We start from the raw sequence: 72,089 nt of genomic DNA, 5'->3' as shown, positions 1-72,089 counted from the left end.
TGTCTCTTTGTTTCCTTGTTTATGGATTGCCATATAGGGAATTGGAAGGAGGATTGGTGCCATCCCTTGAAGAATTTGAGTTAAGAAGAAAGGGGCCAACCACCTTAAGAGCTATTGGATTAAGAAGCACTCCAAATTGAGTGAATCACCAAAGAGAGAACAACCACCAAAATTGAGGACCGTTTTGTAATTTTGTAATTTGCAATTTACTTACCTTCATTGCTTTCAAGTATTGTAACAAAAAGGTCTTTCACTGGAAGTGTGTTGGGAGCCTCGAATAGGTTACCAAACTTCCATTTGTGTGTAATAATTTTAGGCAATTTTCCCTTAGGATAGTGAGTATTTTGTTGGGAACCTTGAATGTGGTCATCCAAACACTCTTAGGATTCGCCTAGTTTACATTTCTTGCATACTTTCATAGCTTATTTCCTTTACCTTCCATTGTCAAACCACCTAGATAGCTTTCCTTTTACCAATTAGTTTTTTACCTTATCTTTCACACCTCTTTTAGTGTTTATTTTGGCTAGTTTCAACCATAGTTTCTTTTACCTTTTGTTTTCAAACCTCCAACAAGAAAGAACCACAACTTAGGAACCAACATGAGTCATCATTCATCTAGTGTTAATGGCGAGGGCACTAGTCATAAAGACCCTTTATCTAGAATCTAAGATGAGTTGAGTTCCCTCAAGTTATGGAAAGAAAAACAAGAGAGAAAAGATAAAGGAAAAAAAAGAGTGGAAGAAATAAGTCAAGATGAAAGAAAGAAAATAAGAGAGGAAGAAAGAAGAAAAATAATGAAAGAAATGAAAAGAGAAAAACATGTCTCCTATTATAGTCATAACTCTTGCAAGAGCCTAAGTGAAGAACTTCGTGACTATTACGAAGGAATGCATAGGTCACATCTTAGACCTCACTCCCATAGAAGAGAAAAGGAAAGAAAGCCTCAAGAGGCTAACATTAACCTCCCATACTTCCTTGGGAAGGACAATGTAGAGGCTAACTTAGTTTTGGAAATAAGGGTAGAGCAACAACTTAAAAAGAAGTCTACGTCAAAATCTTATGGCTCTCACTCTTATCCAAAGAAATACCAAGGTCAAGGCATCTTAGGGGTGACACCTTCTAAGCCCAAAGATGGTAAGGAGAATACAATAGAAAAGCAAGCCCTTAAGGCTAGTATGCAAGAGAAGACTAGCTCTATAAAGTGCTCTAAATGTCTTGGAAGATGACACATTACTTCTCAATGCCCCACCACAAAGACCATGATTATGAGGGGCCAAGACATTTATAGTTGTCAAGATGAGGCTACTACTTCACCTTCCTATAGTGAAAGTGAAGAGGCAAAAAGGGAAGAATCTAGTGAAGAAATCTACCCCCAAGAAGAAGGACAACCATTAGTGGTTAAAGAGAAGTGTAAGGAGGTAAGTGTCTCCTCCAAGAGGTTAGCTAAGAAGGAAACTCATTTTACAATAAAGACAAACATTAAAGAAATTTTCCCTCTTAGACAACCTCCACATTTTCTCTTTTGTAAAAAGACACTTGCTAGCATTTCCACACCTCTTGGGCATTAGGTTATTCCTCAAGTAAAGAAGTTGTTGGATGAGGGTTTGGTTCGTAAGAGCTTATATCCTTGTGCTTTGTTGGTGCCCAAAATGGGTATTATTAGGCACCAAATCCCTAAAATAAGTGATATGATGAATGTGTTGAGTGTTGCAACCCTCTTTTGTAAAATCACTCATGCACCCAACATTGTCATAATTCGTGTACATAGGGACTCATTAGGTAGGTTTGTTCTTATTTTTGGTTTTAATACAAACCTAGGTGCTCATATGGGATACCTTAGGTTTGTCGTACTTTTTTGTAGGAATAATCAACACCCAAATACAGAAAAAGGTACATTTTCTTGCATTACTTTTCTTATTTTTTTAAATAGTGATCAAGGGGTTCCTACGGACCCTAAGAGAATAAAGGTAATTCCTGAGTGGCCCACTCCACCAAGTATAAGAAAAATTTGGGGCTTCCATGACTTAACAAACTTTTACAAAAGATTTGTCCTATATTTTTCTATATTTGTAGCACCACTCATTGACTTGGTGAGGAACCATGTTCCTTCATGGGAAGATGCCCAGGAAATGGGTTTTCAGGCCTTACCTTACTTCAACATACCAAACACCACTAATACATATGTTTTTGTTTTTTTTACAGGTGTTGAGGGAAGGAGCCCAGAGTATGAAGAACCTCGGGATTGAGGTCAAATCCTTTCCAAGGTGGAGGGAATGATGCAATCCTACCTCGTAAGGGTATTGGATAGAAGACTCCAAGTAAATTGGGCCAGAGATCCAAGGGAAGGCCCTAGGGTTCTCATGAGCCTTAGGGTAGATTTCGGGCCCATGGGCTAAGTATGAGCCTGCTTATCTATGTAAATATTAGAATAGGTTTTTCCTTCTTTTGGGCTTTGTATTTTGGCCATTCTTGTAGTATAGGGTTTTAGCCTTGTATTTGAGGGCATTTTGGGTAGTCTTTGTAGTAGGGACTTTTTTTTTGTATTTTCATGTATTTTCTCAAGGAGGTGAGCTTAGTTTTTAGATGGGTGTGTGTAGCTAAGCTCTAGCTTCTCAAGGAAGTTTTCTCAAAGAAGCTTCTCAAGGAAGTTTTCTTAAGAAAGCTTCTCAAGGAAGCTACCTAGTCTATAAATAGAAGCATGTGTAACACTTGTTGTAACTTTGATGAATGAAAGTCTTATGAGATACACTTCAAAGTTCCACTTCTCTCCCTCTTTTATTCCTTCAATTTCGTGCTCCCCCCTTCTCTCTTTCTTTTCCTCCATTAAAGCATCCTCTTCAAGCTTCTTATCCAAGGCAATTCTTGGTGGTGAAGCTCCTTCTTCCTTGGCTTATTCCCTAGTGGATGGTGCCTCCCCTCTCCTCTTCTCCTTTGCTTGCCACTGCATCTCCATGGTGAAAAATCACCATTGAAGGACCTCATTGAAGCTCAAAGATCCATCCTCCATAGAAGCTCCACAAGCAAGCTTCCATCATTGAGTATATAAAGGGAAAATAAACAAAGAATATGCAATTCAGGTGTTGAAAGAAATATGTATGTATTAGTTCTATTTTGTTTATTTATTTTCCCTTTATATACTCAATGTAGACTATAAGGTCCAACCAATATAAAGGATCCAGAATTTCCTATAACACAACATTAAAATTCTCTATTAAGAGTGACATAAGCGTTTATGTTATAAAATGATGAAATTCTAATTTAATTTTAAGTTTTGTACCACCCAAAGTTGTTTGCAATAGGAACACTCAAATATCCATAAAATAACTCATAACTTGCAACATTTGAATCACAAGAGAGACTAACCTTATTATTTCTAATTGAACAAGAATAATTGAATTGTTGGATCAAGTGGCCTCGGAATAATTAGGAAGGGGGGTTGAATTAATTATTATTGTATCTTCCAAATTAAAATTCTATCCTTCTTATTGTTACTAGATTTAGTTAGGCTTTTACTATCAAGTTAAGAAAGTAAAGAACAATAATTAAAACTTAACCAAAAGTAAAAGCGATAATTAAAAGTGCACTGCGGAAATTAAAAGTGTAGGGAAGAAGAAGACAAACACAAGAGTTTTATACTGGTTCGGCAACAACCCGTGCCTACATCCAGTCCCCAAGCGATCTGCGGTCCTTGAGATTTCTTTTCAACCTTGTAAAAACCTTTACAAGCAAAGATCCACAAGGGATGTACCCTCCCTTGTTCTCTTTGAACAACCAAGTGGATGTACCCTCCACTTGAACTGATCAACAAGAGATGTACCCTCTCTTGTTCTCAGTTACAACAACCCAAGTAGATGTACCCTCTACTTGTACCACAAAGGATGTACCCTCCAATGTGTTAAGACAAAGTTCTCAGGCGGTTAGTCCTTTGAAACTTTGTGAAGGGGAAACAAAAGATATCTCAGGCGGTTAGTCCTTTGAAATCTTTTGTTTAAGGGAAAGGGAAGAATCAAAAGACTTTTCAGACTGTGTCTTTTTGAATTCTTTGAAAAGGGAGAAGGAAGACACAAAAGAATTCAGGCGGTTAGTCCTTTGTTCTTTTGGAAAAGGGAAAAGAGAGACACAAAAAGAATTCAGGCGATTAGTCCTTGTCGAATTCTTTTTGGCAAAGAGAGAAGAAAATGAAAAGATATAGCACACTTTTGTTTTCTATGAAAGAACAAGGTTTGGAAACCAGAAAACTTAGAAAGCTTTTGGCAAAGGAAGAAGAAGAAGAAGTTCAAAAAGATGTTCAAAAGTTGTGTGAAAAAGTTATTCAAAATGCAAGTCAAGGTCTTGCTTTTATAGACTCTTCATGTCTGGTCAAGAAAACCATTGGAAGAGTTATAACCTTGAGAAAAACCTGAAAACCATTGGAAGAGTTACATCTTTTGATTTTTATTCAAAACGTGTCACTGGTAATCGATTACCAAAACCATGTAATCGATTACACAAAGCATTTTATGAAAAGATGTGACTCTTCACAATTGAATTTGAATTTCAACATTCAGATACACTGGTAATCGATTACCAATATATTATAATCGATTACACCATTTAAAAAACAATTGGAATGTTGCAAATTCAGTTAAAAGCTTTTGAAATTAAACTTTGCCATTGGTAATCGATTACCAGAGAGTAAAAACTCTGGTAACTTAGAAAATTTTGAGAAAAACTCTTTTGAATAACAAAATTGTGCTATGTTTGTTTTTTGAAAAATCTTTTCAATACTTCCCTTGTGAAGTCTTCTTGATTTCTTCTATTGAATCTTGAATTCATCTTCTCTTGAATCTTGAAATCAAACTTCTCTTGATTCTTGAATCTTCTTGATTTCTTCTCATAAACTTGAAATTAATCTTGATCTTGAACTTGTTGACTCAATTGTCATCATCTTTGTCATCATCAAAATTACTTGAATCAACTTGATTCATCATCATGAAGCTTGCTTCTACAATCTCCCTTTTTTTTATGATGACAACCCTGAAATCAAGAAACACATACACATTCTTTTTCCTAGTCGATCAGTCACTTAATTCTCCATATTCTTCCCCTTTGTTTTTGAGTTTAAGCTTCACTTGAAATTAAGTTATTTGATTATGTGAGTTCTTGATTTAATCCCTATTTTCTCTCCCCCTTTGGCATCAACAAAAAGCCAAAGTGCATAAAACATACATGATTTTAGAAAAATCGTACACATATCATCCATTGTAAATCAATCATAAAAGATTCTAAACTAATCATGAAGCAAGACATGAATAGACCAAATAAAAATATAAACCACATAGTCATATAACATAATTCATAAATGTTCAGTCATACTAAGCAAATATTAGAAGAAATACTAAATGTTCAAATGTCATAATAATATAGCCAAATACACGGCTAGAAATCAAGGTGCAAATAATACTAAAGATTTATAAAGTCTAAGATGATGGTGGTGGCGGTGGTGGTAGATCAAAGCATGTGCGAATGTAAGTGACATCTCCTTCAACCTTGGTGATCCTGGAGTCCATCTCATCGAATCGCATGTCCACTTGTAATTCCAAAGCATCAAATCTTTACATCCAGCTATGCAAAACAATCATCAAAATGATCTACAATGTCATTATAGTCCTAAGAGAATCTTTCTAAGAAATACAAAAGAAAGTCTCTTTGTGATCAATGTCTTCATTCATTTAAAACTTTTGGCTCAAGACAATCTTTATATATGAGTAAATAGGCATTTTGGTCCCTGACTTTTGACCCCTTTTGCAAATTAGTCCCTATCTTTTTGAAATGTTAAAAATAGTCCCTATTTTGCATAAGTTTTGCAAAATAGTCCTTGCCGTTAAATTTGAAAGTAACGTCGTTAGTGAGGTGCATTATTGACAATTTTAGTGCCACGTAGACTATCCAACATGGCAAATTGTCCCAGATTGTGACATGTAGACTCGACTTTGATGCAAAATTTAAAAAGTTGTCAAATATTTTCTTCTTCACTTGCTTCTTCTTCCTTAAATTAGGGTTTCTAAAGCTTCTCTCCTCTCAATTCCAACATGGTGGAGTCTTAAGTGTGTGTGTTTCTCCCTGGTCTTATTCGTCCCCCTCGCTTCATTTTTGTGTCCCTTCACTCCATCTTCTTCCTAGTGGGCTTTGATTTCTCCATGTCTGCAAGTGCCAGAGCCAGCATGGAAGACGTGCAACTATTTGAACTTCAAGAATAAGGAGGAACCCAGGAAGGTTATTCTATACTTTTGCATTACCTAAAACAGACCCAGATAACTGTCAATTTTTTCAATGGGTTGAAGAAGAAAACTAAGTTTCTAATCCTTCTTTTGTCACAAGAGAATCAATGATAATGGCTGATTTGAACCTACAAATTGAAGCATTGCAGAAGAAAATGAGAAATTTAACAAACATTGTGTTGTTAGGTTTTTCAATTTTAATTATAATGTTAGTTTTAAGGGGAATATATTTTAGGAAAAATTTGTAGTAGCATCTTATGATATTATAGGTGTTGTTTTGCTGAAGAAATATTGTGAATGAAGTTCCTCAAGTTTTTGTTGCTACTGTCAGTTACTTTACAGTTCCTTAAGTTTTTCATTTGAATTTGATTTGGGCCTATCTATTGTCAATTACTATTGCTTCTGGCTTTCTGTCACCTCTTTACCTTGCCTCCTTGCCTTTGCTCTTATGTGTTATATGCATGTTGATCAGTTATGTGCATCTCATTGGCCTGCTATGCATTGAATGAAAAATATAAAGATTAAGTTAGGATTAAGACCAGTGATATTCTATTAAACTGTTAACTATTGGTGTCTACTGCTGTCAGATGTGGTACAACAGAGTAATTGCCATATTTTATGCTTATAATGCTTCTTGGCATTTTTTATTAACAACCAGTAGAAATATGAGTTAATTTGGCTTCATAAGCATTTTTCTTGTTGTTGTTCCCTAGTCCTTTGGCCTCATGAAAAATATGATATGTCTCACTCATCTGCCTACCTTCTCCCACTACTATGATTATGAGTACTTTACAGGCTTTTGACTTAGTATCTAGTGTACAAGTACCTCTGGCTCTGTGCATCTCAATCAGAGAATTTTAGTGATACATCTAACAGTGAGAGCAGACCTAGCTAAACCCTATGTTTAAGTATGTTAAGTCTAGTAACTACCATATTGGGAGTGAACAATAAGAGAATTTTTAAATAATTTCCCATGTTAGATTAGTTGTGAATTGTGATGCAATTAAAATGAATTTAACATTATTTTCTATTCTGTTTTCAATCATGCAGATTTTGCATGAAGTCACTAGTCATATCATAGTTGTTTTTCTGTAAATACTAAATATTGTTATTGAAGGCGTGGTATATGGTTGTGCATGTGATATGGGTCCTTCACCTGCGTATCAGAAATCGCATCAATAACAATAACAGATAGAAGGGAAAATATAATTTCATTTCACAGACCAAAGCATATGATGCGCACATGCACCAGTGCATGCTAGTTACAAGCAATCCTTCAGCAGGGCAAGCTTTCACACCATATAAAGCTTTCACACCATAAACCAAAATAGATAACTCAAGCTTTCATAGATAAGTATCATAATGTGTACATCGTTCAAGCCTTCAAATTTAAAGTACCAAAGTACACAACATAAACTAGTACCTACTAAATATAAATTAGTCATATCCAACTACATATCCTAATAACAAAATATAATAAGAAATGGCTCTTCACTTTTCTTCATTTTTATACTGGATCTTTATCAACATCCTTCCTTCTAGTGAACCTTGGTGTTGGCATGAAAAGTAAGGGTGTTGTTGATGGGCCATCCATAACAGGTGCGTCTACTATTGAAGTGTCTAAAATGTTCTTTTGTTTGGGTCTTCTTATATTTAGCTTATACCTTGCTACTGGTGGAACATCAAAATAGGTGCAGGGGCCTACATGCAAATGCCAAACATGAATAACACTTGTAATATATATAAACAAATTGGTTAGTCTTAGGAGAAAAAAATATTTACCATGAACTCCATGTCACTATCTTGTGACAAATTAGGCTGAGATAAATTAATCTCCACTGGACCTTCTTGAACCCAAATTTAATTGTACTTTGATATAGATTTGCATGTCATATTTATGTATTTTGATATATTTTATTTGGCAAAACTCATGTTTTAGTGTAATTTTCTAAAAGATCAATGCTTAAGAGGTTTCATGTGAAAAAAGCTAAATATTATGGATCTAATCAAAATACCACGATCATGGTAATTTTGTACGACCACAATAATTTTGTACAGTCGGGTAATTTTGTACATGTACGATAATTGGTACAAGTGAGTCATAACCCTTGGTCATTATATAGAGGATAAACTTTGCGAACATCCTCATCTTCATCATCACTACTAATGGGGTTTTTGAGCTCCTCTAAATGATAACCATCTATTTCATATTCAACTTCAACTTCCTTCCTCATATAAGAGAAGTTTGTAAACCACTCATCCTCATCATTGTCATCTTCATCATCAGGATTATCAACCTTTTCCTCCTCATCACCACCAACATCTTTCTCTTCACCACCACCAACATCTCTCTCTTCACCACCACCAACGTCCACATTAATACCATTCTCTCCACCACCAACATCTGCATCAATGGTGACCAAGTACAAATAAATTATATTAATCAATTATAAACATTAAATTCCAAAATTATTCAAAATTAGGCTAGCCATGTTGGACCAAGTAGAGATCAATTAAAATTTACCTTCCTCATGGCCAGCAATAGGTATATCATCTAAATCATCCTCATTACTAGCTTCTAGAATTGGATGACATTTCAAGTCCAACATTAGTGAGACTTCTTCTGGAATTGGATCTACTTCATGATGAAAATAAACATTTATCTCATTCTCATTTTCCAAAGCATCCTTCACTAAGTATAATATATCTCCATCTGTTGTACAACTCCTCAACCCATGATTAAAATCTAAGTCCTTATCAATCAACCAAAAACAATCTCCTATCCTGCTATACTTCTTACATGCTTGCACCAGATCACATAGGATAAATGTGTTCATGTAATCTGTAGATATATCCTCCCAAACGTCAAATTCTCCGCCTATATATTCAACCTTTCCATCACTGGCACATGGAGTGAATCTTCCTCCATGGTGCAATATTAAAGTTATCATGGCATCCATTCTACACAATCAGAAACCACAAACAATGCCATATGTTAGGAAATAAAAAACCTAACTCAAACATAGGCACATCACACAACAAAATGCAATTTCATGTATAAAAATAGAGCATCATAAATCAAAATAATAAAGGACCCTAAAATAGAATAACAATGAATCCATGCTATATCAAAACCCTTCAACATATATGTCATACCCTAATTTCGTCCGGGGACCTTTGCTTGATGACATGCGACCTTTCTTTGGTCCTTGTGAGGTGCTTGGCATCCATCATTGGGCAATTTGTGAAATTCCAGGACATGCCGAAAAACCAAAAAAAATATATTGATGCACAATCCGTAAGTTTCCGTGACACACCGGAAATCAAATGGAAGCATCGTTGCATAATTAAGTGAGGTTCCGTAACATTCCGTAAGTCAAAAGGGGGATGATTATGTAATCCGCAAGGTTCCGTAACATTACGGAAAGAAAACAAGTATCGTTACGAGATTCGTAAGTTTCCGTAACTTTACGAAAAAAGAATCACCAAAAAAGGTAAGGGGGTGAACTTATCAAGATAGGGGTGTAAATAGCAATTCAAATCTAGGCCCTTCTAGAACATTTTGGAAGTTGGGTTGCTTAAGGAGGAAGCAACTGGGCGGCAAGCTCCTCCACGTTTTTGAAAAATGGTTTTCGGGGCTTCCGCGGCTTCCGTAATACTTCCGTAAAATTTCCGAAAGCTTTGGGTAAGCATATTCCACTTAACATTGGTGAAAGGGAAGAGAAAAAAGATGAAAATCAAATTCGAAAACAGTTCCGTAAGGCTTCCGTAACTTTTCCGTAAAATACGAAAAGGGGGGTGAACTTAGTAATTCGGGTGCGCTTAGAAATCTTCTTCATTAAGTCTTTGGGCGGCAAGCACCTCCTTTTTTTTCTATAAATAGGGGAGGGGGGAGCTGTTTCAAAATGTTCAAGACCCCTTTGGCTATGCATTTCGGCTATTTTGGGCAAAAAACACGTTTTTGTGAAGAAAAATCAAGTCGAAGTACTTCCGTAACGCTTCCGTAAGCGATTCTGTGGAAATTCTTCATCGTTCTTCGTCGTTCTTCACCGTTCTTCATCCGTTCTTCGTTCGTTCTTCGTTCTTCAACGGGTAAGTTTTCGAATCCGAGACTTTCAATTCATTTCTTGTTTTGTGTACTTTCACTTTAATTTCGTTTACTTTCAGTTTTCTTTTCTTCAGTTTTTAACGTGCTTTAACCATTTATTTAAGCCGTTTTCTCGTCTAATAAAAGATAAAATGAATTTCAACCGATCATTTGTGTTGTAATCTCGTTTAATCACTGTTAAAACGAAATCTAACCGATCGTTCACGCTATAACCTCGGTTAAACCAAAAAAAGTAAAATAATAATAAAATAATCAAAATATCTTGAAAAATAATAATAAAATAATCAAAATATCTTTGAATAAAATAATAAAAAAAATCAATCGGACGTTTTTCTTTGGAAGTTTCCTTGAATGAATTGATTAATAACCAAAGTGAAACTAAGACTACAATCAACTCACAAATCAAGTTTTTTCCGAAAAATCACTAAAAACCGTTTTAAGGTCCAACGCCTTAAACGGTCCTCTTTGCTTTTATCGGTTAACATGGACCGTTCAAAAGCATAAAATCAACATGTGACTTTACCGCTTTTGCAAGAACTACGTAGGTCTGATTTCCTCATCGCAATTGAGGATACGTAGGAGCAAAAGCCCCGCTTTTGTCGACCACCCCAAGAGATCGTTAATGGTCCAACGCCTTAACGTTTCTCTCCTTTCAAAATCAAAAGACCGTTTAATGGTCCAACACCTTAAATGACCTCTTGTTCAATAAAAACATATTTTGCAAAAAAAGACAAAAACAACTTAACCAAACACTTTGTTCCGAAAGAACTACGTAGGTCTGATTTTCTCATCCCAATTGAGGAATACGTAGGAGCAAAGGGAAACACCCTTGTCGACCACAAAAAGAGAAAAAATATAAAAAGGGTATAAAGGATATAAGGACATAAAAGGGAATGTAAAAATCAAAGTCATGTTTGCACATTCGATTAAAGGCTGCCGTCCCTTGTGACGGACGTGTGGGGTGCTAATACCTTCCCCGCGCGTAAATACAACTCCCGAACCTTTCACTTAAAAGTTCGTAGATCGCGTCTTTTCCGGTTTTTCCGACGTTTTCCTCAAATAAACGTTGGTGGCGACTCCGCGCGTATTCCTTTCGTGGAACACGCATCCCGCGAGTCACGCGTCGCCCTCCCGCCGAAGGGTAGGTTGCGACAGTTGGCGACTCCACTGGGGACTGTTTTTAGAGAGTTAGGCCATTTAATCTTGTGCAAAGTTTGCCATGACTTACTCCTTTGTTGGCTTCCCCTTATTATGTTCTTGTATATATAACTCTTTGATGCTTTTAGTGCATTTTTTTGTATGCATGAGGTAAATATTTATTCATTTGATGCACACAAACACTAACACTATTTGCACACACGGTGAGTTGAAAAAGGGCCCTATACCCGGGTTCGTGGGAACATAAGGAGTGGAGGTGAATCTGTGATCATGCTAGGTCTCCGACTTGCTTGATTGCAGTGAACCCTCATCTAGAGTTTTTCTCTTTGAAGACATATTGTTGCTAGTAGTCCCTACTGCTGCATTATGTTCTTCGAAGAGGATGATACCTCTAGAAACCATCAAGAGAGATATGACTACCTTGGGGATTATCACTAAAATCCTAGTTAGCTCTCTCCCTTATAGGTCCCTTAAACAGGGGCACGGAGCAAACACGCTGCGTGCCATTTTTCACACTGCCATGCATAAGTATCATATACCCTTTTGCTTATATTTGTTTGTGAATATTATCGTACTATGTACATCCCCGTGTTGTGCCTTTCGCATATGCATCATGCGTGGGTTTCGTCTTTGATCCCCTCACTTTAGCAAACCGACGGAGGGTCCGTGTCGCCTTCTTAAAAAACATGCGTTGGGTGCCATGCTGCCCAAACGTTGTATCCAAGAAGGAAACAATTTCTCGAGCTCCCGTATCCGTAAAATGCATTCATATCATGCATCGCATAAGCATCTCTTCATAACATCATAATGAACATATCGTTCCTGCATTTGTCCGTTATCATATTCCAGCCTCACATTTTGCATGAGTCATTGCATCATCATGCATATGCGTTCAACATACTTTTTGTTCTACAAACTGCATACCTTTTGTTTTCATGTTTGCTCATGCATGAGCCTTGCATTTTCCTCTACAAAACGAAAACAAAAAAAGGAAGCATGAAAATTCATGATGCATTCTTGGTTGCATATATTCGGTACCATGAGCCAACCATGTTGGGATCATAAACCCGTTTCACAACAACAAAACAAAATAATTGAACATGGTACCTAATGCATGGTTAACTAGGAAATGGTGTTTCTTCGGGCATCTCAATTTCATAATTACATCTTCCATGCATAGCTTAAAGTATGCCCGAGTCATTCATCCCTGTGAGATGTTGTTGAAGTATTGGCGATCAGAATTGCCATTCCTTGGATTATAGGGTTGAACCAAGCTCATGCTTTTATAAAAAGGTTCATCAAGTCAAAATATGGAAGTAACCGTCTTGCAAAATTGGGGCAAAAGATGAATCGAGTCACATCACTGCTTCGTCTACTGCCAAACATATTTAGGATTGTTGATGTCCTTGTTACTTCCAGTTTCACCTTGACAAAGATGTCATGGACCATGTTGAAAATCTAAATTGATTCAACCCCATATCCTGCGTAAAAATTCGCAATCTTCAACTGTACATCATTCGCATACATCCATGCTTTTCATTGGTTGCATTGCTCATTGCATTCTTTCCTTGAAAAATAAAATAAAATAAAATAAAATGAACTTAATCATTGTTATAAAAAAAAAAAACATGCTTTACGGCGTCCTCACCGAATTGTGCTAGAGCTAGAGTAATGGGTGAAGTAGAGGAGATACAAGAGAAGATGAAGGCCGACATGGAGGCCATTAAAGAGAAAATGGCCACAATGATGGAGGCCATGATGAGCGTGAAGAAGATAATGGAAGCCAATGCGGTTGCAATTGCCGCTACCCGCGTTGTTGCTAAGGTGAACCTGATGTCCCCATCCGGCATCAACCAAATGAATCATCCAACCTCAGATATGGTAGGCAAAGATTTGGGAAGTACGGGCAGCCCCCATAATGTACAAATTCAAAACGAGCACGCCTTCCCGCCATATGGCTTGCCTCTCAACTATACGCCACCCAAAGTGGCGTACACTCCCAATAAGAATGTCAATAACTCCACTCCTATACCCATTGAGAGCCAACAACCTCAATCTGATCATGCACATGTCTCTCGACCCATGGAGGAGACACATGAAATTCCCCACCATGATCTAGCCAACTTCGAGCCTTGCCTCGGATATGCTGCTGAAGGGCAAGCAGTTGGTGGTATACCCCTGCAAAACACTTTGGAGGGCCCTCAATATCATCCACAAACACAACCCTCACGTTCCACAGCGAGTAAAAACCCTCATGCTATGGCAGAAATGGGAAAGTTGGATCATCTAGAGGAAAGGCTCAGGGCCATTGAAGGAGGTGAAGATTATGCCTTTGCTAACCTAAAAGAGTTGTTCCTAGAACCCAATATCATCACCCCTCCCAAGTTCAAGGTGCTGGACCTTGACAAGTACAAGGGGACTACTTGTCCCAAGAACCATCTAAAGATGTATTGTCAGAAGATGGGGGAATACGCAAAAGATGAGGAATTGCTAATACATTCCTTCCAAGAAAGTCTTACTGGGGTAGCTGTTACCTGGTACACTAACTTGGAATCTTCCCGAGTCCATTCTTGGAAGGACCTAATGGTTGCCTTTGTTAGGCAGTATCAGTACAATTTTGATATGGTTCCGGATAGGATGCAACTACAGAACATTTGCAAAAAGGGGGACGGATCTTTCAAAGAACACGCCCAAAAGGTGGAGGGATCTGGCGGCCCAGGTGGTACCCCCAATGATGGAAAGGGAGACGATGATCGTGATGGTAGACACATTATCGATACTCTACTATGAAAAGATGGTGGGCTACGCACCCTCAAAGCTTTGCGGATTTGGTCTTCGCCAGTGAAAGGATCGATGTGGGTCCGAAAAGAGGCAAATTTGATCATCCTACTAGGACGACTGAGAAAACTGGGGCAAATGAAGAGGGTGAGAAAGAGGGAGAAACCCATGCTGTGACTGCCATTCCTATACGGCCAAGTTTCCCACCAAACCCAACAATGTCATTACTCAGCCAATAACAAACCTCCTCCTTACCCACCACCCAGTTATCCACAAAGGCCATCCCTAAATCAACCACAAAGCCTGTCTACCGCACTTCCAATGACGAAGACCACCTTTAGCACAAACCAAAAAAAACACCAACAAAAAGGAATTTTGCAGCAGAAAGCCTGTAGAATTCACCCCAATTCCAGTGTCCTATGCTGACTTGCTCCCATATCTACTTGATAATTCAATGGTAGCCATAACCCTAGCCAAGGTTCATCAACCTCCATTTCTCCGAGAATACGACTCGAACGCAACGTGTGCTTGTCACGGAGAAGCCCCGGGGCTTTCCATTGAGCATTGTAGGGCTCTGAAGCGTAAGGTGCAAGGTCTAATTGATGCGGGCTGGCTGAAATTTGAGGAGAATTGCGTGTAAATCCTGACATTGACAAGAGATGCCACACATGGGGCAATTCTGGAAGCTGTTGTTATGACTCATCAGGATTTTCAAGTTTATGCCATTATTATAAACCACAGTTACAATGCTAAATGATATGGATAAAATGGACATCCTTGTCCCTCATCCTCTCACAAACGCATGTTTGCTTATTCAACTTTCACCGGAATGTGGGTGCAAGCCATTGGTCTATTTGCTCAAGCGACCTGCGCTCCTGAGTGTTGACTTCCAAGACTGTTCAATCAGAGATTACTCGTCTTGCATGTTGGTGGGGGTGCCGTAAAACAACGAGTAAAGTTCAAAACAAATAAGTTTCAAAATAAAAAAATAAGTTTCAAAATAAAAAAAAATAAAAAGGCATTTGATTGACTGTGTTTTCAAGTAAAAATATAGACGTTCATGTGACTTCATTTTATCATTCCAGAAAGTTTGTCTTCTTAGAGAAGCGAGTTGTCAAGAATAGGATGTTGGACAAATGGCCTCAGTTACCTTAAGAAAAAGGGGGGTTGAATTAAGATGCAAAGACTATTCCCCAATTAAACTATCACTCTTTCTTTTTGGATTAACAATGCACCCTTAACATGAATTACTCAAAAGAAAAATCAAAATAAACTTCTTTAAAGCAAAAGATAAATAGCAATAAAAGAAGTTAAAGGAAGAGAGGAATGCAAACTTGATTTATACTGGTTCGGCCACTTCCCGCGCCTACGTCCAGTCCTCAAGAAACCCACTTGAGATTTTCCACTCTCTTTGTAAAACTCCTTTTACAAAGTCTGAACCACACAGGGACAACCCTTCCCTTGTGTTCAAGAATCCTCTACAATAAGAGACTCTCAGTCTCTTAATCCCTTTTCAGAAGTAAGAAGAAGAGAAGAAGAAATCTCTCTTAAAAGGGATAGATTGTACAATGAAGACCAATCAAAATTCCTTATTGAATATGCAAGTGGTTGACCAAGGAATCTTTTTGAGAGGATAAGACAGTTCAGTTCAGAAAAACTCTTAATCTTTTGAGAGGATAAACTTTGTGGGCAATGAAAACTCTCTTTAAATTCGTGTTTCCAAGTCACCTTTGATGGCCATTCATAAACCATTTGAATAGATGTGACTCTTGGAAATTATTTTCTGAAAATCTCCTCTGGTAATCGATTACAAGACTTGTGTAATAGATCACAGGCTTTAAAATTTGAATAAATTGCTGGTAATCAATTACCATCCATGTGTAATCGATTACACATTATAAATTTTGAATTCAAATTTCTAGTGACTATTATAAACATTTTCAGCTGCTGGTAATCGATTACCGGAGAGCAAATCTCAATTTGAAATGATAGAATTCTTTGGTCAAACCTTTTGTTTTGCTTTTTCAATTTGGAAACTTCTTCCTAAGATTCTAGAGAACAACTTGATCATATATCTTCTTGGATTCTTGTCTTGAATAAAACTTAGAAGCACTTGATCCTTTAGCATCATCAAGACATCAAAACATCTTGCTTCTACATAGGAGTCATTTGACTTAATCCATCAACTAAAAAAAATCCTTCAACTATTTCTCGTCCTTGGAAAATTCTTTTTCAACTGCTTCTTTCATTCTTCCTCACTACGAGGCTATGAAAACAAGACAACGATTGGTACCTCAAAGCCTTACACTGGGGCAACGAAAGGCACCATGCAAAAACCTCAAGCGAACCTAGGGGTAGATTAGAAGTTCTCACCCAATAGGTTCCCTCCTACAAGGTCATGACGAAAGGCAACGATTGGTACCTCAAAGCCTTACACTGGGGCAATGAGGGGCACCGTGCATGAGCCTCAAGTGAACATAGGGGCCGATCAAAAGTTCTCACCCATCGATGTTTTTAACAAAAAAAAAGGGACAAACCCTAGGATTTCAATGGATTGATTAAACATCAAACGACTCCATTGCCGTCACTCCAAAATGGTCAAGTGACTAAATCAAAAAGAACATACACTCTGAGGGAGTTCCCGGAGAGATTTGCAAAAAGATAGGATGAGGTTGCATGAATTATCACCTTTTTCAAAAGGGCAGTCAATCTGTGTTTTCCAAAAAAAAAAAAAAAAATCAAATCAAAATCAAAATCACAAAATAGGGAAAGAATGCCATGAACATTGTACAACTTTCCATTACATTGCATTGTTTCATATAAAGTCCGCATTTACCCAAATTTCACAACAAAGGTTGCATGCATTTGCATCCCTAAAAATCATGTTAACTGCATAGATTTCCTACATCTAATGTCCAAATCTTTTGAATTTGGGATGACCGGCTCTCTCGATGAGTCGATCTCTTGCTTTCTCATAAGGATGGACCCTCGGGTACTAGTACCCTGGTCTTCAGAGGACTACACTCCTCGCCAACAGAGGGCTGCAAGCCCTCACCTTAAGAGGACTGTGTGTCCTCACTTTCAGAGGACTGCATGTCCTCCCCTTCAGAGGGCTACACGCCCTCGCCATCAGAGGACTGTGTGTCCTCACCTTCAGAGGGCTACACGCCCTCGCCATCAGAGGACTGCATGTCCTCACCTTCAGAGGGTTACACGCCCTCGCCATCAGAGGACTGCATGTCCTCACCTTCGTAGGGCTACACGCCCTCACCTTTAGAGGACTACACGTCCTCGCCAACAGAGGGCTGCACGCCCTCACCTTTAGAGGACTACACATCCTCGCCTTCAGAGGACTCCACGTCCTCACCTTGAAAGGACTACACGTCCTCGCCTTGAGAGGACTACACGTCCTCGCCTTGAGAGGACTACATGTCCTCACCATCAGAGGGCTGCACGCCCTCACCTCCAGAGGACTACATGTCCTCGCCTTGAGAGGGCTACCCGCCCTCGCCTTGGGTACTAGTTACCCTCACCTTCAGAGGACTACATGTCCTCACCTTCGTAGGGCTACATGCCCTCACCTTTAGAGGACTACACATCCTCGCCTTCAGAGGACTGCACGTCCTCACCTTGAGAGGACTAAACGTCCTCGCCTTGAGAGGACTACATGTCCTCACCATCAGAGGGCTGCATGCCCTCACCTCCAGAGGACTACACGTCCTCGCCTTGAGAGGACTACATGTCCTCACCATCAGAGGGCTGCACGCCCTCACCTCCAGAGGACTACACGTCCTCGCCTTGAGAGGGCTACTCGCCCTTGCCTTGGGTACTAGTTACCCTCACCTTCAGAGGACTACATGTCCTCACCTTCGTAGGGCTACACGCCCTCACCTTTAGAGGACCACACGTCCTCACCTTCAGAGGGCTACACGCCCTCGCCATCAGAGGACTACATGTCCTCACCTTCGTAGGGCTACACGCCCTCACCTTTAGAGGACTACACGTCCTCGCCAACAGAGGGCTACACGCCTTCACCTTTAGAGGACTACACGTCCTCGCCAACAGAGGGCTGCACGCCCTCACCTTTAGAGGACCACACGTCCTCACCTTCCGAGGGCTACACGCCCTCGCCATCAGAGGACTACATGTCCTCACCTTCGTAGGGCTACACGCCCTCACCTTTAGAGGACTACACGTCCTCGCCAACAGAGGGCTACACGCCTTCACCTTTAGAGGACTACACGTCCTCGCCAACAGAGGGCTGCACGCCCTCACCTTGAGAGGACTACACGCCCTCACCTCCAGAGGACTATACATCCTCGCCTTGAGAGGGTTGCACGCCCTCACCTTTAGAGGGCTACGTGTCCTCATTTTCAGTGTGCTCCACATCCGCACCTTAAGAGAATTTAAGGTCCTCTATCCTTAAATGCTTAACCAAGACTTGCACTCCCGGTTAAGGGACCAGTAGTTTCCTTTTAACGGTTCCTGGGCCACCCCCTGATATTGGAGGACGGCCAACTGTGCGAGCACAACCAGAGAGGGAGGCTATCACACAGCTACTATGCATACCGGGGAAAGATTTTACCCGTGCCGCTGCAAAGAGACGAGTGCGGATCATGCGCACCAACATGACCACTCTTACACAGATATAGATGACATTGCTACTTAGCAACATTCTGCCCAGCGACCGCAATGCCAATCTCTCCCTGCAAAAGTATCAGTTGGTCTGTGTCGTCCCGACATGGGTAAGTATGCATATAGTTCAACTGATTTCTGATACCATCTATTGTTTGCAGGGATCGCACCCACAAGACACCCAGTGGACCCGGAAAAGTCCAACAGGGCCCTGGGGTTTCCAGCTCTGGTTACGGGCCTCTATCAATCCTACAGGGTGCCCGTACCCCCCCGGCAAGGTTATGTCATCATAGGTAAGTATGCACATCACTCAACTAATTTCTGATTTCATCAATTGTTTGCAGGGATCGCACCTGCAAGACACCCAGTGGACCCGAAGAAGTCCAACAGGGTCTTGGAGTTGTCAAGCTCTAATTACGGGTCTCTGTCAGTTCTACAGAGTACCTGTAACCTCCAGCAAGGGCATCAGGCCCCCTACTGATCGAGCTTTCATCAAGAAGTACTGCGTCCCCAGGCAGGCGCAGGGCGAAACACCACAGCAGCATTGGGATGGCCGGTAGCGGGCAATAGACACACCGCCACCACCTCTAAAGTTCACCTCAGCTCATCCATAAAAAGGTTAGAGTGTTGCCTACGACACATGGCCGACCAATAGGCGACCAAGTCCAAAGCCAAAGGTAAGCGAAGTACTAGGTCCGTGACCAACAAGTCATAAGGCGTCCAGCTCAAGACGTTAAAGAAGCGCTACTAGGAGGCAACCTAGTACCTTTTAAATTTTTGCCTGCTATTTGATCACTTTTTATAGTAGGACGCACCTAGTTGCTCATGATCCTGGGAATTTAAATAAAACAAGCGCAAGGTCGGAAGGTAGTCATACCTTACAAAACATATATATGTATGTTTAGGTAGTGAAAATACCTTAGATATGCATGTATGTAAACAAAAAAAACACTTCACAAAATATATATATGTATGTTTAGGTAGAAAAATACCTTAGATATGCATGTATGTAAACAAAAAAACACTTCACAAAATATATATATGTATGTTTAGGTAGAAAGATACCTTAGATATGCATGTATGTAAACAAAAAATACTTCACAAAATATATATGTATGTTTAGGTAGAAAGATACCTTGGATATGCATGTATATAGCAAAAATACCTTACAAAACATATATATGTATGTTAAGGTAGCAAGATACCTTGGATATGCATGTATATAGCAAAATACCTCATGAAAAAAAAGAGAAGAAAAAAAAAACAAACAAGAAAAAGAAATAAACAAATAAAAAAAAAAGAAGAAAAAAAAGAGAGAAAAAAGAAAAATAAGTTGTCTAGCTGAAAAACCAACATGCTTTTGAAAAGAGATGACTTCCAACTTTTCTTTGAAGAAAAATTCGCTGATCATAGCTAGTTTTTGGAAAAAAAAATGTGTCTACACCTGAAGGGTGAATGCTGTGAAAATTTCCCCGGACGCCCGAAATGGACTTGGATGAATGCACAAATGGATAAAAGAACATATTTTGGAAACATTGGGTTGATATAAAATAGAGGAAATGAATCCTGAGCCCTAGCATCACATGACCATAAAAATTTGACACTTGAGTGTCCACATAGGTGCATGCATGACCAATTTTGCATAAAATTTCCAAATCATCATTTTTGCATTTGTGTCATGGAAATAATGTGGGGCATCCCTTTTTATCCTTGAACCAAACCAAACCCTGACATGTATCATGCCTAGCCATTCTACAAGTCTTGAGCCAAAATCCTGACTCACCATTAACCTTGACCCAGGGTGAGAATGTCAATCCTTACCCTCGGAAGCAAAAAAGAAGAGAAGGAAAATTTCCAATCAAAGGAAAAAAGGAAGCAAGGAAATTCCCAATCAAAGAGTGGGAGAAAGAAAAAAGAAAAGAAAGAGTGGGAGAAAGAAAAAAGAAAAGAAAGAAAATTCCCAACCAAAGAATGGGAGAAAGTAAAAAAGAAGAAAGCTCCAGAGGTCTTTGGACCGGACAATATCTGAACAATACAGAATTGTCACCAAATGAACAAAAAAAGAAGGAAAGGAAACCACGACCTAAAATGGTCTTCTCCCTTTGATTACCAACCAAAATCCCGTGCGCTAGCGACTTTTTTTTTTCTCGCCCCGCACTAAACAAAAAAAAAAACGGAAAAAGAAAAAGCCAGAAAAATCAAAGGCCAAAAACACACAAAAGCCGAAAAAAAAAAAACCACCAAAAAAAAACCATTCCCAAGGGAAGCCCTATTGATCCATGATCACGCATGTAATTTTTGATTTGATAGGAAATAATTTGCAAAGTCAAGTCATGACATATCTATGGTCCGGAATTAGGATGAAACACTTACCTGTGCGAGATTGATACACTTTGAGTGATTTTCTTCTATTTTTGTCGAACCCAGTGTTTCCTCTAAATGGTCATTTAGAAACGAAATGCTAACATCCAAGATCTCATTTATGGTTATGGGAGATTTCATCAGCAGACTCTCCTTCCCCGGTAGACGCATTGTTTCTCACTCAAAAAAGCATATGCTGCTCTAAATCAGTTGGAATATTTGTCTCTTTGCTAAAGCATGTTTGCATTTTAGTGGAGAAAACACCGAGACTTTTTCAAGTCTCACAAGTTATCCAGAACTACGTAGGTCTGAGTTCCTCATTGGAGGATACGTAGGAGCAAGAGCCTCGCTTTTGTCGACCACACCGCCTTTTGTTGCCATGACTCAAGAGCTGGTAGCCCGCGGAGACACCTTACGGTTATCCGCACCTCGTCATTTAGTGACCCCAAGTGTGATTCACGAGCAGAGACCAATATGGTCATCTGCGCCCTTTCCGGAGATGTCAGCATTTTCCGATGGAGACTTTTCAAGTCTCACAAGTTATCAAGAACTACGTAGGTCTGAATTCCTCATTGGAGGATACGTAGGAGCAAGAGCCTTGCTTTTGTCGGCCGTCCCATAATCTTTGTCATACTGACCCTGAGGTCATGTGACATGCACCCTTGTATCATCTAGAGGCGGCGGGCCCGATGATACGCGGAGATACCTTACGGTTATCCGCACCCTTTTGTCATCCAGAGGCGGCGGGCCCGATGACAAGCAGAGACCAAGTTTGGTCATTCTGCACCCTTGTATCATCCAGAGGCGGCGGGCCCGATGATACGCGGAGATACCTTACGGTTATCCGCACCCTTTTGTCATCCAGAGGCGGCGGGCCCGATGACAAGCAGAGACCAAGTTTGGTCATTCTGCACCCTTGTATCATCCAGAGGCGGCGGGCCCGATGATACGCGGAGATACCTTACGGTTATCCGCACCCTTTTGTCATCCAGAGGCGGCGGGCCCGATGACAAGCAGAGACCAAGTTTGGTCATTCTGCACCCTTGTATCATCCAGAGGCGGCGGGCCCGATGATACGCGGAGATACCTTACGGTTATCCGCACCCTTTTGTCATCCAGAGGCGGCGGGCCCGATGACAAGCAGAGACCAAGTTTGGTCATTCTGCACCCTTGTATCATCCAGAGGCGGCGGGCCCGATGATACGCGGAGATACCTTACGGTTATCCGCACCCTTTTGTCATCCAGAGGCGGCGGGCCCGATGACAAGCAGAGACCAAGTTTGGTCATTCTGCACCCTTGTATCATCCAGAGGCGGCGGGCCCGATGATACGCGGAGATACCTTACGGTTATCCGCACCCTTTTGTCATCCAGAGGCGGCGGGCCCGATGACAAGCAGAGACCAAATTTGGTCATTCTGCACCCTTGTATCATCCAGAGGCGGCGGGCCCGATGATACGCGGAAATACCCGAGTGGTTATCCGTATAAACATTCTTTTGTTATCTGTAAGACAGAACGCTTGATAGCATGCAGAGGCTGACATAGTCTTCTGCACCTTTTGTTCCTCCGGGAACAACAAGTCATTTACATGCGGAAATTTCATGGTCACCCGTGACTCTCGTCAACCGAGAGGAGCGAAATTAGTGTCATACACTAATTTTCGTCCGGGTACCTTTGCTTGATGACATGCGACCTTTCTTTGGTCCTTGTGAGGTGCTTGGCACCCATCGTTAGGCAATTTGTGAAAATCCGGGAACGACATGTCATGGTCACCCGCGACTCTCGTCAACCGAGAGGAGCGAAATTAGTGTCATACACTAATTTTCGTCCGGGTACCTTTGCTTGATGACATACGACCTTTCTTTGGTCCTTGTGAGGTGCTTGGCACCCATCATTAGGCAATTTGTGAAAATCCAGGAACAACAAGTCATTTGCATGTGGAGATTTTATGGTCACCCGCGACTCTCGTCAAATCGAGAGGAACGAAATTAGTGTCTTATCTTTACTTTCCTTTTATCTCCAATAAAAGACAAGTAAAGAGGGGCAACTGTCATACCCTAATTTCGTCCGGGGACCTTTGCTTGATGACATGCGACCTTTCTTTGGTCCTTGTGAGGTGCTTGGCATCCATCATTGGGCAATTTGTGAAATTCCAGGACATGCCGAAAAACCAAAAAAAATATATTGATGCACAATCCGTAAGTTTCCGTGACACACCGGAAATCAAATGGAAGCATCGTTGCATAATTAAGTGAGGTTCCGTAACATTCCGTAAGTCAAAAGGGGGATGATTATGTAATCCACAAGGTTCCGTAACATTACGGAAAGAAAACAAGTATCGTTACGAGATTCGTAAGTTTCCGTAACTTTACGAAAAAAGAATCACCAAAAAAGGTAATGGGGTGAACTTATCAAGATAGGGGTGTAAATAGCAATTCAAATCTAGGCCCTTCTAGAACATTTTGGAAGTTGGGTTGCTTAAGGAGGAAGCAACTGGGCGGCAAGCTCCTCCACGTTTTTGAAAAATGGTTTTCGGGGCTTCCGCGGCTTCCGTAATACTTCCGTAAAATTTCCGAAAACCTTGGGTAAGCATATTCCACTTAACATTGGTGAAAGGGAAGAGAAAAAAGATGAAAATCAAATTCGAAAACAGTTCCGTAAGGCTTCCGTAACTTTTCCGTAAAATACGAAAAGGGGGGTGAACTTAGTAATTCGGGTGCGCTTAGAAATCTTCTTCATTAAGTCTTTGGGCGGCAAGCACCTCCTTTTTTTTCTATAAATAGGGGAGTGGGGAGCTGTTTCAAAATGTTCAAGACCCCTTTGGCTATGCGTTTCGGCTATTTTGGGCAAAAACACGTTTTCGTGAAGAAAAATCGAGTCGAAGTGCTTCTGTAACGCTTCCGTAAGCGATTCTGTGGAAATTCTTCATCGTTCTTCGTCGTTCTTCACCGTTCTTCATCCGTTCTTCGTTCGTTCTTCAACGGGTAAGTTTTCGAATCCGAGACTTTCAATTCATTTCTTGTTTTGTGTACTTTCACTTTAATTTCGTTTACTTTCAGTTTTCTTTTCTTCAGTTTTTAACGTGCTTTAACCATTTATTTAAGCCGTTTTCTCGTCTAATAAAAGATAAAATGAATTTCAACCGATCATTTGTGTTGTAATCTCGTTTAATCACTGTTAAAACGAAATCTAACCGATCGTTCACGCTATAACCTCGGTTAAACCAAAAAAAGTAAAATAATAATAAAATAATCAAAATATCTTGAAAAATAATAATAAAATAATAAAAATATCTTTGAATAAAATAATAAAAAAAATCAATCGGACGTTTTTCTTTGGAAGTTTCCTTGAATGAATTGATTAATAACCAAAGTGAAACTAAGACTACAATCAACTCACAAATCAAGTTTTTTCCGAAAAATCACTAAAAACCGTTTTAAGGTCCAACGCCTTAAACGGTCCTCTTTGCTTTTATCGGTTAACATGGACCGTTCAAAAGCATAAAATCAACATGTGACTTTACCGCTTTTGCAAGAACTACGTAGGTCTGATTTCCTCATCGCAATTGAGGATACGTAGGAGCAAAAGCCCCGCTTTTGTCGACCACCCCAAGAGATCGTTAATGGTCCAACGCCTTAACGTTTCTCTCCTTTCAAAATCAAAAGACCGTTTAATGGTCCAACACCTTAAATGACCTCTTGTTCAATAAAAACATATTTTGCAAAAAAAGACAAAAACAACTTAACCAAACACTTTGTTCCGAAAGAACTACGTAGGTTTGATTTTCTCATCCCAATTGAGGAATACGTAGGAGCAAAGGGAAACACCCTTGTCGACCACAAAAAGAGAAAAAATATAAAAAGGGTATAAAGGATATAAGGACATAAAAGGGAATGTAAAAATCAAAGTCATGTTTGCACATTCGATTAAAGGCTGTCGTCCCTTGTGACGGACGTGTGGGGTGCTAATACCTTCCCCGCGCGTAAATACAACTCCCGAACCTTTCACTTAAAAGTTCGTAGATCGCGTCTTTTCCGGTTTTTCCGACGTTTTCCTCAAATAAACGTTGGTGGCGACTCCGCGCGTATTCCTTTCGTGGAACACGCATCCCGCGAGTCACGCGTCGCCCTCCCGCCGAAGGGTAGGTTGCGACAATATAAAAGCCCAAAAATACAAGAGAATATAAATCGTTCTTCATCAAACCTTAATCAACACATCACAATGATTTATATGAATGAAGAGCAAACGACGAACTGGTTCACCAAAACAGAGACCAAAACGAAAAACAAAAATGCAAAAACGCAAAACAACCACGAAACAAAACCCTTCGTGCAATACGACGATGAACACGAAAACAAAAATGACAACGTAAACGACTACAAATGAAAATGATAACGTACATTATGCGAACTTGGAGCGAGGGGGACAAATAAGACTAGGGAGAAACACACACACTTAAGACTCCACTATGATGGAATTGAGAGGAGAGAAGCTTTAGAAACCCTAATTTGAGGAAGAAGAAGCCAGTGAAGAAGAAAATATTTTACAACTTTTTAAATTTTGCATCAAAGTCTAGTCTACGTGTCACAATCTGGGACAATTTGCCACGTTGGATAGTCTATGTGGCACTAAAATTGCCAACAATGCACCTCACTAATGACGTTACTTTCAAATTTAACAGCAAGGACTATTTTACCAAAATTATGCAAAGATATGGACTATTTTTAAAATTTTAAAAAGATAAGGACTAATTTGAAAAAGGGATCAAAAGTCAGGGACCAAAATGTCTATTTACTCCTTTATATATATCTTAATATTACCCATTGAATCTGTTTTGCCTAAAGATATTTATCTACAACTTATGAGTTTCACACTTTTAGGCAATTTTACGATATCCCAAATGTCATATTCAAGTTTTTAAAGAAATATAACATAATCATATCAAATTATATTTTTTCTTTCACTAGAGGATCTTCTTAATGACACTTCTTAAGGCTATTGAGTTTGAACTTTAGGTGATGCTTGAGAGGAAATCTCAGTGTTATCTTGTCTTTTAATAATGTTAGGAGTAACATCATTATTTAATTACCATATTCGTTCCTTGAACAATGGTAGGTACAAAGACTTATATATTGTTAATAATATGTTATTCTTTAAAAACAACACTCTTTATGTTTTCTTCCCCTCCAAACTCAATTTCCTCAAGGAATCTTGCACGTCTCAAATAAAGTGGAATTGTAAAACTTATACATACGAGAGTTTAAATGTAAAAAAAAAACAACAAAAAAATTGTAACTAATTATCTTTATGTCCAACTTACCTTCATGCAACCTATAAGGCATTACTTTGGCTAGAAATCCCCAAATGTGCATGTGCCTAATGTTGGGGTTTTCCTGGCTCACACCTATATGGGTTATTAGTGACTACTTTAATTGGTACCCTTAAAAGATATAAATTATATTCTTTAATGCATTTCCCCAAAATGACTTTGGTAGAGAAGAATCAAACTTCTTACCATATCTGCACAAGTCTATTTTCATCATTATGCGACTTTGTTCATGCTAGGTTTGCTTAACATTATATGTTGTAAAATAATTTCATAATTATTGAAGAAAACACATGGGGGACTCCAAAAATTGCACCTTATGTCATATCTACCATAGTATTCCCCACGGTCAAATTTGATAACCTTAATTTTCTTTTGTAGTTGAATTTCAACTTCAGCTTTGAAAGACTAAATGTTTAGAGGCCAAAACTTCTCATAATTTAAATAAATCGGAATCACCTATGAACATAATAAAATATATTTGTTCATTCCATGAATCCATAAGTAACCTTAGTGGAAGCTTGTTGGAATTTTAGGGGATCCTTAATTATAAAATACCAATAACCACCAGGAGCACATTATGTTAGATTATCAAAAAGAGTTTTAGGAATACATGGATCAATAATGATTGATCAAACAAATGCGGCGAAATCTGAATCCGTAGGTGATTTTTGATCTATGCTCTCTTCTTAGGATCTATTACGGAATATTGTATAAACGACAAATAACTGACTAATAGTGTAATCAGTGGCTTCATGGTTCTTTCTCAACCGAAACCTCTTTATTCCACAATAAGACCTTCATAACTTTTCAGATGAAGATAAGAGAAACTATGTGTGACGGCTTAGTATATTGGGGACCATAGCTTTTTTAAAGCGTGTTAACCTAATAGGGTCCTCATTATCCTCCAATGGGTCAACATTGACATCTACTCATTTAAGCCTATATCATCTGATTTAATTGTCTAATGAACCCACTTAATTTGATCACATAAAATAAAACCCACTAATGATAATATTTAACATAATTGTTTTCTAATATTAGTCTACATTAATTATTAGAATAGAAAATTTCAACAATGTTGACTTGACCACACTTCAAGTTCATTTCAAACATTTATGGATATAATTTATCATATTCTTAGCATAAATTCATAATGTATAATAAATTATTTATTATACACCTTCTTGTTACTTCTAAGTCCTTCGAATAACCCAACATCGGACACACACTGCGAAAATTATCTTCCTTAGCCGATGTTGCACAACGTTGTGCTTCACCCTAAGGCCAATAGCCGGATCTACCACATCCACCCCTGTCCTCACCCCAGTCTTGCCCTCAACCTCGCGTGCTTTGTCACTCGAAACTTATTCCACTCCTTCTTCCACGTGCATGACACCAACATTCCCAGTGTCTCCATCATGCCATGCACACCCGTGGCTCACACGTAATTTTGGAGATGATAGTCTTATTCCCATGGAGGACAGCGAGACCATCAGTGATAAAATTAAAAAAAAAAAAAAAAGAGGAGTTTTCAGCATAATACGAGTAAAGCAGATAGGTTGTGAGGTTTTTTTTTTTGGGTACTATTTTACTAGCAGACCATCAATGATTCTAAACTTCTAGAGCTTTGTTTATGGATGTGAAAGTATGCATTTCAATGACAAAAAATTCCAATATATCATTTCATTTCATTTTTTTTGTAATAGGCATTATGTAATTGTCTAATATATGAACACTAGTCGGTAACCCGTGCGCATGCACGGGTCTTTTGTCTGAATGATTTTCGATTGAAGAATAAAAAAAAAAAGACATTGTAAAAAGATAAAAGGAATAACATTCATATAAATTAGTTGTGATGTCAAATTGTTCAAAGATAAATATAGAGACGTTGGAAATAAACATAAACAAACATTGTTTTGCAAAATAACATGGCAGATTTTCCTAATCTATATCACTATCATCCCAATCAATTGCACGCCTGATGACAACCTCCCAGATCTTCTCAGCACGCCTATAGTAGAATGAGAGCTCGTCTCCATGGCTAAAATCACCTTCTTGAAGGAATTTGTACCAAGGGAGAGTGGCATACTTATCATTGATGCCTTTGTTGAGCACAACTACATTCCATTGCAGTGGAGGTTCGAATCTTCTGAGAATTGTCATATGATCACCACAGTGGATTAGGCATTGTGTGACAGAGGTTGGAAGTTGTTGTAGGGAAAAAAAAGAGTTAGGCATTGAAATTAATATTTGCATGGAAGATATAAATGGATATGAATATTTTACCAGTGGATATGGTGCGCCTAGCATTGATTGGGTGATTTCATATGTCCAGATGTGTTTTCTTGTTGCACGACGCCTTTTGCATTTCTACTGGTCTAATGGTGGAGTGAAGTGGAGGTAAAATTTTGAAGGGTGGTCGTAGGCCAGGAAATTTATCATGACAGATTCATAAATCTGCAGTTCTGTCCTCAATCTTGTTAGGCCATCAGCAAAGTAAAGTTTGCCTTTGTGTTGTCTGACTTGAATTTCATAGGTTTCCCCATCATACTTAAATTCAACAATTTTAGGATAATTTGGTAGCCATTGGCGCCGATAGAAGCCTGGTATTTCTATGGCGTCCTACAATGAGGAAAAAGTATTTAAAAAAGGAAAAACAATATGAGAAGCACAAAGGATAAAATATGGAAAGGAAGGTTTTGATTTAACCTTGTCACAATGGAAGGCAGCTTTAAATTGCAATATCAATGGTTGTCTGATAGCAGGCAATCTCAACTGCAATGCAATGAGGAAAAAAATGGACTTAGCATTTAAGAAACATGTATATTGACTAATTTAAGTGTCTGTAGGTCTAAATTGGGATGTTGCTGCAATGTAGTAGTAATTGGATTTAACAGTTCAAATTTAGGATAATTAAAATAAGATAAGAGAAGATGCATATAATATAAGACGCATGAAATTAGATGCAAAACATGAAAATAAGGAATACAGAACATTGCAGAGATCAGAAAATGCAGCAAAAGCAAATACAGTAGCAACAAAAGTTCTCAATCAGATATCATATGGTCGAACAGATAAGAAATGCATTTCATGATTCGAATTAAAGGCCAAAAACAAGAAAGTTTGAAAGAGCAGAATCAGGATTATAAAGAGAATATAATAGATGATGTATATCAGAGATGATATGATCGAACAAATAAGAAAATACACTTCATAATCGTAATGAAGGACCAAAAGCAATAAAGTTTGAAAGGGCAGAGTCAGCATCATAAAAACAATGTAATAGATGGTGTAGATAACTGAACTACTTAGAATCTTAATACAATAGTTGGAAATAATGGTAATAGAATGCTACGAAATTTAATAGGAATTTAAAAATATTTAACTTAATATTGTTTCTGTTTTGTTTTGGATGGGGTATAATCACACAAGATATGCATAGGTTGTTTTTTCCTACATGCATGAGTCAAATGTTATTCTAGATGACATGCTACCTAGGGTTCATTGACAATGACAATATAGTAGCATCATTCAAAATTATTGAATAATTTTCTGGATTCGTTACCAATGAACAAAAGTAAATTAATATTTAAATTTCTTACTATGTATTTAATAATAGAACATCAGAATCACTGGAACAGGTTTTCGAATTAGTATCAACAAAATGTCCAAATTAAACATGGATTGCGATAAAAGCACAACATGAATGCAAAAAGTGTGAGCGACAAAAATAACATTTAAACGTTACTAATATCTAAAGGGTAAGATAGATGATAGCGTAGTATGCAAGAAACCTAACACAATGGGCACAAATAAATGAAGCAGAAGCAGGGAAAATTGAATTAGGGCTTTGCCACAGGAAAGAAAGTTGAGTGAGACAATGATGGATTCAAACGCAAAATTGTTCAATATGTCTGTCCTAAATTGGAATTCGAAAACTTAAGAAAACATAGATGGCAAGATGTTGAATTTTGGTTCGGGATATGGATGAAAAATGTAACCAAATGCAAGAGAAAAATCAGGAAATGAATGAACATGCAGTCAGGTTTGGGTTTAGGCTTACCTTGCTTGAGGCAGTGGATGAAGCGGGAGACATGGTGGTAGTCGCTTTGAGAGAATAATTTGGTTAGAGTTTAAATGAAGGTGGTAGAGAAATGAACCGTGGTCTGATGATGTAAAGTAGTGGGTGATGGAAGGGTCATTGCTTTTCGGGGGGTGTAAGTGACAACAAGTTAAGTGGTTTGGGAACTGTGGAGCATTGAATGTTCCGTTCAAAGATTGGAAGTGAATTGGCAGAATGATAAGTATGAAAGACTGTGGTGGTGGAGGCAGGTGAAGAGGTATTTTTATTGCTGAATATAACAAAGAGTAAGTTAATTTTTTGTATTGTTATAAATACAATTTGCATCATCAGATGAATGACTTGTCTAATGCTGAAGTCGATAATGATTTGGCATAGATAATATTTTGCAAGGCCAATTGATTATCTAAGAAAAGATAAATGGTTCTACTAAAAGAATAATAATAAGTGTATCATCCTAGGAAAACAGGCAGAGTAACATATAGAATTCATTTGCTGAATGGTAGCATTTAAATTGAGATAAGCATTTTATTTTCTTTCGTGCAATTCATGAAAGAAATGGTTAATTTGGAGTTCATGAAAAGGGATAAAAATTTAAAATGCGGCAAATAAGAAAATGCACTCCATAAAGGAAGACTGGTTTTTTAAAATTAATGAATTATAGACTGGCTCATTTGATGATGTTTTAACTGTATATCAGAGATCATATGAGTAAGAAGCAAATTCAGTTGTGGTTAGAATTAAATTTGTAATCGGAAATAAATTGGATTTACCTTCTAATATTTGTAAAGACCTCTTTGGAAACCACATTCGTGGTTGAAGTCATTTTTTTTTGTCCTGATCATGTATTAAAATTCAAAGTCCTTTCTTTGACTTGACTCTTGATAATGCAACATATAGTTGGCCATGTGAAAAAACTGGTTTTGGCAAGTAAAGTCCAACTGAAGATAATGATTGTCCTTGGGATTTATTAATTGTCATAGCATAAGAAAGCATTATCGGAAATTGTCTCCTCAATAGCTTAAAAGGCCATGGTGACTGTGAAGGCGACATAGACATTCGTGGGATATAAACATGATCTCCGATATTTGTCCCAGAAATTATGTCAGTTGCAATAACATGTTTTGCTAGTCTTGTGATAATTAACCTAGTACCGTTACACAACCCTTGAGTTTGGTCTAAGTTCCTTAATAGCATTATTGGTGTTCCAATCTTGAGTTTAAGACAGTGATTGGGTAAGCCAGATGTTGTCAATGAATTCAGAAATTCAGTTGTCAGTGAGCGGAAATGACAACTTTCAATGGTTTCAGATTTGTCAACTGAATCAGAGCTTAGATATTTCATTTGTCCACCTATCAATATTTTAGACTTAAAAAAGCAAATTCATCAACCAAAAATGTAAAATCCAGGAAAGTTGATTAAAAGATGAAAAACAGAATAAGATAATTTACTATATGATTACCCGGTATCATTGTAAGCATATAATCATTAACTTGTTGCACTATTTCATTTGTGGAAGCTAATATTGCTCTGGTTTGGAAGTATTCAGGATCATTGTGATGATGAGATAGATCTGGAAATGTAGAGCTAATTATACTATGAATAGGATCATTATATTCTGTGATTAATAGTTCCTGTGGAATTTCAATAGTAGCATAGCCATCATTTTCATCTCCAATAATATCATCACCAATATCTATAATCCACTGTGCAAAAGCTGCAGTTTCTTCTTGATTTGTTGCTTGCATGTTGTTTTGTAAACACACATTTTTTGTCAGTCTCAAGATCTGATAGTGATCCCATAGATAAGAGGAATTAATTGTTGCGTTAACAATATCAGAGTGGCTGCCTCTTGGAATGACTGGCAGGATCTGCCAGAAATCTTCACCAAAGACCATGACTTTACCTCCAAAGATTTTACTGTCCTTTGAGTTGTGTTTGATGATATCTCTAAGACTGTGATCAAGTGCCTCAAAACAGAATTTGTGAGTCGTGGGTGCTTCATCCCAAATGATTAGACTTGTCTGATTTAATAGTTCAGCTAATTGAGTTCCTTGATGGATATTGCAAGTTGAGTCTTCAAAAACTGGAACTGGAATTTTAAATTTTGAATGTGCAGTTCTACCTCCAGGCAATAGCAGAGAAGCTATGCCGCTAGAGGCTATCATTATTACAATTTTATTGTCAGCTCTCAGTGAACTTGCAAGTGTTTTCCAAATGTATGTTTTTCCTGTACCTCCATATCCATAGAGAAAAAACATATCACCTTCATCTTTATTAACAGCTTCAACAATCTGGTTGTAAATTGAAGCTTGTTCATCTGGAATCATCGATATGTGGTGTTAGATTTAAAGATAAATGAATGAAGTTAAAATACTAATTTATAGATGAGAAAAGCTAAGAAGGAAATGCACATAATAATTTTCAGAGGGGTAAATTGCTCTGTATTTAATGTACCTGTCATGTGAGAAAATAGATGTTCAAACTCTTATCTAAGTTCTTCATTGTTGTAGTTCAGTTCAGCTAATATAAGGCTATTGTCTAGATAAGCTGGACAATTCGCATCCTCTAGATATGGCATTGAAGGATAGTCTCTTAGCGATCTTTGATTTGCTTGCAGCAGTTCTTCAATTTCAAGCAAGACCAAATTTTGAAGAGTTCTATCATCAAGCTGCAATGCTAATACACAAAAGAGAAAAAAGTCAAATTATGTGTCGTATCAATATTGATTTGTCTGATGGGAAATTAGCACTAACCTGGACTTGTTGATGATTTTTTATAATTATAGACAATGTCATTAGCCATCCAATGCCAAGTTTGGTCCCAAACTAGTTCAGGTTTGCTCATTGTTGCAGTTAAAAGTAACAACACAAATAGCTTTCTTATATAATGTGTTGAACCCCAGTCTTTTGCTTCCTTGATTGCCTCAATAAATTCTTTATCATCTTGTAAAAATCCCATAGCAAAACATGCTTCTTTATATGTAGAATACTGAACATTATCAACTGTTCTTAAATCCTCAAATGAGGTAGGTCCTTTACAAACAGTAAGCATCATTCTCAAATAAAATAATTCCCCTATAATTGGTGGAACCCATAGTAATCTGCCAATGGTATAGCCTTTCTTCCTAAGGTGCCAACATATTTTCTTCTGATTGTATACAAACTTAGAAACAAGTTCTGCATAAGTAAGATTTCTCCCTTCAACAGAATTTTGGTTGGTGTTCATCCATGAAATAAACTTTGAATCAGAGATACTTGGCTTAGACAATTCATCATCAATATCATCATGGTCTTCATAGAGATCACTATGTTGGCCTGGAAGATGGAAGTGTAATCTTTCAACAGCAGGTTTTCTGCCATGTATTGAAATCCAAAGATTCTCCAAGTAGATTCACAGGGACATATGTATCTGTGAGGAAGATAGAATTAGTTGTTATAACAATGATGATCAGATAAATTAGAGATCAAGTTTTAACAATACCTGTAATCTAGATATTCTTTGATCTCATCATTATGAGTGTCACCATTCTCAGTTTGATCATTATCTTCATCAATCAAAATAGCAATCACTCTATCATATCCCTTGTTGATGTACTTAAATAAATATTTGATAGAAGTGCTTTGGTTACACCATTCAATATTGATATGCGCTTGGTATTTTCTGATAAATCTTGGATTGTAAGGTACAATATACCTGTTATCAATTATAACACCATTTTTCTCAATTGCATTACCATTGTTTCTTCTACGATAGACTGGAAAACCATCAGCATCTAAAACAGTATACGGCTGGAACATTTTAGGATAGAAACGACTACACTTGCCTTTTTCATGCATGGAGATCCAAGATCCAGACTTCCACATGGACCATGAACCATATGGTTTTTTTACTAATGAATACAGTTCTAGATCATCTTGTTGGGAAGGTATCTCTGCTGATATAATTTGATCAATTTCATCTGAGGAAGGGTATTTGTTATCAGGATGTAAAAAAAGCAACAAATGGACATGAGGTAGCCCTCGTTTTTGAAATTCTATTGTATACATATCTGCAATTTATTAGTAAGTCTGTTTATAGAAAATAATTAAAGTTATTAGATATGATTGTGTGATTAATATTGGCAGTGTAATCTGCTGCTTTCAGATTCAACGGATTCAGCAATCTATGGATTTCAGGCCAGTTTGGATTGCAAGTTAAAGTAATAAATAGATTTGGGAAGCCCACATGGCTACATATGGCCATACCATCAAAATAAAGTTGATCCATATAGCGCGGACTGCCAACAAAAGTTGAAGGCAAAATGACTCTTTTACCTTTATTTAGGTCTCTCCTACTTCCATCATCCAATGACTGTTGTAAGCTACAAAACTTGTCAACTCGAAGTTTTTTTTTGGTTATTTCTGACGTAAGAAAGCCTTTCTGACTCAACCATAGTATAGCCGTCAACAACAAATTGTTGGAATAGTCTCCTAGAATTCAACAAAGTTATAGATTCATTTGATCTGCATTGTAGCCTATAAGAAAACCACTCCCTCATTGTAAGAAGATTTATTTTCCTTTTCTTACCATCTGATCGACTGCTATGTAGAATATCAGGTCTATATCCATCTTCCCCGTAAGGAAATAAGAGAGGGTATTGTAGAGCTAGATAGCTAGAATGTAATTCATGGATCCTTTGTAGTTGTCCATGATGAGTTTCAATAATAATATCTCTTTTTGAATTTGCATCAAAATTGCCTACTATTAGTGCTGCAACTTCAGGAACAGTAGGTACATTATATGTACGACCATCTTTCTCACGATTAGCAATCAATTTCAACTTGATATTATTCACTTGAACATCTTGCAATCTATCTCTGGCTATCCTGAAAGTTTTTGCATGCACGTTGTATTCATCTAGCATCTCACTAAGTTATGAAACAATGTGTTCTTGAATTTGATTATGTGGACTGCTGACCAAAATAAACAATTATATATACGATGATTGGAAGATTAGTAATGCAGAATAAACAATTGAATTTTGTTTAAATGTAAGATTGTTGATCAATGTTGTGCATTTATAATAATAATAATGAAAGACTAACTACCTTATTGCATTAATCCTATTATGCACTTCATTTTCTGTGTCAAAGATATACAATTGTGCAAATTTTGGTTCTTTCCCAGGCATCGGTAACATACTACCTATTCTATGACATGGTTGACCTTGAATTCTTATTGTAGAAGGTCCTCTTAAATGATTAATTGATTTGTCAAACTTAATACCAGCAGAAGTAAAGGCAAACATTATGTTATATGTCCTTATGTTTTGCTGGTAATTTTTACTATCAGATGTACCATGATCATACAAAAGTTGGTAGAGATATTTAGGTGGATTCTGTAACAATGAAAGTTCAACTTTTCCATTTCCACAACATAAACTGAATCTTGGATTTGTAGTTCTTTTATCTTTTGAGACTCTTTCATCATACCACATATTTGCATTACAGTGACTACACTGCATGAGCTGATCACCAAGATCAGAATATCCTGAAATAATTTAATGATATATGGCAAAATGAGGTTGGTCATTGAAAATGTTTTAGGAAAACATGTAAATTGAAACACGATAAACAAAAGCAGTTTTGTACAGTGAAAGATATTCGACAGTGAGCTAATAACATAGTGTTTATGAATATTAATCGTTACCTTCTCTATTAATTGCGGGGTCATTAGTTGAGGACATATAATTTTGGTTCTCAAGTGAAGAAACTGAAACACAGCCCATGAAAATTGCATTTAGATTAGATTATAGCATTATAATGTTGAAAATTAATTTGATAAGGTCGATTTTAATTGGTACCTTGTATTGATTCAGAACTCTCATCCTCTGATGAATCACGAATATTAACTAAAAAAGTGAGTTGAATCTAAGTTTAGTGGAATTTATTTAATGTGGAATGGATTCACATAATATTGAATGCACCTTACAGTTTGCTTGTCCTTGTGTGAAAAAAATTGTGGATATTGTATTACTAAATCAACAAACTAATTAAAATTATTAACTATAATTTGGAACATAATATTTTGAATTGCTTACAATCAATATTCTGAGCCTGATCATTAACTTTGTGCTGCCTGATACCTTTATTCTTTATCTTGGCTTGTGTTGTATCACGATGATTTGCATGCTCATGGTTATCCATATTCTTGATGGTTGTTGTTAATCTTGACTGAGTTATAAAATTTTTACTAACTTCTTGTTTCAATATATTACAATACATGCAAAATTAAAATTGCAAAAGTCAATGGACATGCAGAAAAGAAATGCTATTCCACTCGGACCAAGACATAACTTGACTTGTTGACTAAAATTATCAATGTTGACACCTGGTTAAATGGATCATACTTTGATAAAAATGATTAGACATGCATGTATAGCCATGATTATAGTGATGGTTTTGACGGCCACATTAAAACTTGAAAAGTAAGTAATCAAAAGTAAGCATAAGGAAAAACACTAAAATTATAAATGTTGACAGCTAATTAAGTGCACTAAAATGATTAGACTTGCATTTATAACCATTATTATACCTATGCTTTGGCGCCATCGATAAGAAATATGATATCGAAAATGTTATGCATGGCAGAATTAGGATGTCAAGCTAAAGAGAAATTGTTTTTTTACTTGTCTTATTAATTGTACATCATATTGAGACATATGATGAAAGATGGAGTAAATTTATCAAATATTCGATTCTGCATTTGTGAAAGCAAAATCAAGCAAAAAATGGTATCTAAAATAACAAATCATGCTAAACGATGATTGATAATAAAGACACACTTAATTACATATCATTGATGATCCAAGATCATGTTTCTCAAGACTCCAAAGCTGATACTTTTGTCTTGGTGTGTATATTCTGCTGTTAGAAAATTAATCTGATATGAATGCTGATTTAGTTGTGCTAGTGATCAATATTTCGTGGTCATCATTTCTAATATTTTAATTTGTTTCCCGTGAATACTTTGTGCTCAGACAATTAAGGATGCACAGCTTAAAATCAGATGAATTAATCAGATATGAATGTTGATTTTGTTGTGCTAGTGATCAATATTTCGTGGTCATTATTTCTGATATTTTAATTTGTTTCCCATGAATACTTTGTGCTCAGACAATTAAAGATGCACACCTTAAAATTAGATGCTTTAATGGCTCGTTAAAACTTTAATTGAATTTTAAGTTATCATGATTGTGAAGAACATGTTTTCTGAACTTTCTGTCTGGCAATCTCTGATTTGTATTTTCAAATCTTACTTGTTCTATCTCTCACGATATATTTCAATTCATAACATTTGCAATCTGTCGATATTTATTTTAACAATTGAACAAATAAGGATTTTGAAATATAGTGCAATAGTTAAGGTAACATCGGATAAGCCACAGAACTAAAATGCTAGGATACTCGCATACAAAATAAGATTAAAATTTAAACAAAAGTTCTGATCAGAGTTCTAAAGCAACACCACCACAACAGAAATAAGGTAGGAGCCAATGTACAATATACAAATAGCAAGGGGGAAAAAATTGTTCAACACAACTTGGAAACAACCAAATGCACTAAATTCCGGCATGTTTTTTTATTTTGTTGGATGAAAGTTGTGCAGGTGAAATTTGAGAGATCCCTGCTTCATCATCACAATCCTGAAATGCCTGCCGCTTTGTAGGCGTCAAGGAGAGTCCAAGCAGGGGATCATGATCTGCTGTCACAGAGAGGGATTGTTGGATAAAACAAATGGCAATCAATAAGTTGAATGCTAAGTTGAAAGTCATGAAGTGTCAAAATGCAAGAATTGCAAGAAAGATCATATTAAAAAATGAAAGCAGTCATCAAAACTCACAGATTCATGTTAAGCAGAATGATTGGAATCATAAACTGGGATATCCATTTTTGAAGATGTCTGAATAAGACATACATTGAAGATAACACAACCCATGGAAAACAAATAAATATGAATAGAATACATACTTTTAACAATAGTTAATGTCAAATAACTTGGATTGAACATTACCTCAGCATCAGCTAGCATATCCATCACAGCATTTATTAAGCTCGAGTCAGCTGAACACTTCAAAACAGCAGAATTTATGAACTTGGGTTGCACCTTTATCTTGAAAGCAAGTTCATGACCCAGCAACTTATCAAGTGCTTAGGGTGAAGCATTCAAATCAACATCACCATCCTTGTTCAAAGAGAATAATTGTATTACACAAACAAAAAATAACATATCAAACATAAACAGTTACGATTGAATCCAAAAACACACTTCAATTTTAAGCTTATTAACTGCATCAGCTGATTGACCAATTAATTCACTGCATTCACGGTCCCAAAGCAGGAATTTTGTGCTTTCATTTCCCTGGTTGATCATCACCTCAAGCCTATACCTGCCACCATATGCACCAATAGTAAAAAAATGATGAAGGCATGAAAAATACACAACATTTTAAAAGATCACAATCACCTAAGCACAACTTCCTTATTGTATTTGCCGCATGCACATGTAAAGGGCGTCATCTCTGCATCACTTTTTTTATGGCACTGAATGCAAGATGTATAACACCATGAATGATTGTCCAGAACAATCCTAGTAATTGTGCCAACAGTGACACAAACAATTTCCTGTGTGAAACAGCATACACATCAAATAAAAAAACTTCAGACAATGCACGACAAAGAATTAAAATCTATATAAGATCATTACTTCAGAGATGGTGTTAATGTCAGCAATAGTCTTTCCCTCAGCCTTGCCAAAGAATGATTCTTTTGATGATAATTGGATAGAACCTGAAAGTTGTGTACTCCCTTCACCATGGGATTTAAAACCTGACCGGGCTTCAATGCCCAACTCTGCAAGCCTACAAATATACAATGAACAACAAAAATAAGACAAAAAATGATCAACATATATTACATAACACATACAAAAAATACCGTTCATTGAATTCTTGAATCTCCATCACAGGCTGGTTAATAATTAACTTTGAAGCCTTGAAAGAATTGTTGATCGATGTGGGATAAGATCCTAAATTATTTAAAAAATAGAACCATAACATGCAATAGCATAAACAGAGAAATCAATAAATTCAAGATGAGGATATACCCTACGCTTCCTTGATCCTACAATGGCTTAATAGAACTGTAATTGAGTCATCACCTTCATAATCATCTAAGAACTCCAAAAACTGCAAGCAATAATCATCCCACAAAGTGCAAGATAGCAATTGCTGGCTATCAGAAACAAATAGTTATGAGACAATCAGTTATTAATAATAATATAATCATAGCCACAACTTGACAAAGCACATCACACAAATTGTCACCAAGAATCGAACTTTACCTCAAGTCCTTTAGTTTGAAGACTACCCTTCTACCTTTTCCTGAAACTTGCCGAAAGACAACCTCCTCCACAACACCAATAACATCTAAAGCAAGTAGGAAAATCAGGGAATGTTATTTAATTCCAAAAACAACAAAACTTTCAAAATAAACTCAATTGCAAAAATATAACTTAACATACCTACCAATAGTCCACGTTCAAACTGGCCAGCCACAACATCTGCAAATCCAGCAAACCTATATTTTCTAAAAGGGATGTCCCCTAGAACACACTCCCTCACAACAGTAACTCCAATAAACACCAATTTAAATTGATGATCACACACTCTGTACTGACCATTGTTTTTTAGCACTTTAAAATTGTGCTTGACATAAGTACAATTTTCTTTCAAGTCCATTTTTTTTTACTTCAATTGGTCTTGTTTACAAACAGCGTGGATCTCATCACCCTGGATTGCATTAAGGTTACAACACAATGAACTGAACAATGAGTAATAAGTAATAAACCTACAAAAAAAAAACATAGAATTGAAGCATACATCGGAGTCCACAAACACCATTTTAGCTTGCTCAAATTTGTTAGGCGTGCCAATAAACCATAGATCACTGATCCTCACATTGAGTTTAAGAGTTTCTTTTAAGCCATCGATGCTCTTTATCTTGTCTGGAGAACGTGCCATAATATTGCAACAAAAAAAAACAACAAAACCACCATCAAAACAGAAACACGATAAGCTAAGCAAAAATCCAAAACCTCGTTCAACACACAAAAATGAGAAGCTAACATGCATGTAAGAAAACACACATGAAAACAGCACCAAAACAGAACAACAGAAGTACAACGAACCCTAAACCAAACATTCAAACCAAACATCGTCCAACACAGCAAAATGAAAAAATAACATGCATGTAACAAAACAAACATGAAAACATCACAGAAACAAAAGCCAAAAACTCGAAAGGTAATATGCATGTAAGAAAAGAAAAGCCAAAAAACCATAAGCTAACATCGAATGTAACAAAACATACATCAAAACAGCATCAAACAGAACCCAAATTAAGTTGGTCTGTATCTGCGAAAATGATAACCAAAAACACGCAAACTGAAGAATGAAGAATGAAATGCAAGAAACCGCCTAAAGAAGCAAAGGCCAGCACATGCACAACATGCAAAATAAAACACGTGTAAATGCCACAATCAGCAAAATCAAACACCTGTAAGCATCAGAAGAGTGGAAAATTAAGGGCTAAAAGACCAAAAAACCAAGGAAATGGACAGCTGTCACAATCTTAGGCAGCGGTATTTTAGGAATTTTCAGAGGGTTCTCTTTTATAGATAGTATATAGATTAGTTGTTTGTACATAATTACATAATTAGTATTTTTTTTTCTTGGTAAGTGGGGTTCCTTATACCCTCATTCTTTTTTCTATTTTTTCATTCTTTTCTTTTACTGAGATCCAGTCCTTTTTATTAATAATAAAATAGAATAGTGATTTATATTTATTTCATGTTCCAACATATTTTCAAGTGAAATTTTAATTGTTTTGATTTAGTTTTTTTCATTTATTAAATAAATGATTTGTTGGGATAAAATCAATTCAAATTTCTTAAATATTAAATTCTTAGTTTGGAAAGGGAAATTTAATTTCTACTACATGCAAAAATTATTTTTTATATATATTTTTAAAAATGAAATTTTAATATTTAACTTTATAAAAATAAACATTATCAAACTTTTAACTATTTAATAATTCAAAAATATATAAATATTAACATTATTTACGTAGATGTTGATAGAGATGATAGAGATAGAAGAAGAAAAAAGATAGAGAAGAAAGAGGATGAGAAAACAGAGAGATGAGACAGATGGGGGAGAAGATTAGGAGAAAGAGAGTGAAGAGAGGGAGAAATAAGAGGAGAACAAAAAGAGAGAGAAGAGAGAGATGGAATAGGAGAGAGAGTAAGATAGATGAAGAGAAGAGACATAGAGGTCACAGGTGAGAAAAGAGAGTATGAAGAATTTCAATTTGTTTTTGGATATGATTTGAAATTCTATTCAATTATAAGTAATCAAAATACTTTCATAATTTTTTAGAATTCCAGTTTCTTTCTAAAATTCGATATATTCAAACAACATATTACATCACAAAGTGTTTTTAAATTCTCTAAAAAATGAATTACTCTATTAGAATTATTCATTCAAACACAAGTTTAAGGCAAGGTCTCATGTTCTATTTGTGTGAATGAAAAAAGAAAAACTGGTTGGGAAAGGATAGTTCACTAATCATTAGTTTCAATTAATTTAATTAGTTGGTTAATTCACAACAATAATATGGTGACCCAAAAAATATTTTGATTTCAATTAATTTATTTTGACTTTTTTCAATTCTTCCTTTCTTAATAAGGTTAATAAATGAGAATTGGAAAAGGAAGTCAATCTTTATTGAGTATTAACTTTATAATTTCATCTATCTATTTTTCCTTCCTTTCATAATATGGTTAATGAAAGAGAATTGAAAAAAGAAGTCAATCTTTATTAATTCCATAAGTTTAGCTCACGTTTTGTAACGTGCAAGAACATAAAAATCCCATTTCTCTTGTTTTAGGTCTTTTTTATAATAAAAAAAAATCTAAAATACGCCATGAATTTTAATTGGTTCATTATCACTTGCTAATAATATATGCTTAATTATTATTTCAGTCATTAAATTTGGAAATGTACACGTAAAGTGACAAATGAGAGGGGGAAGGGGATCTAGAGCCCTTGCTCGATCAGGCCTAACGACGGTTAGCATATCAACAACAATGATCAATATAATTAAGATCAAAAGGACAACGATGAAAAAAAGGTTTTTACTTTAGGGAGAGTTATCTCATGAAAGAAATTAATATTTAAAGAAGAGATTATTAGAGTTCTTGTGTGAGAAAAATGTTTACATTGGATAAAAATGAACAAGTTGAATAATATATAAATGAGAAAAACTGATAAATTTAATGTCTTAAGAATTTTGAGATGGTGATATCGACAAGTTCACTAGTGTAGATGACTTGTGACCCATAGATGAATATCTCTCAATGTTTTACCCTCCTTGCATTCTCAACAATCATCTATATCTATGTTTTTTCCACTAATACAAAAATAATTTTAAATTATTTTTGCTTAAACATTAAACATATTCAGGTATAAATTAAATATAATATGAAAAATAAAAGATACATTGGATAATAATATAATTTTTGTGGTAAAATGGGTTTGCTCAATTTAGTCAAAATTAGTTTTAATTTCTACATATTAAAAATGATGATTTTAGTCCTTGCATTTTTCATATGTGGCAAATTTTATCTTTGATCAGACTAGTCTTATACTTCATTTTGACCTAATGAAAGACCAAACCTACCATATTTAAGAAAATACATGGACAAAATCAATTTTTTTTTAAAAATTTCTTTTTGAGAAACCTAAAATCATAGTTGGGCAACCCGGTTCAGTTTCGTCGATCGGACCAGTTCAATCGAGATTCGATGGCATAATCAGACTGGTTTCGTTATTGGATCATCCATGCGTGTGCTTCGGGATGACCCGACCAAATCCGGCCAATTTTGTGAAAACCCGACAACTCAACTGGTTTTAAAAAGCTGAAATGGGTTGTGTACGTTTAAAAAAATTGTCACGCTCGAGAATGATGTTATTTTGAATCAACCCTAAAACCTCACTCATTTCTCTTCTTATGCTCATCTTCACGCTCGACGGATCAAGACTCTCAACCCTTCTCTTCATTCTCACGCTCTGGGAGGGAACTCGTCGCACTAACCTCGCCATCGGTTATGCGGATGAAGACGTCAATGGGAGGGGTCGAACTTCGACGACATTGTGAAGTGGTGATGATCGAAGAGGAAGAGGAAGAGGTGTTATGCAGCAAGAAGACGCATAGCAGGAAGAGGCACAACCCAGCAGAAAGAGAAGGTTATATATGTTGGGGATTGAGGTTTTTGCTTATTCTCAAACTACTGGAAGCTTTTCTTCGGGCCTAATCTAGCCGGATCCAAGTACTTGCTTCCTGTACTCCTTTTATTGTTTCCTGCACTTTCCATTTTGCATTCTGAAATGGGCTAATTGCATTTCATAATGGACTTTTCATTATATAATGGGAAGTGCAAAAAACAATAATGAGGGTGCATAAAATTTATCCGCACTTTTTATGTTTATTGAAAAATTGGATTTCTGGCTCATTTTGTTTATTGAAAATTGGACTCATGTTTTAATTTATGTAGTTTTTATTTATATTCTCTTTATTATTAATACACTTCACTTGTGTTATTAACTTTAATACTTCAATTATTATTTTGGATTTTGGAATAAGAAATTATAGATGAATTTTTCTTAATCAAATAGTGTTAGTTATATAATTATATATAATAGATACATATATAATTAAAAAAAATTAATATAGACCGAATCAAACCGAACTAATCACTAATCCACCAGTTGCACCATTGACTCAGTGCCTCAATTGGGTCAATAACCAGATGTGATTTCACAATTATGCCTAAAATACATTTATGCAAAAGAATGTGTTATCCACGTTAAAATTGTTTATATTAGAAAAATTATGCAAAAACAACTAATAATATTATTATGAATGATATATTTTAAACTAACAGAAGAAGATATATATATATATATAACAAATAGAAAATGAGATTTTATTTTTTTAGATTTCAAGTATACGGATTAGCTTAGAGTATCACAAGGTAGCCCGTCTTATGCTATTATTTTTTTGGGAAATGCTATTTGTAAACAGATTGTACAACAAAAAGTGAGAAAAGAGTTAGAAAAGTTTGAATAGAGAAAAATCACCCATGCCTGATCAATTGTTTTCATGCAAACCCATTCAGATTTCAGGCATTACTTTCTCCAAATAATCCATTTTCGTCAAAAAGGCAAAAGAGTGGTCAGGGACTAAATTTGTGTAGTCATAAATGTGGCTGCATCAAACAGAGAATATCTAGTGGAAATTGAGATAAAGCCGTCATATTAATTTGATCTTTGACTGAATCATTGGACTAGAGGGTCGAAATTATTTCCTTCTCAGTTTAATTTATTGACAATACGATATTGGTGTATATATAGCAAGAGTCATGAACTTAAAATATACATTCTATTTTTTGAACATAGACACAAATTTATGTCAAAATTCAAATAATACTTTAATTAATTATTATATAATTATTCATAAATAAAAAAATTATTTTTTATATATTTTTTCAAATTTTATTTTTAATTAAATTTATGTAATGAAATAAATTTTTTATTAAAAACCAACTTAAAAAAACACTATAATTAATTAATTACATAAAAAAACTAATATATAATAATTATAAATATATTTATAATTAAAATTAAAACAAAAATAATTTCAAAAAATGAAAATAATCTGTTTTTTATTAAGATATATTAATTATTTTAAAAAAATATTCTAAATAATATATTTATAATTAAAAAATACAATAACTATTTAAAAACATAATTCAAAATAAACTATTTTTTTATTAAAAATTACTATTTCAAAACAAAATTCAAAATAATATATTTATAATTAATAAACAACAACTATTTCAAAAAGAAAATCATAATAATATATTTATAATAAAATAAACAATAGCTATTTTAAAAAAATAAAATTAATATATTTACAATTAAAAAAATTAACTATTTAAATATATAGTTCAAAATAATCTATTTTAATTTAAAAAAGAAACAATAACTATTTAAAAACAAAAATAAAATTAATATATTTACAATTAAAAAAAACAATTACTATTTAAAAACATAATTCAAAATAATATATTTTTATTTTGAAAAAGAAACAATAAATATTTAAATACAAAAATGAAATTAATATATTTACAATTAAAAAAAACAATTACTATTTAAAAACATAATTCAAAGTAATATATTTTTATTTAAAAATAAACAATAACTATTTACAAACAAAAAATAATAATATATTTACAATTAAAAAACAATTACTATTTAAAAACATAATTTAAAATAATCTATACGGATTATCTAATCCATATAACTCATACGGATTAGATAATTTCTATGTGTTACATGGATACGAAACACGATAATAAACCACAAAAACAAAAACAAAAATGTTACCTCGACGACGAAAAAGCACGTCGATGGTGTTGATGACCTGAACAGAGCCAATGGAGACTGATGATGGTGACGGCACGACAACAATAACACATAGACAGAGGAGGAAGAAGTTGCATTGTGGCGAAAACATGTACAAAATGCGCGAGGGAGATGAGAGGGAGAGAGTTTTTAAAATTTAAGTGAAGAACATTTTTTGTCACTTCACTTAAATTGCTGGTTGTACCTAGCAACAACCCTAAGTCAGTGAACATCTTTCTAGTGGGGCTTCCACCCATTGGCCCAATGGCCACACCATGTCAAGGAGAACTGCTAGGGGCACCTTGCATTTTTGCTGGTACACCCCGTATAACATGTAAAATTTCAGTTTTACCCTTTCATAAGCCCAATATGGATTGGAAATCCGTAGGTCCAATATGGATTGTTAATCCGTAAGAATCATATGGATTTTCAATCTGTATGAGACTTACGGATTAACAATCTAGCACAACACTCTAACCAACTGAGCTAACAGATCAATTATGTTATAAAATAATTAATGTCGCTATATATAACACTAAAATTTCCAATGTATATTTAATGCACATGTAAATTTACATAATAAATTTTGTGATAATTAATTTTTATCTAATAATTAATTTATTTGTATATATAAATTATAAATACAAATCATAGGTTTAATAAAAATTTACATATGTAAAAAATACCGAATTTATTTAATTATCAATTGTTGTAATAAACATCTAAATAATCCTTTAATTAAATATCATATTTGTTTAATTTCCAATCATTGTAATAAATATACAAATATATCATTTAGTTAAATATCAAATTTGTTTAATTATTAATTACTGTAATAAACATCTACATATAACATTCAGTTAAATATCAAATTTGTTTAATTATCAAATTTTGTAAATAAATTCAATGTATAAAACAATTCTAAAAAAATTCTAAATTTTTTAAAAAATTCAAAACATACGGGTTGGCAATCCGTGTGGTTCATGCCGATTAACAATCCTTGTGAATCATACCGATTATCAATCCATATTGTTAATCCGTATGAATGATATGGATTGACAATCCGTATGTTTCAAATTTTTTTAATACGCACGTCTTTTTCTCCGGTGATGAAAAACCACTGAACTTCACGGTATATTGCACGTACACCACCGGCGACAACAAACACTCATAAAATGATGCTAACGGAAGCAAGTTACACTAAGAGAGTGCGATTTTATATAAAAAAAAAAAAAAAAAAGCACTGCAAAAATGGAAAAGCTAATCCACTATTTATAATTAAAAATACCAATAAGGACATTTTTAGTATTTTAGAAATCTCCTGGTTATATGAGCAAAAATACTTGGTGCCCCAAACAGTTCCCCATGTCAAGCCATGAAGCCATCATATGTGCTCTAGATTACTTTGTAAGTAGTTGTTCTACAAGCTACATAATTCCTCATCATTAGTTAATTTGAATAGTGTTTTTTTTTTCTTTTTACCGTACGATGATGGTCATCATGTACATTTTTTTATATTGATCATGATATTAGAAGTAATTCCTATAAAAAATGATGATTAATTTTTATGGATACCTCAAACGCATACAAAGTGTATCACCATGTGCAGTTTGATGTACATAATTGATGCTCTCTTATTTGATTGAGAAATTGCTTTCCAGCATCCATGTTCATTCCAAGGAGTAAAAGAGTGGCCAGGAACTAAATTTGTGTGGCCACAAATGTTGCTGCATTAAATAGACAAAATCTACTGGAGTCGAGATAAAACCGTCAACTTGACCTTTGTCTGAATAATTGGACTAGAGGGTCGGAATTATTTCCTTCTCAGTTCAATGCATTATGGGCTTCTTGGTCTGCTGGTGACCCAACACAACCTTGGTGAACAATGAGAGACATGAACTTAAAATTTATACGTTCTATTTTTTGGGTTGGGATGCTTTAAGGTAGGGATTCGCGATAGAGAGTAAAAAGGTTTTGTTACATACTGCCATAAAGATTAAAATTTAAGGAATTTACAAATGATTTTTTTTTTATTCAAAATCATAATGGAGATGTACTTGTGTCATTATGTTACACAGTTTTCTATATAAAAATTGAATTTAAAATTTTTTATACTGTGAACCAATAAAATATTATAAAATTAAGAATAACATATAAAATAATATTATAATAATAATAAACTTATATAAATCAACATTGGTTGAGTATAGTATTAGAGTTATATCTCCTTAAATAAGATCTTTAAGTTTCGATCTTGTGAATGTACAATGTTATTAGAAAAAGATATTTCAGTAAAAATGATTAGTCTGGTCTTCCAAACAGAGATTAATGATGGAGAAAAATTTGTGATATTTCACATCAATTCCATGACATTAAAGAAACACTTATACAATCTAATTTCACAACCAAAACCTAGAAATTATTATCAGTTTGCTTTTAAAACTTAATTTGGATCTATTATCAGCTAGTGTATGAGGTTTAGATTGCATTAATTTTTCTTCTTCTTTATATCCGTTCCGTTCATATTTTAAGAAAATTTGATTTGCATGTTAGGAATTTCACATTAAATAAAATAAACTACTTGATATAATACTTAAGTCATAAACCTCCCATCTAATGGCTTAGTCTTTTGGAATAAACTCTCTCTTCTTGTGCTTTAGTCCTAAAAATTAATATTTTCATTGACGGTCATTGATGTCATTGATGTCTCTTTGTAGTTAAAGGGGATAAGAATGTTAAGAGTGGTATACTGATTAAACTACTAGTGGTACTTAAATCATAAGTTCACCCAACTAATAGACTAGTTTTTTTTATTGAATTATTCTTTTATGTTTAAGCCCTAACAATTTATCTATTTATTTTAAAATTCAAGACAATATTAGGTGTTATTTTTTTTATTATGTTTCTATTTCTATTTAATTTTTAAATATTTTGTACACTATACGAGTTTCATATATAGGAATCTATTTGTATAATGATAGTCTTAAAAAAAATCTGTCAGTGCATATATTAATTATTCATAAAATATTTTGAAGGTTATACTTTAAAATTAAATATATTTTTCACATAAATGATGATATTAATTGTATATTGCTATTATTTTTGAAAGGGATTATTATTATCTTCTAAAATGGATAAATGAAAATTGAAAAGAAATAACTCAAAGGATTGACCTAGAGGTATAAAATTATACTGTATTTGTGTGAGGGAGAACAATCTATTTAGTAAAAGAATTTATGTTCAATTCTCATATGTATAAAATTCCCTTAGACAAACAATACTTACCTACTGTAAGTAAAATTAGTTTTTAATATAGTGAGTTAAAACACCCATAATATCTACCTAAGATAAAAAAAAATAGAAAAAAAAAACAGATGGAATATCTTTCAGTGGAGAATTATTATGCCAACTAAATTTTTGGCGCTAATGATCGTAGCCTAGATCACATCATTTTACACACGTAACAAAACAAAATTAATCTTTTTTTTTTTTTACTATTAGCAATTATCTCCTGGCAGTGCAAGTAAATTTTTTAAAGACAGTTATTAGACACTGGGTTAGTGTTCTCTCTAAAAAAGAAAAAAAGACAATATTTTTCTGTTCTTTTTTATCTATTTTATTTTATTTTTTAGTTTGTACTAATGATATCTACTTGACCTTCGTCTCCCAGACCCGCACTTATAAAGCTTCTACTTATGTGGCAGGGCGGGCTTCCTTCACTTTCTTGTCTCCAATTTTCTTTATCATTGACCAAAAATCAAAATCCGATAACATTAATGTGAGGAGTTTACACCGTTAATTAATTAGAAATTAAGCTAAGTATATTTTTTAAAAAAATTATCATAAAAATTAACAAAACATAGGATGCTTAAAAATATGATTAGATCAAATGTCAAAATCTTTTGACAGTACATCTTACTTAAAACTTGAAAAAAAAAACAAAAAATCCAGTTGTCGTCATAATAATGGGTGGACCTGAAAAAATAAATGGGACCCACCACTTCTTCATACTAGCACCATAATGAAAATTAATTTTGAAGTTGCAAAACAATGAAAGGAACATAACAATTTTAGAAGTAAAAATCAATAACACACATCACACCACCGCCCTTCTATAAATTATGCACCCATTAATTTGTCCAAGCAAATCAAGCAACGCCCAAAGAGAATCAAATCAAAACAGAGTGGAAGAGGCATGGAGTCAGTGACTACAAGGCTTTCCCCAAAGGTAGTTGGAGGGGCAAACTCCCAACATGGCATGGAGTGGTGTAGGCACTTTCAGATGCCACTGCACTATCCAAGGTACACCCAAGCTGACTATGAGGCAATGCCAGAGTGGAGGCTTGACTGTTTGCTCAAAGAGTATGGCTTACCAATCTTTGGGGATGTTGAAAACAAGAGAAACTTTGCCATGGGTGCCTTTCTATGGATCAAGTGAGCTTCCAATGTTCTTAGGCATATTCTTGCCATGGCCCTCTTGAAATTTGGAACTTGTTATGTGTGATATAAGTGAGAGCTTTTAATAATGATTAGTACTATAGTTAGTTAATACTATGGTGTGGGATAATAATAAGATAACCATGCCTCTTAAACATATAATTAAGGATTTGATTTTAAGTTAGTGTATATCAAATAATATTTGTTGGAAGAAAATAATCCTTAAATAGATTTCAACACTTTGATGAATTATAATATTTTACTCTCGAAAATATTTTAGATGTGATATAATTGACGAATAATCATACTTAAGCATATGATTAAGCATTTGATTACTAAGTTGGTGTATATAAAATAATATTTGTTAATAGAAGTTAATCCTTAAATAGATCTTAATATCTTAAGAATTTATTATATATCTTGCTCTCGAGGATACTTTGGGTTCACAAATACTACCTCCTGATCCTTATTTTAAGGAATAAGTGATTTGGCTAATTAAAGTTTGTTGTGACATCTTTAGGATTACTTCAAAAAAAAAAGTAACTAACCAAGTATGTGTTATATATTACTCACCAAAATAACGTTGATATGTGATGGTCTTCAAGATTGATCTTGTTGAGACATATCATTTTCACTCTTTAGATTCCAATTTTAATAATTAAAGTGACTTTTTACTTACTCAAAATGCTTAATCAAACTTGTTTGTCCAGGAAAATAGACAAACTCAAGTTTAAAATTAGGTTCAAAATTAGGAACCGGCGGCATTGCATAGGAGGGAGGATGAGGTGGATTGGATTAGGATTTTAAAAAATCATTTTGATATAAAAAAGTCTTATAAATTTTAAAGATTATGTAGAAATATTATGACTTATCAGATTTATTTACAAGAATTGTATGGTAGTTTGAATTTTAATGAATTTATATCATAAATTAAAAGATTTGAAAAGACTTTTATATATTTATAAGATTTGAAAGGATTTTATAAATTTTTAAAAACACATTCAAAATTACAAGAGTAATGATAAGGTTTGAATAAAAAAAATAAAATCAATATAGTTTTTTTTAACCTTTTAATAGTTAAATTGATTCTAACTTTATGTCCTTCAATATTAACCCTTCTTTTCTTACAATAGCATATTCTCATTCACATTTTGGATTTGAAAAATAAATTTAAAATTATATGTTGGTTTTTTTTAATTACTATAATTTTTTATGATAAATCCAATGACATGTTTAAATGAGATAAAAGGGAGTAGTGAGGACAGAAAATTTGTAAGAGTTACTGAGTCATGTGGATGATGAAATTAAGTGTGACAGTTATCGAAAATATTGCATTAAGCAGATGATGAACTCATTAATTTTAAAAACATGGTGAGTGTTAGCACATAAGACAAACATTAATTTAGAAAACAAATAGAAAAATACAAAGAGGATCAATATATTTATTTGACATTTTTTATTCCAATAGAATAAGATAAACATATATGACACACACGTCTTGAAGAATATTAAACATAGAAGATAATATTATGATGAGAGAGAAGAAAATATGATAACCAATAGAAAAAGAAAGAAAAAAAGTCTAGCAAAATCTTAAGGGTTGAGGTGAAGTTATTTGATAGATGTTTTATACTAAAAAGTCTTAATGAAATCCATCGAGATCATTCTTAAAAAAAAAATTCATCAAAATTTGTATATTTTTTAATATCAAAAGACTTTTTATAAGTTATAAAAAAATCTTAATTGAATACCACTATATTTTATTGTCCTCAATAAAAAATCTTAAAAGTCTTAATTGAATATCACAAGATTTATTTATATCATTAAAAAATTCTTGAATATCACAAGATTTATTTATATCATTCAAAACTTCTGATTGAATATCACAAAACTTTTTTATATAAAAAAATCATTTAAAATCTCAATCAAATATGCTAAATTATGTAATTTTAAAGGCTTAGGAAAGAAGTGAAACCATGCTTTTAATATGCTTTAATAAAGAGATATAATAAATTCTTCCATAATACAAATTCTTCATTTATAGAGATTTTCATTATTATAGAAAGATAATAATTTTTCAACGAACAAATATATAAGTTCCTTCAAAATAGCAATTACACAAAAAAATTGTTACTAGAAAATATTGAATTTTTATGGAGGTTCAGTATTGGGATATAATAAAATTTAAGAAAATAGAAACTTTAGATTGTGGCGATTATAGTAAGTTTTGGTAAAATGACAGAATGAAAAGCCATCAGCGCATGAAAAATTCTCTTTGGCCACGTATCTACAAAAGCATATAGGTCTTCTCATCATAAACTAGTATATAATGTTGGGTAATCAACATTCCCACAAATAAAATTATTCACTTTCACAAATGATCATGAGAACACAACAAAGATTACATCATAGTTCGACACCTCTTGCTTATGTCCACGAAATTGTCTCAAAAAGTATTTCACCATCACAAAAATGATTACAAGATTATAATCCACCCTAAATAGTGTATCAATCTACAAACTCAAGTACCCTACTCAGTGATTACAAGAAATGATAAAACTCTCATACAAAGACGTTTTTCTCTCAACAAAGTGACTTTGTTTCACAATCTCTCTTCTCACACACTCTCTCTTTTCATGTATTGTGTATCTACTAAATATTTTCTTTATTTATAGTGAATATTATCACCAACTATAATAAATAAGTTCTCTTGGAAGTTGAAACAAAAACAACTTCCAATACATCTATTCAACTAAGGTTCATTTAATAAAATGCAATCTTTCACTTTACATTTAAGTCACCTAAATCTTAGTGATAAAAATTCAATTTCCAATATGCATGTATCTTATCTTTTGGCTTGGAACTCTACGATTCTCCCACTCAAGCCAAAAGAGAAATATCATTTGATCAATTTGAAAGTGAACAAACTTTCCTTCCAACGGAAGTATCTCCCAACATTTTTACAACATTAGGAAACTTCACTTTGTTTTCATGGTTCCTCTTCAAGGCTTACCCATCCAAATAACAAAAATTACCCTTATGTTTCTATTCTCGCAACAACAAGTGTCTCCCCATATACACCTTGCATCCCCACTTTGAACCAACATATTAGTACCCTCGTGATATCTTCTCCCCCATCTCGAATCTTAGTGTGCTCCTAGCCATATCTCTGATACCACTATTGGGTAATCAACACTCCCACAAATAAAATTACTCACCCCCATAAAGGATCGTGAGAACACAACAAGGATTACACCATAGGAAAAATAATAACAAACACAAGGATTTAAGGTGGTTCGACACCTCTTGTCTACGTCCACGGAACCATCTCAAAAAGTATTTCACCATCACAAAAATGATTATAAGATTGTAACCCACCCTTATCACTCTACAAACCCGAGTACCCCACTCAATGGTTACAAGAAATGATAACGCTCTCACACAAAGACACTTTTCTCTCAACAAAGTAACTTTGTTTTACAATCTCTCTTCTCACACACTCTCTATTCATGTGTTGTGTCTCCACTAAATCTCTTCTCTATTTACAGTGAAGATTGTCACCAACTATAATAAATAAATTCTCTTGGAATTTGAAACAAAAATAAATTTCAATGCATCAATTCAACTAAGGTTCATCTAGTAAAATGCAATCTTCCACTTTGTATTACCTAAACCTTAGTGATAAAAATTCAATTTCCAATATGCATGCACCTTATCTTTTGGCTTGAAACTCTTCAATTTTTTTTTCGAGAACAAGTGTGAGGTGAAGTCTTACATCGAGTAAAAGTGGAAAAGTTGAGTACCATATAAGTGAGGAGAAGATCCACAAACCTAAGTCTTAAGGTTTTGGGTTAAAGTGTGGTGCCAAGTTCCTTTATGTGGTTGCTCATGGCTCATTGGTGTAAATTTCTTCGGTGTTTACTCCATTCAATTCACCAATAGTTGGTATAAGAGCCAATTGACTCATAAACCTGAGCCTTAAGGTTTTGGGTTAAATGTGGTGTCAAGTTTTCTTATATGGTTGCTCATGACTCATTGGTGTAAATATCCCGGTGTTTACTCCCTTTAATTCACCAACACATAATAAGTGCATTAGTGACACATTTCTTTTAGTCTTCCTATCAAAAATGCTTGTTGGTGTATAATAATTAATGGAACTGCGTACAAGAACCCTTAGAGAACCGGTTAAAGAATTAATAGATAGAAAGCTTTAGTTGAAAATCTTGTGAGAGTGCTTTAGGAATCACGATGATAGATTTGTAACACTTCCCTAAAAGCTTCTCTTTTTTTATTCTTTAACAAATGCCCTTTGAAAACCATTGAATCTGACCTTTACATGAATTTGAAATGTCAACATTCCTATTCTTCCACATCTTTGTATTTGTACTTTCATTAAGACTTTTATTGGCAGTCATACTACTTTCAGTCATGTTCATTGTTCCAGCACTATTTGGGAAGATTATGATTGAGTCTTATGGATTTGTTGGTTGGATAGCAGAAACAAAACACGCAATATCTTTAATATGAACAATTTATTCATATGTTGGGAAAAATTAAACATTAAAAAATTCTAGTAGTGCACTTTAAAAAAACTGGAATTTGGAATTTGGAATAAAGCCAAATTTTGCAAAGGGGTTGATGTTGGGAAGAATTGAAGATTGGGGTTTTGGTAAAACTTCCCTAAAAAGTAAAAAAGAATTCATTTTTGGCCTAGTAAATCAGGAGCTTGTGCTCTTGGCCACTTCCATTAAAAGGAATAACATTATTTGGAAAAGAAGGGGCTTCAATGGAATCTGTGTTAAGTGTGGCTAAAGCAACTAATGCACATGATTTCATTGTCAAGTTGCCAAATGGTTATGAAACTCAAGAAAGTTGATCTCAATTTGTATGCTCAGAAAAAGCATGAAAACTAATACTTTTTAGCACCTGACCACATCAAAATAGTTTGATCTTTCACATTGCATCAAAGGAACGACTATATACCCTTTTTCATTTTGGTTTCTACATCAAAAAATTCTGCAATTTAATATTAATTTATGTAATGTAAGTTAAAAGGGGTGGAAAAAGCAATTTCCTTTATTTGGAAAACACTACAAGCCATCTGAATAGTTCCAAATGATGGAAGAGATCATAGTGTACTATCAGTTCAGAGAAAGAAACAACAATGATTCAGCTAACCACCAATTTAGTAACCAAGATCAATTTAAGAAATAAAAATAAAAATCTAAGTAAAGATTACAGACGTGTTGCTTAATATACTTGTTTTGTCAAAGCAAAACCAAATGTAATGACCAAAGTCACCCAACAAAGGCTGCAAAAAGTACAATTGAAAAGAAGACAACCAATGGAAAGAGTGAAAGACTGCAAGCAAGTGGCCAAAAATTTGTTCAATTTGTAGTCCTTTGTCTTAAAATACAGAGTGACAGAGAAAAGGTAAAGAAAAATTTCATTGTGCTACTAAGGAATTTGGGCTACCAAAAGAGCCTTTAATGTTATAGAAGTTAATAATTTAAAAGATTTTCTTTTAATACTAACAGGAAACCTTTTATTACTTATTATTTACATCTGATTCTAAAAAGTTTCCAAAGCAATCCTTGTTTCAAACAAAGCTAAGTCAGTCCTTAAAACAAATCCTATATCATGTAAAGAGGCCAGGTTGAGAAGTAAGAAATCAAGTTTGGAATGTGGAAACTATAATTTTCATGTCTGGTATGTGAAAAACATGTCGAATGTGGAACCAAACACCCTAACTGCATATAGAAAGGTTTAAAGATTAAGTTTGATGTATTTTATTCATAGAATAGTGTTGTGTGTGTGTGTGTATATATATATATATATACATACATATATATATATATATATATATATATATATATATATATACAAGGGTCCTATAATTTCTCATCTATTAAAGGAACGACAGTTGCATAAATTACCTTGTAATAAAGCCTAATTTACAGCTAACAAAATACTTGATTGCCTAATATTAGCTAATAGAATATTTGACATATCTTAACACCCCCACTCAAGTTGGTGCATGGATATCTCACATTCCCAACTTGAATAGAGACTCATTAAACACTCTGCTTGACACTCCTTTGGTAAGAACATCAACTAACTGCAATTCAGATCTTACAAAGGGAAAGGAAATTATTTCAGCTCCAAGCTTCTCTTTGATGAAATGTCTATCAATCTCCACATGCTTTGTTCTATCATGTTGGACATGATTGTGAGCAATTTCTATAGCTGACGTATTGTCACAGTACAAACTCATAGTTTCATTGGGTTTAAAACCCAAATCTAATAGTATATTTTTAACCCCGAAAAGTTCACATGCATCGAGTGTCATGCCTCTGAATTCTGCTTCAGCACTAGATCTTGCTACTACGGGCTGTTTTTTACTCCTCCAAGTTACAAGGTTCCCTCCTACAAAAGTAAAGTATCAAGAGGTAGATCTTCTATCATCTTTTGAACCCTTCCCAATCTGTATCAGTGTACCTTTCTACCTTTAAGTTTCCAAGATTTGAGAACAAAATTCATTTTCTAGGAGTGGACTTCAAATATCTCAAAATCCTCTTGACAACATCCATATGAAGTTTTCGTGGGTCATGCATAAATTAACGACATTCACTGCATAGGTAATATCTGGATAAATTGACTAACGACATTCACTGCATAAATTGATACACCAATTAGTTTTCCTACCAGCCTTTGGTATCTCCCTCTGTCTATGCTTGCTGAATTTGAGCATTGAGAGAGTTTATGATTTTGTTTAATTGGTGTATCAATTGATTTACTTCCAAGCAGCCCAGTTTCCGATAGTAAGTCAAGATTATATTTTCTTTGGCATAGAAAAATACCATGTTTTGATCTAGCTACTTCAATACCCAAACAATATTTGAGGTTTCTAAGTTTTTTCATCTCAAGTTTAGATGCAAGGTATCGTTGCAAACTAGAAATTTCATCTTGGTCATTTCTTGTAATAATCATGTCATCTACGTATATAATCAAAGTTATAATTTTTCCTTTACCTCTCTTCAAAAATAAGGTGTGATCAAAGTTACTTGATCTATAGCCAAAAGCCTTCATAGACTTGGTAAACCTTCCAAACCATGCTCTTGGAGATTGTTTTAATCCATATAAAGCATTCTTTAATTTGCAAACCTTCATTCCATTTGAATCTGTCATGCCTAGTGAGGAATCCATATAAATTTCTTCTAAAGTTTCTCCATGTAGGAAAGCATTTTTCACATCAAATTGTAGAAGAGGCCAATCTTGGTTTGCTGCTAGCGACAAAAGTATTATCACTGTGTTGAGCTTGGCTATCAGTGCAAACATCTCTTTCTATAAGACTGAGTGTAACCTTTGGCCATAAGTCGTGCTTTATACGTCTCAATAGTTCCATCAGCTTTGTGTTTGATTGTAAATACCCATTTGTAGTCCACAATTTTCTTTCCTCTTGGTAAGGACACAAGATCCCAAGTGTTGTTTTTTTTCTAAAGCTGCCATCTCATCAACCATTGCTTTGGTCCATCTAGGATCTGCCAAAGCTTCCTGTATATTACTAGGAATAGAAATGGAAGATAATTGAGATACAAATGATGCATATGACTGGGATAACTTGTGATATGACACATATTTACTAATGGGATATTTAACTTTGGCTTGGAGGTCTAGTTCATATTTAGCTGGAGGTTTACCACGATTAGAGCGGGGTTAAAGATTATATTGGACAATAGTAGACTCAGTGTTTGATGTGTTGGTGGTTTCACACAGACAAGGATCAATTTCATGATCAGCTTCATCTAAATTAGTATTATCAAGGGTAGGATCAAGAAAAACAATTTCATGATCAAAGATAGGATCAGAAGGTACCTCTGAAGAGCCAAGCCGAACCTATGGAGAAGATTGAGCCAATTGGTTATGATCAGAAGGCACTGTATTATCCAAAAAAGAATTGTTCATCTTTAGGATTGGCTCACTTCTTGCAGAATGATCCTCACACGATAATTTATCTTTACAATATAATGTTATATCTGAGATATCAAACATACTAATATCATGATTATGCAGTTCACTTTCATATTTCCTCCCTGAAGTGTAGAATCAACATAAAAAACTTATGCTCATTAAATGTCACATCCATAGAGATATAAAATTTCTTTGATGGTGGATGGTAAGCACGATAACCTTTTTGAGTTGATCCATACCCAACAAAAACACATTTGATAGCTCGTTCTTCAAGCTTTGTACATTGATGTGGATGTAAGTGAACAAATATAACACATCCAAAAACATGAGGTGGTAAATAAACCATGGAAGGAAGGATATAATGATCAGACAACACATCTAGAGGCCTTCTAAAGTTAAGCACACTAGAAGGGGTTTGATTAATCAAATAAACTGTAGAGCTCACAGCCTCACCCCATAAATGAGATGGGACATTACCATCTATCAAAAGTGATCTTGTCACCTCTAACATATGTCTATTTTTCCTCTCAGCCACTCCATTTTGTTGCCATCGCAACTGCCATCACCCTAACCACAACTACCACCACTACGATCATAACTCGATAATATGGTGGCTACAATGGTGATAGCTTTGCTCATGGAAATGTTGATGGTGAATGTAGTGATAGTGTTGGTGATAGGTTACATATTTTTAATTTTCTAAAAGGAAAATTTGATGTGACAAATTGAAATTAGTTGTAAAAATTTCAAACCATTTATTGTTGTGATTGATTAAAATGTGTACAAATTACTCTCTCTAGTGTAGGTTGCACCTTTTTTAGGAGCCCAATCTGCGTGTTTGGTAGCCATCGTTTCACTAGCAATGGAAATATGTCAGGCTTCCCAAAAGGGTCCCATGATGACCTAGCCTACACTGGGTCAGGTTAAAGCAAAGTTTTTTAGAAAATAATTAACTAGGCCAAGACATTTTTCAAATTATATTTAGTTAAAAAATAAATTTAGACTTTAGGCCATTAAATAGTTCTTTTAGGTCTAACAAGCCAACCTATTTAAGTAAAAAAAAATTGTATTTCTATTATTATATCTATTTTTTAATGTACTAAATTCATATATGATACAAAGAAGTTCAAACTCAATAAGCTCATTGAAAAATAAAGTTGTGCCATGTTTAAAGGTCTTATTGCAAAATAAACTTTTTTAATTGTTCGGGTACTACCTAAATTTGATCCCTGGCAAAAACAATTCTTGGACAGGCTTTACTTATCTCCCATTTGAATTCCAAATTAGTTAGGGTGTCTTTCCTTGATGAACTGAAATGTTAAGACAAAAAATGAGCAATTAATTTTGTAACCTACCTATTTTTGGCTTTGTCCCATACCTTGAGTAGTAGTGGTTTTAAGATTCTCATAGTTTATAATTTGTTTGACACAAAGTTTGTGTTTCCATTGGTCTATTAGTGGATTAGCTTATTTACTTACATCACGTCTATCTAAGAATATATATATATATATATATATATATATATATATATATATATATATATATATATTCCTGGGTCAGAGATCACGGGTGTCCCCTAACTGACTAGGTCAAAGATTAATCCTGCTCACGGTTTATGGCTGTAGCTGGCCTAAGGAAATTTTGCAAATGGTAGGAATTGAACACAAGTTCTATTGCTAAATAAATCATTCTCACTCATGTGAACATAGCGGGACCTTACACCCTTATGCCAACCCTTTAGGTTATCTAAAAATTAATACTCCTTACGTTCCTACATACAAGACCCAATTGCCTAATTTATCAAGATTAAGAAAAGTCTTTAATTTAGTTGATAACAATAAATTTGTCTTAAATTTATAAATTTTTCCAAAACTATCTTTTCCATTAATACTTTTCTCTTCTAATTGTTTGTCTATACATTCTCTCTCTTCTTTTAATGAATGGTAGTTTTAGTCTAAAACACTACTATAGAAAAGGCATTCAAAAACGATTCTACAAGGCTTTCAACAATGTTTTTCAACTGTTGCTGAATCCAATATCGTAGAAAGTCTTTCACTTTCGACGACGATTTTAAAAATGCCATAGAACTCAACTTTTACATCAATTTTTAAATAAATTGTTGTAAAAACACTTATATGACTTGCTATCCATATTGGTTTATTTAAAAACTAATGTTGAAAATGTACTTCCATATCGGTTATGTAAAAGACCGATGTAGAAAACACGTTTTCAACATTGGTTTTTCAAAATCAATGTTGTTTTTAGATTTTTTTTTTAATTGTCCATTTTTTACATCAAACCTAACCTATACTTTCAAGAAACATTAAACCAGATTATGGCAGTTTTAACAAATATATTTATATTCAAATAATTATACAATAAATTAAGCAATAGCAATAAATACTAATAAATGAAGCATAATATCAAAGTAGGTAAATAAAACAAGAAAATTTATCATATAATTGTTAGATTTACAACATTAGCCAAACCAAAAAACCATGCTCAATATAATTAAGTTTCTTTATCCTAGATATTAATTATGAAACATTGTTCAATGCTTAATTCCTAACTATTAAAAAGTATCATGCTCATTCCTTGTGAACTCTTGTAATATTCTCAAATTCCAATTTTATTCCTTCATTAAACCACTCTGACATAATAAATACAAGTTAATCACACCAAGTAATAAAAAATCTAATAAAAACATGTCAAAGTAAGTCGTTATATTATTAAACAAAAGCTAATGACATCAAATAATTGAAACTATAATAAATGAATCTTTAAGTAAATTAACATATATACCTCATTCCATTGATTCTTCAAACTCCCCTTGACTGTGGTCCACATCCAATGCATCACGCAATATCCACACTCAATTCTTTGCTTTGAATGTGACTTTATATTCAATATGATATTGTTAGTCATATCCTGAGAGTGAGGGGGAACAAATGGTGTAATCCTGTTCAAAATTGGGTATTAGAAACATAAGAAAATGACAATATTAGTTTGAATAAAAACCAATTTTAAGTGAATAACCACAACCTTGGTCTTAAAAAAATGATGTTAAGAGATAAACCACCACAATTATGTTACTAAAAACCGATGTTAAGGTACTAGCTCAACATCGTTTATTTTATAACCATTGTTAATAATGACACTTTATTTACAATAATACCATCGTTCTTTTGGTTAACATCATTTTTTCTAGAATCAATGTTAATTAGCCGATGTTGAATCCATATTTTATAGTAGTGAAGATAATTAATGGAACAAACATTATAGATTGAGTCTTATAAAAATATAAATACATCATTTCAAATTTAGATCTTATAAAAAAGAACATAGGAGTATGAAAGTCGCTTTTATGTAGACAAAGAATGAGACTTTAAAAAAGGCATGGATAGGCAAGGTCTTAATAAAAGTCTATGATAAGTAGTAAGTCGGGCTTTAATTTTAATACTTTTAAATAACTCAAACTTATATAAGAAAATTTTATTTGTCGTAATCTATTTCTACACCTATTTGCCACCAATAGATAAAGAAAAAGTGGGAAATACTAACTGTAATACCCTGAAATATCGCTAATTATAAATCGATGTTTAATTATATTTATCGTGTTATTTGATTTTATGATTGACTTGAATGAGTTAAGGTGTGGTATAAATTAGTCATGTGTGATTTTTCTTGATGTGGATGTTCAGTTATGTGGAATTTTATTGACCTAAGTTGAAATTATGAGATTTCAAACTTCACCTAAACATATTCCGGTAAAATTGTGATCATGGATTCATTAACCGTTGGATCATCTTCAAAATTTGACCGTAGGTTCCTCACAAATGTCCCCACAATCGGACCGTTGGGATTTTTAAAATGAAAATTTTTAACCTCTCTCTTAGTGCAAGAAACACGCTAAGCGCAATTCTAACCCGAGAGGGAATTGCACTGAGCGAGAATTGTTGTGCTTAGTGCAAGAGGAATTGCGCTCAATGCGAATTGTTGCACTCAGCACAAATTCCAATCCAAGAGGGAATTATGCTGAATGAGAGTTTTCGCGCTTAGCGCCAAAAGTGGACTCCCGCTTAGCGAGACAAGCTCGCTAAGCGAGATCTGTAGATTATAAATACGTTCTTCAGCGTGAAAAACATGATTTTTTCACTCTCCTCCTCTCCAAACGCCCACCCAAACCCTAACACCTTCTGCTCCACCACCCATGACTACAGGTGGCTACCATGAGCCGTCGTTGTTTGCCGTCGAACCACCATACCAAGAGGAACGTTTTAATCAGAGTGAAATCCTTAGAATCCACCTCAAGGATTCGGTGGAAAAAAATTCATCAATCTTTTCTTTCGTAGCTTCTCTGAGGTAATCTTGACTTCTAAGTTTTTATCTTAGTTAGTTTGAGTTTATCTTAGTGTCTCTTGTGTTTTGGGTACTGTAATAAAGTGTTTTTACACTTCCTTTGAAAAAACTTTGAAAATGAGACGTTGTAAAAGTTATCTTTTTATAAAATTAATGTTATTTTCGTGACCTTCATTGAACCCCAGTCACATTGGCATGATCAAAATTTCAAAATGACGTCTCCTTTTAGTAGAATCTGAAACACCCCATTAGCCCTTTATGTTTTGACAAGGCTAATTAACCCTGAATGTTGTCATTAACCTTGTTTCTGAAATCTATACTAAATTTCCTTCAATTTGGTATAAAGAACCTTGTGTTTGGACTTACGAACGTCAACGAGAGAGGTCTCTAAGCGATACAAAGAGGAATTAACATAGAGCTCATGATAGGTGAGGGGGGTTTATTATAATTTATGGCTTTTGATACCATAGTTGGGGTCAGGGAACCTAACTATAGGGATGTATGCATGTCCATGTTGCATGCTAGTTTTCAAGAAAAATAATGTTTTGACTAATGGGATGCGATGTGTCTATTATTGATAAATGACATTATTGTTTTTATTAGACTTGTGTTGTCTGAAGACCTGGGGAGTGTGAATCTCAGGCATGTAATGTATATATATGTATATACGGAATGTGATTTACTGATGATATTATTATTGGTGATTATGTTGATATGAGATGATGTTATTATTTATGATAATATTGATATGAGGTGATGTTGTTATTGATGATTATGTTGATATAAGATGATGTTGTTATTGTTGATAATATCATTGAGATGAGATGATGATGATGTTGAGAATGATATTGAGATGAGATGATGTTGATGTTGAGAATGACATTAAGATGAGACAATGTTAATGTTTGTGATGATGTATGTTGTGTATGTGCATTAGGGGTGCAATGACCATCTTGTGTAGAAGCAAGCTTCATGATGATGAATCAAGTTTATTCAAGTAGTTTTGATGATGACAAAGATGATGACAAAAAGCCCAAGAAAATGATTTCAAGATTGAGTCAACAAGTTCAAGATCAAGATTAATTTCAAGATTCATGAGAAGAAATCAAGAAGATTCAAGAATCAAGAGAAGTTTGATTTCAAGATTCAAGAGAAGATGAATTCAAGATTCAAGAGAAGAAATCAAGAAGACTTCACAAGGGAAGTATTGAAAAGATTTTTCAAAAAACAAAAATAGCACAATTTTGTTTTTCCAAAGATTTTTTCTCAAAATTTTCCAAGTTACCAGAGTTTTTACTCTCTGGTAATCGATTACCTATTTCCTGTAATCAATTACCAGTGCAAAGTTTGATTTCAAAAGCTTTTAACTGAATTTGTAACGTTCGAATTGTTTTTTAAATGGTGTAATCAATTACAATATTTTGGTAATTGATTACCAGTGTATCTTAACGTTGAAATTCAAAATCAATTGTGAAGAGTCACATCCTTTCACAAAATGCTTTGTGTAATCGATTACATCGTTTTGGTAATCAATTACCAGTGACAAGTTTTGAATAAAAATCAAAAGATGTAACTCTTCCAATGGTTTTCAGGTTTTTCTCGAGGTCATAACTCTTCCAATGGTTTTCTTGACCTGACATGAAGAGTCTATAAAATCAAGACCTTGACTTGCATTTCAAAAGAACAATCATTACAACTTTTACATCTTTTACACACAACCTTTGAACATCCTTTTGAACTTCTTCTTCTTTTTTTTCTTTGCCAAAAGCTTTCTAAAGTGTTCTGGTTTTCAAACCTTGTTCTTTCACAGAAAACAAAAGTGTGTTATATCTTTTCATTCTCTTCTCCCTTTGCCAAAAAGAATTCGCCAAGGACTAACCGCCTAAATTCTTTTTATGTCTCTCTTCTCCTTTATCCAAAAGAACAAATGACTAACCTCCTAAATTCTTTTGTGTCTCCCTTCTCCCTTTTCAAAGAATTCAAAGCGACACAGTCTGAGAATTCTTTTGATTCTTCCATTTCCCTTAAACAAAATATTTCAAAGGACTAACCGCCTGAGATATCTTTTGTTTCCCCTTCACAAAGTTTCAAAGGACTAACCGCCTGAGAACTTTGTCTTAACACATTGGAGGGTACATCCTTTGTGGTACAAGTAGAGGATACATCTACTTGGGTTGTTGTAACTGAGAACAAGAGAGAGTACATCTCTTATGGATCAGTTCAAGTGGAGGGTACATCCACTTGGTTGTTCAAAGAGAACAAGGGAGGGTACATCCCTTGTGGATCTTTTCTTGTAAAGGTTTTTACAAGGTTGAAAAGAAATCTCAAGGACCGCAGGTCGCTTGGGGACTGGATGTAGGCACGGGTTGTTGTCAAACCAGTATAAAACTCTTGTGTTTGTCTTCTTCTTCCCTACACTCTTTAATTTCTGTTGTGCACTTTAATTATCGCTTTTACTTTTGGTTAAGTTTCTCTTTCTGTTCTTTACTTTCTTAACTTTGTAGTAAAAGCCTAATTAAATCTAGTAACATTAAGAAGGATTAGATTTTTAATTAGTAAAGGTTCATTAATAATTAATTCAACCCCCCCCCCCCTTCTTAATTATTCCGAGGCCACTTGATCCAACATGTTGGATATCCCTGGTGGGGGACAGAGTGATTAAAGAGTTTTAAGCATCTCTGAAGGGGGATGACTTAGAATCTTTAATTATCCACGGTCAGTACATTGATGGTGCCCATGTTTCATACTTCATATTGCATGGAAATAATATAAACTTTGTCAGTAAGTACTTGTAGTTTCTCATGAGGAGGAATACTTGTACTTGGGGTATGTCACTCAGTTTAGAACACCCTTGAGACTCAGGCTGATCACTGTGGAGGGGGGGAGTTGCATGTTCACGACAGGGTGACCTCGACACTTATTACCTAGTTTTCCTAAGTGAGAGTATCACGTGGATATGCTTATGTAGAAGCAAGCTTCATGATGATGAATCAAGTTGATTCAAGTTTTTTTGATGATAACAAAGATGATGACAAAAAGCCCAAGAGAATGATTTCAAGATTGAGTCAACAATTCAAGAATCAAGAGAAGTTTGATTTCAAGATTCAAGAGAAGATGTATTCAAGATTCAAGAGAAGAAATCAAGAAGACTCCACAAGGGAAGTATTGAAAAGATTTTTCAAAAAACAAACATAGCACAGTTTTGTTTTTCAAAAGAGTTTTTCTCAAAATTTTCTAAGTTACCATAGTTTTTACTCTCTGGTAATCGATTACCATTTTCATGTAATCGATTACCAGTGGCAAAGTTTGGTTTCAAAAGCTTTTAACTGAATTTACAACGTTCCAATTGATTTCAAAATGGTGTAATCGATTACAAGGTATTGGTAATCGATTACCAGTGTATTTGAACGTTGAAATTCAAATTCAATTGTGAAGAGTCACATCCTTTTATAAAAAGCCATTGTGTAATCGATTACAAGAATTTGGTAATCAATTACCAGTGACAAGTTTTGAACAAAAATCAAAAGATGTAACTCTTCCAATGGTTTTCAGGTTTTTCTAAAGGTTATAACTCTTCCAATGGTTTATTTTACCAGACTTGAAGAGTCTATAAAAGCAAGACCTTGATTTGCATTTAAAAAGACTTACAACCTTTACAAACAACTTTTCATATATTCTTTTACAACCTGTGAATCTCTTTGAGCATCTTCTTCAACTTCTTCTTCTTCTTCCTTTGCAAAAAGATTTCTAAAGTTTTTGGTTTTCCAAACCTTGAAAACAAAAGTGTGCTATTCATTTTTTTCTTTCTCTTCTCCCTTTGCCAAAAAGAATTCGCCAAGGACTAACCGCCTGAATTCTTTTTGTGTCTCTCTTCTCCCTTATCCAAAAGAACAAAGGACTAACCGCCTTAATTCTTTTGTGTCTCCCTTCTCCCTTGTCAAAGAATTCAATAAGACACAGTTTGAGAATTCTTTTGATTCTTCCCTTTCCCTTATACAAAAGATTTCAAAGGACTAACCGCTTGAGATATCTTTTGTATCCCCTTCACAAATTTTCCAAGGACTAACCGCCTGGGAACTTTGTCTTAACACATTGGAGGGTACATCCTTTGTGGTACAAGTAGATTTGGGTTGTTGTAACTGAGAACAAGAAAGGGTACATCTCTTGTGGATCAGTTCTAGTGGAGGATACATCCACTCGGTTGTTCAAAGAGAACAAGGGAGGGTACATCCCTTGTGGATCTTTGCTTGTAAAGGATTTTACAAGGTTGAAAAAAAATCTCAAGGACCGCAGGTCGCTTGGGGATTGGATGTAGGCATGGGTTGTTGCCGAACCAGTATAAAACTCTTATATTTGTCTTCTTCTTCCCTACACTCTTTAATTTCCGTTGTGCACTTTAATTATCGCTTTTACTTTTGGTTAAGTTTATATTTATGTTCTTTACTTTCTAAACATTATAGTAAAAGCCTAAGAAGGGTAGATATGAAAACAAACTATTGCATGTTTGTTTAGTCAGCATAAACCCATAACCTTCTAGTCCAATCAAGGTAGGATTTACTGTTTCCTTTGTTTAATTTTGATGACTTTTGTGTCAAATGGTACTATGAAATTCAACTATTCTGTCTGCATCAGGTACGCTATATATGTGTTTCAAATGAAGCTTCATATGGAGTGATGGAGTTTGTTCATGCATGGAAAGTTGAAGGCCTTCCAAAGAAGACATAACATTTAAAGACAGTTATTAACTAATAACCGTCTTTGAATGTCAAAGAAGACATAACATTCAAAGGCGGTTATTAACTAATGACAGTTAATAACCGCCTTTGAATGTCAAAGAAGAAGCAACATTCAAAGACGATTATTAACTAATAATCGTCTTTGAATGTCAAAGCAGACATAACATTCAAAGGCGATTATTAGCTAATAACCGTATTTGAATGTCAAAACAGACATAGCATTCAAAGACGGTTATTAGCTAATAACTGTCTTTGAATGATTCTTACTTTCAAAGACGGTTTTTAAAATAACTGTCGTAAAAAGCAATTTGATTTTAATGACGTTATATACAATAACGGTTTAAAACCATCGTTAAAGGCACTTATTAACCTTCGTAAAAAGCCATTTTTCTAGTAGTGAGTATAGGGTTCTACTAATCAAACTTGATAACAACAAGTATCTTTCTTGTCACTTATGGCTTATAAGTATTCTCAAGGTCAATCCTAACACAACCCTTAGACTCCCCCTGAATATAAGAACACTCAAATATTGCTTGTCACTTAGCCACTCCTGATTTTCACAAACAGAAGTTTGATATAAAATCAAATATTCTTTACAACACTCTGTTAACTCTCTCTGAAACAGTCTGCACTACTGCGGAATTTATCAGCAAGTGTACTGAGTTACAAGTAATATAAAACGGTAAGAACCGAGTGTCGAATCACAGAGAGTTTGTTTCATTCGGAAAAATATTCATTCAATAAGTAGACATTTGTATAAAACCATGAAATAGAAATAAGCAAAGATATTTTTTGTAATCCTAAAGGTAACTACAAAATTAACTATCTAAATGTGAGAGAAAACAAATGATTAAAACGTTGGGTCCTTCTACTGAGTAACTTGATGCAATTAGGTATTTTTCTCTATTTAGGGTTGTTTCTGTGTTCTATGCCGAAGGCTACTACCCCAAACCACAATTCCTCGCATGAATGGGCTAATTCTATTTAAACCTCATTCTCAAATCCCTCGTCGAACTTAGCCTAAACGAATTGCATTAAGATTACAGCATATTAAAAACTAAATCCCTACACTCCGTGTCTAGACATACAGTTCTCTAGCCTGCTTTATCCAATTCTAAGGATTTAAAACATTTCTCAATGCTAAAAATCCTAACTTTACACACAAATGGGTGATCAGTCCACAAACATGTAAGAATTAAATGCAGATAGAAACAATGAACACATAAAAACAACTTTCAATAGATAGTAAAGAGTTTTACATCAAGGCTTAGCAGAAATTCTCAACAAGAGCTTTAGCCTTCCATGACAAGTTATCACCTTTAAGCTACAATAAGGGGTTTTGGAAGCAAAATTCAAATTACATAGTGGTGGGGATGTCTCCTCCACCTCTAGGAACCTAGAAATTACTCTAAAACCTAGAATCCTCTTGAAAGTTAAGGTTTTTGGTGCTCCCTTACCCTGTTTTCCTCTGTTGCGACTCTCTTCACAAAAACTATCAGAACTCTCTAAGCATTCCTTTTTTTCGCCAACTTCAGCTTTTAAGGGCTTTCTGTCCTCGAAGGCTCGCTTAGCACCATTTTTTGCGCTAAGTGAGAGTTAGTGATTTTTGACTTAGCGAGCCAGGCGCGTTTAGCGAGCCAGGCGCGCTTAGCGCTAGAAGAGACAAATAACTCGTTGGGTGAGCTAATGGCGCGCTGAGCGCGTGCATGCTTGACAGATCCTCTTCCAGATTCTCCTAACTCGCTAAGCAAGCTGAGTGCCTCGCTTAGCGAATGTTGCTTGCTAAGCGCATAGGCCTCGCTTAACGAGACATCAACTGCTTCAACTTCTTATTCTTCATCTTTTCACCTGAAATTGAAGTTGAACCACATTAATTCACAATGAAGGGAATATCTATTGAATAAAAATTAAACTAAACATAAAAATATGTACAAACCTACAAAAAGAACCATAAATTGGGGAAAAAGACATAATTTAATAAAGCTTTTCAATACAAAAGTTAGTCATAAATGACGACTAACACACTCAAAGAGTGGATTTACAATAACGTTCTAATCTCTCACTAATACTTTATTCACTACAAAGGTGAAAGGATGAATTCTCTTAAGCTCAGTGTGTTTCTCAACAAATGTTTTTCTTTTATCTCGTTTCTTGATTCACGACTCTTTTCTTTCTATGTACATTCGTCAATGTTCTTCAATATGTGATTTCGTCTTTATAGGTAGAGAGATGCTTGTAATTATGGAGAATATCTTTAGAATTGAATGTTATGGTCGTTGTGCAGATTGATCTTATAACTTGAAATAAAAAAAAAAATATTGCACATTTATGTGAGATAGGATCAAGACTCTCCATATTTGTCATTCATAACTCAATATAAGCATTTCATAACTCAATATAAGCATTAAACATATAAAAGGAAATAAAAGATAGATTCATATGTTCCTTTTAAACAAAATCATACAAACGGTAATAAATTGATATTTCAAATAAAGTATTTATTTGACTCGTTCTTTGGATGGACATAAAAGAAAAATAATTAAAAGCTCGTGAATTGTTGTGAAACAAGAATCATTTAAATGGACTAACAATTAGACATTAAGTTTTCAGAAATGCTTTGGCATGAGAAAATATCCAATTCTTGATATGCAATTAATGAATGACAATTTAAGAGCAAAAGCTATATGGCAACATATCCAAAAACAAAGAAAAGAAAAAGGGTCTGTGACAACAGCGGTAAATTCATTCCGTACCAATAGTTACACAATGAATTCTTTTTTTTAGTTAACCAATAGTTACACAATATTTTTAAAATGATTTGGATTTTTCGTGAACTAGTTTCAAACCGGTTACATAGGTGATTTAAATCCAAAAACTTGCCAAAAATGATTATGTGGTCCAAAACTAATTTTAAAATCGATTTTGAACTTAAAACTAGTTTTGGAGGAGTACATGATTTTTTTTTCTTAAAAACAAAAAAACAAAACCCAACCTAACCATGAATAGGTTTGAATTTAAAATAAATCCATTTATTTTGGATAAACCGGTTTGTATTTTTTGAGAACCAGTTTAAATCTAATTTTAGGTTTAAAACATTTTTTAAAATGGTTCAATTTTAAAAACCGGTGGGATATGGTTTTAGCCATGTTATATAATTTTTTATTTTAATTTTAAATTAATTTAAAATAAATTAAAGCTTGAATCATAATTAAAAAATGTAGCCATTGCATAAAGCACGTACCTTTTTTATAGTTCAATTGAGAGAAATGGATTGAAAAGACAAATTCTTATAAGGCCATACTTTTTTTTCTTCTAATTAATAAAAAATCATTAAATAAATACGACATTATATTTATCATTATAATATGCTATTTTCAATTACAAAATGAATATATATACAGTTCTAAATTCTCCTCTTTGAAATGAGAAACATCTTAGTCATGTAACAGTTAAAAATGAAATAGTTAAATTTTACAACATCCTAAATTTTAAATAAAAAAACGTAACTATAGAATATTACATTTTTCATTACTAATAATCCCTTTAGATTATTTATTATATTAGGTTTTTTACAAAATTACTTTTAAATGAAATTACAATAAATAGATAAGTTTTAGTAATTTTAAATATAATTTTTAAAAATTATAAGCATTTTTAATAATTTTAATGGAATTAATTAAGTTTTTGGAGTATATGAAATTTGAATTTTGGATTTTTGGATTCCACTTAAAATCTATACGACATGGGAATCGGATAATGGAATTATAAATGGAGTACAATGTACAAATGTGTATCGGATAAAAAATCCAATCGATTAATTTTTTTTTATAATGGTTTGGATTGTCCAGTTATGAATAAGTTTGGTACAATTAGATTTTTTGCTCACACATAAACTTTTTTTAGGATTGTACTTTTCTTTATCAACAAACAAATGTTAGCGGATAATTATTATTTTTTTAATGTGTTAGCGGGGGATTTGAATCAACATATCTCCCTCTTCTTTTATGTTATCTTTTCATTATAAAAGTCAACTTTATATCTTCACTTTTAGGATTGCACTTAACAGCATAAAAATGTTACTTAATTGAACCTTTTTACATATGCCAAAACAAGATCACAATTTTGTATAAGAAAACAGCAAAAAATAAATAAAAATAAAGCAAGAAATATAGCTAGTAAAAGTTGACTTAACATTTTTTAGGACCGGAGCATAAAAGTTGTTAACGATTTTGAATTCCATGAACATGGAATTATGTGTCTTAGTCATAGTACATAGCTTTGTTAAATCGTTATAAAACCTAATTAAGC

The 72,089-nt window shown here is 34.5% G+C and overlaps 2 protein-coding genes across 2 annotated transcripts; both read right to left on the bottom strand.

Annotated features, from left to right (window-relative positions):
- Positions 1–28,999: 28,999 nt before the first annotated feature.
- Positions 29,000–33,040, bottom strand: LOC100816595 (ATP-dependent DNA helicase pif1). The gene is made up of 3 exons (XM_006577537.1): positions 32,162–33,040; positions 29,339–29,404; positions 29,000–29,251 (listed from the first exon to the last, which is right to left on the bottom strand). Exons 1-3 carry the CDS (start codon positions 33,038–33,040, stop codon positions 29,000–29,002), a joined length of 1,197 nt encoding a protein of 398 aa, XP_006577600.1.
- A 5,563-nt stretch (positions 33,041–38,603) lies between these two features.
- LOC121174568 (replication protein A 70 kDa DNA-binding subunit E-like) lies at positions 38,604–40,773 on the bottom strand. The gene is made up of 11 exons (XM_041013930.1): positions 40,633–40,773; positions 40,525–40,542; positions 40,275–40,425; positions 40,095–40,179; positions 39,912–39,985; positions 39,689–39,779; positions 39,459–39,612; positions 39,219–39,376; positions 39,021–39,141; positions 38,766–38,864; positions 38,604–38,654 (listed from the first exon to the last, which is right to left on the bottom strand). Exons 1-11 carry the CDS (start codon positions 40,771–40,773, stop codon positions 38,604–38,606), a joined length of 1,143 nt encoding a protein of 380 aa, XP_040869864.1.
- Between the last annotated feature and the right edge of the window lie 31,316 nt (positions 40,774–72,089).

Source organism: Glycine max, chromosome 3 (assembly GCF_000004515.6).
Source record: "Glycine max cultivar Williams 82 chromosome 3, Glycine_max_v4.0, whole genome shotgun sequence".
NCBI classification, from domain to species: domain Eukaryota; kingdom Viridiplantae; phylum Streptophyta; class Magnoliopsida; order Fabales; family Fabaceae; genus Glycine; species Glycine max.
Note: the sequence above shows the minus strand (reverse complement) of the source record. Positions and strands in the feature narration are given on the sequence as shown.

Excerpts from the sequence above, each read along its gene's own strand:
- LOC100816595 (XM_006577537.1), bottom strand. The coding sequence starts at position 33,040 with ATGATTCCAGATGAACAAGCTTCAATTTACAACCAGATTGTTGAAGCT. Across the intron at positions 29,405-32,161 it reads TGATACCGGGTAATCATATA|TTGAGATTGCCTGCTATCAG; the intron begins GTAAATTATCTT and ends ATTGCATTGCAG. Across the intron at positions 29,252-29,338 it reads CTGCCTTCCATTGTGACAAG|GACGCCATAGAAATACCAGG; the intron begins GTTAAATCAAAA and ends TCCTCATTGTAG.
- LOC121174568 (XM_041013930.1), bottom strand. The coding sequence starts at position 40,773 with ATGGCACGTTCTCCAGACAAGATAAAGAGCATCGATGGCTTAAAAGAA. Across the intron at positions 39,613-39,688 it reads ATTCAAGAATTCAATGAACG|GCTTGCAGAGTTGGGCATTG; the intron begins GTATTTTTTGTA and ends GTATATTTGTAG. Across the intron at positions 39,377-39,458 it reads ACATTAACACCATCTCTGAA|GAAATTGTTTGTGTCACTGT; the intron begins GTAATGATCTTA and ends TGTTTCACACAG.